Below are 60948 nucleotides of genomic sequence, written 5' to 3' on the forward strand. Positions count from 1 at the left end.
TCAATTTTGTGGTGAATAGTCTAGAGAATTTTCAGGTGTTTCGTCCATATTTGCATTTATGGACTCTGAATAATTGCACCTTTGGTTTTCTTGGTGCGTGTGGTGTCAGCCCGGGTGGGGCTGTTCGGTTTTGCCTTTGTACTTTAATGAAATGACACGCAGCTCCTGCGTAGTTCGATAAAAAATAATAATGATTGTGCCTAGGTTGATTGCTTGGTTATCATAATGACTTCTAGCAGAAAATTTGCCTATAGAATTTCTCTCAGTCCGGTCCTTCATCTTGTTCTTTTCATGCTTCAAACTTATTCATGGTCTAATGACTTTGTATTTTATCCTAGTATATGATGTCACGAAGAGAGAGAGTTTCTCAAACTTGGCTGATGTGTGGACTAAGGAAATAGAAGCAAACTCAACGAACAAAGACTGCATAAAAATGCTTGTTGGGAACAAAGTTGACAAGGTACCATCTCTGCCAGAAACTTGATTGTTATTTGGTTTTGTGGAAATATTGTGATCTGATCTAAGAATATCTTAAAACCTTTCATTGGTACAAGTTAATTGTAGTGGTATCTATACATCCTTTACTGTTTTAATCCTTTTTACCCCCTAACATTTGAAGTTCTAGAAAGCAAAACTGAGAATAATTCAGTTCTTAGGTTTTTTATTTTGTTGGCCTCATCTTGCAGGATGATGAAAGAATGGTCACAAGAGAAGAAGGCCTTGCATTTGCAGAAGAATCTGGATGTCTATTTCTCGAGAGCAGTGCAAAAACACGAGAAAATGTTGAGAAATGTTTTGAAGAACTTGCACTGAAGGTATGCTTGTAGAAAGATATTAGGCACCATAACCTTATCGGCTTAGATCCCTTCTTTCTGAGGGATTTTAAAGCACCCTATAACGTGCACATAAATATGAACTTCAGGCTTGGCCAATATCCTGGTCCTGCCATATGGGCCCCCCAAATTGGCTCTATCCTGGCCCTGCCATATTGAATTGAATGCATGCATTGCCAATGTTCCCATGTTCACTTCATACTTCATAGCACCATTCACACGGAAGCTAGAGAGATTTGTGGGGTCTGATTAAACTAGCAATTTAAATTAGAGTAAAAAACCCTATTTCTCTAGAGTTAACTGTCACATACTTACATATGATTCTTTCTGCATGCTGATGCTTTACTCAATGACACCCTTGGTGAGGTCTAAAGACAGCTAACAAAAGTGCAAAATATACCTTCATGTTCATGCTACTACGAACATGGCTAGCTGAATTCACTATGGGAAACATGATGGTGTTTGTTCTTCAGTTTAGATGGAATAGTGCAGATGGCTTTTCTTCCAGCTGAAAACCTATTGTACGCATTGCATGAACTAACTCATGATCTTTCTATTACCATGCAGATTCTCGAGGTGCCGAGTCTCCTGGAGGAAGGGTCATCTTCGGTTGTCAAGAGGAACATCCTCAAACAGAAGCAGGAAAGTCATGCAAAGCACGGTAATGGATGCTGTCACTAGACGAGCCAATCTACTCGGCACGTTTGGTCGTCTTCGTGTGAGCTGCCCTTATGTTCTGCTGTAAATGATTGTATCTACATGGTCTGTGAGTAAAAAGGGGGTTAAAGAATCAGCTTGTGGGGGTTTTTGGGTAGTGATTATAATTGATTTGTACAAAGGACATGCGGCCTCTTTTCGGTTGTTATTCAATTTTTTTCTCGTCTCCAAGTTTAGCAGTTTTGTTGCCCTTGAAATGGAATCAGCTGTCCTTTTTTTCCTCCCTTTCTCTCCTTTCTTTCCATTTTTGTACTATAGTAGTATAAGGTGTTAAAGATATGCTTCCCACTTTGTTTTCCTCTCTATCTGTCATGGCCCAAGAGAAGCCCAAGGCTGTCAAGCCCATTTGCCGAGTCACAGCTCATGAGAAGCTCAATGCCAATTACCTCCATTTTTATTTGTTTTTGTTTGTAAGGCGCACGTATATATTAAAGTAAAATGCATGACACATCATCGAACTTGCACCAGATTTTTAATTGGATCACTTAACTTGAATACAGTACACATAACATCATTAAACTTGTAACAAGGTTCATCGAGGTCCTTTCTTTCAACACACAAGGACTAGTCATCCTATGTAAGCATGTTTAGTCCACCGTGGCAAGGAATAGCGTAAGACATTTATATGGAGGCATATGGGCAAAACATTTGGCCTGTAAGAGGCATGAAAGAATGGAAGAAAACAAATAGAAGAGAAGTGAAGCCTCCTAAATATGATCTCTAAGATGGGAGAAGGGTAAAGAATAGAAGAAAGCATCCATTGGAGCTTGAGAATGGAATCAAGCTAAGCAAGCATGGTGTGCAGATTCCATGCCATCGCCTCCAGCTGGAAGATCGATCAGACGTGGCAAAAAAAAAAAACCTCCGGTAAACAAGGATGCAAGTTTGATGTTGCGGTGTGTACCATTTGGAAAAAAAAACCTTCGATGAACAAGGATGCAAGTTTGATGATGCAGTGTGTACCATTTACAAGTTAAATGATTTGAGTGATTTGAGTGAGAATTTGGTGCAAGTTTAATGGCTTACAGTGCATTTTACTCTGATTCAAACTTTATTGTCTTTATCTATAATTTAGCCAATATTTTTTTTATTTTTATAATATAAATTTGAAATTGTTTGATTCGTAAGCAAATGTACTCTCCAATGATTATAAATTTATAACCATAAATAGTATAAGATAAGATAAATGAATAATTAAAGTGTAATTTGAGAGATCGTGTATCATGTCTTAATGTAGCCTAGCACCTCAAGTTCTATTCCTAAAACCCTCTCTGACAAATCTGTATGTAACATCCTTGCATATCAATATAATTGTTCAGGCTGGTTCCTTGCCTGCCGTAGCACCCCTAAAAAAAGTACTGCATAACATAATATTTGGACTAAAGATTCAGAAGCAGAACGAGGAAAAGAAAGAGCATCTTCCCCCCTCAGGTTACTTGAGGTCCCCTTCGATTTTCTCTTGCTCATGTCTGGAGTTGATCTTGGTCATGGCTACAGGGCCTAGTAACGTCGACGGTCGGTGGCAGCACAAGACGAAGAAAGGTAAGTTTGGCTTTATGGTCTAAAGATGACTAAATTTGCTAGCAAGTTATTTTGTGGCAAAGTGAACTGCTAAGAACGTCTTGCTCCTTAAATCCCTGATGGGATGGAGGAAGAAGACGAAGGTCCTGGACGCAGAGTTCACAACACTGTATGCTTCGGTACCAATCCCTCCAAGCGCCATGAACATTTTGCAATTGCCACCACAGAAGATGAGCTGCTAGATGACATCTGTGACTATGTTGCGGTTGCCTTCAGGAAGGACATCAAGACGTACAGCATCCACCCCCACGGTATTGGCATCTGTGAGTTTGTGCATCCTTGGGATCGAGATATCCTGGTCCGCAGTAGTCCCCATCAGATTGGCCCTCACATTGTGTCATTTGTCAAGCATGATGAAGCTTTGAACTGTAGGAGATCACCTTTTACTCGCACTAGTTGGGTCATGCTCCTAGGATACCCCCTTGATTACAAGGAGCATCACTTTCTGCAGCAGGAATGCACTCCTTTTGGCAAGCTTATACATTGGCATGCAACGGATCACAGTTGATCAAGAGTTCTGATCAAAGTTTTGATCGATGACATACTAGAAGTCCCTCGCAGCTTGAAACTTAAGAGTGGTAGATTCCTGGATGGGGAAGGACGTTCATGGACTATACATGTCTATATCCTAAATGTTCTCCATGTAGATTAAATTCTAGAAGATAAAATCCCTCCCCCTCCAAACAATGGCAACCCACATCCTCACGTGGGACTTGTCCTCCCAGGGGAACCTGGACAGGTGGCACAGTGGGCTGACAACCACATGAACCAAGAAAGATTTAGTCTGAACCAAAATCATATTGATGCTCACCAGGCTGAAGGTAACCAACGCTCATAAATTAGTTATGTTAATCAAGATGAAGAAGCCTTCTTTGTTGCTGGTGCTGGTGCAGATAGGGAAGTTGAGGTACCAGAGATGCAAGAAAATGTAATCATGGCCCTTGCAGCACAGCCATGAATTCAGAATCAAGAAATTATTGCTCAGGTAGATGTTGAGGCCAATAATGAGCAGCTGGCAAACATGGAAGCTTCTATGAATACTGATCAAGCCCCTGAAGAACAAGCTCCTGGAGATGATGTCCAACTTACAATGCCTCAGGAGAATCAGAACAAACCAATTGCACAGTAAGCTTCAAAAAAGCAAAATGACCAAGCTGTCACTAATCAAACAAGAGAAGACAATGGATATGAAGAACAACAGACCTCTCAAGACCAAAACATACATGGACAGAACACCAATTTGACTCACACAGCTCATAAGCAGCATGAAAGAAAGACCCAAATGATAGAAGCAATAATTAGTAACCTTAAAGCAAATCATGAACACCTACTCCCAGTAAATTCATGAGGCAGTAGGTGGCACTGGATCCATCACTATCCCTATGTCTACTATCAGACTCAACCTTTCTAGTCTAGAGATTGAAAGTGTTCATCTTGTTGCCCCAGAGACATCGACCCAAACTAACAGCAAGGCTCTGATTGAGAACTCATAGACTAAAACAATTACAGCACAAGAAAAGCAGTTTGCAAATGTATATACTAGAAGGAGGTACAAAGCTAGGATGGGGCTTGCTCCTCATCTAATTGAAACTGAGAACACAAGCACGTAAAGAAAAACAGTTGAGCCAAGTATCAGAGTGCTCAGCAGCCAAAACAAGAGCAACAAACAAGTCAAGCATAAAACTCCACTCACTGTTGGTAAGCTGAGAAGTAGTGCCAGAGTGCATGAAAGAACCAAAGGAAGTAGGGTCCCCTCTGTTGAACCTGAAGGCGCCAAAAGAAAGAGAAGAAAGTTTCTTCGGGATGTAACCAGCCACTCACAATTGACTGGTAAACTCCTGCTCCCTGCTAACTCCCATGGAATTGAATTCCCAGTCTGGACACTCTTGAGAAATCTGAAGACATATACCCAGAAATCCCAATCATGAAAATACAAAATGTGGCAATTAACAGGTGCAGTATCTTTTCTTCGGAAGTAACGGTTGAACTCCTCCTGAAGGCCAGCAAGGAAGATGAAGCTGGCAAAGCTGGAGAGGAGGCAAACATCAACCTGGTGGCCCGAGGATAGTCAACCCAACATGCAACTATCTCTCAAGGAATGCCTTGAGTTTATTTTTTATTGTTTTGATGCCACTTTCTATTATTTGGGGTCAGATTATGGCAACTGGAGTTGGTGGTTATCTTGTATGCCCGATGGAGGGCCTTTATCTGGATGTTATGACCATTATTGGTTCATTGGCACCTTTAATGTTTGGTTAAGCTATGCTATTGATTATCTGTGGTGGTTCTGTGTTCGACCCATTTCATCCCCTAATAATGTTTCTCTTTCAATTGCACTTTACTTTGAATTGAGTGGATCTCAAAGAAAATTCAGCAAGCTGTGGGGGAGGGGCCAACTCTCTTGGAGACAACAGCCCTCAGAAGACTTTCAAAGGTATTGTGATGGATAGTACAAACTCAAAGAGAAGTTGGAATATTCTGAACTGGAACATCAGAGAACTAAACAGGGAAGATAAGTGTGATGCGGTGAAGGCAAAAATTGAAGAAAGTGCATGTTCAATTTATTGTCTCCTGGAAACAAAGAAGGAAAGCTTTGATCACTCCTTTATTAGGAAGGTGGCACCTAAGAGATTCAATATGTTTGCTTTCTCTGCCTTAATTGCTGCTTCAGGGGGAATTCTTGTAGGACAGAACAGTGCTCCCTTTGAAGAAGAAGTGTTGGTTTGTCTACGTTTTGCTTTAACTGGTAGATTCACCTCCAAACTTGATGGCAGTTCATGGACTCTAATTACAATTTATGGACCTTGCTAAGGTCCAGAGAGGGATGAATTTGTAGTATGGCTAAATGATCTATCAATACCTGATAACGAAAACTGGATGATCATAGGGGACTTTAACTTCTACAGAGATCTCAGTGACAGAAACAAACCAGCGGGGGATATGAATGCCATTTTTCTGTTCAATTCTATAATCAGCAACCTGGGCACTCAAGAAATCCCTCTAAAGGGTAGGAAGTTTACATTAAGAAATATGCAAGAAGACCCCTTGCTGGAACAATTAGACTGGTGTTTCACCTCGGCAAACTGGATCAACACATATCCCAGTACTTTGATGCTACCTCTGGCCAAACCTACCTCTGACCACACTTCCTATGTGGTTCAAATTGGAACATATATACCAAGAGCCACAATATTCAGATTTGAAAACTTCTGGTTAGATGTGCCTGGCTTTATGGATCTTGTCCAAAATATTTGGAATACAATGGATCTTGTCCAAAATGTTTGGAATACAAATGTTAGAGCTACTAACAGTGCAACAAGAATAACTGCCAAACTGAAGCTACTTAGAAGAGCACTTAAGAAATGGAGCAAGACACTTCGACAGATATCAAATCCTATCAAGGAGTGCAATACCATACTTGATGTCCTGGACAAACTTGAGGAACAAAGACTTCTATTTCAACAGGAGAGAAACTTCAGAAGAATACTAAAGGAACATATCATTAAGCTCCTCAAATTTTAGAAAGAATACTGGAGGAAAAGATACACTGTTAGATGGACCAAATTTGGTGATGAAAGTACAAATTTTTTTCATGCTGCAGCAACAGAAAGGTACAGACAGAACACAATAACCAATCTAGATACAGCTGATGGAAGACAAATCACATATCACTTTGAAAAGGCATCTCTTCTTTGGGAAGTTTACAAGAGCAGAATGGGAACTACTTCTAATCCTACTATGCACCTGGACCTCGAGCATCTCATCCCTAGACACGATAACCTATAGCAATTATCTGATCCTGTTACAAGAGAGGAAATTAACAAGGTAGTGGCTCAAATGCCCACGAATAAATCCCCAGGGCCAGATGGCTTCAATGGACTATTCTTCAAGAGATGCTGGCATATAATCAGGGAGGATATTTACAGTCTCTGTGAGGAGTTCTTTGCAAGACAGCTGGATTTAAAAGTCATCAACAACTCCTTCATTACCTTGATACCGAAATGTAACAACCCAACAACATCCAATGGCTTCAAGCCAATCTCTCTTATGAATTCAGTTCTGAAGCTTCTAACCAAGATCATGGCAGATAGAATACAGCAAAGGATTATCCCTATTGTCCACCGGAATCAAAATGGATTTATAAAGAATAAAACAATACAAGATTATCTTGCATGGGCATTTGAATACATCCATCAATATCAACAATTAAAGAGAGAAATCATTATCCTAAAATTAGACTTTGAGAAGGCATTTGACACTATTGAGCATAACATCATACTTAGTATGATGAAGAATCTTGGTTTCACTGACATGTGGTGTGATTGGGTTAGAAGGATCCTAGATTCTGGGACATCTTCAATTCTTCTTAATGGCATCCTAGGAAAAGAATTTCACTGCAAGGAGAGTTAGACAAGGTGACCCTCTCTTACCGCTCCTTTTTGTTGTTGCAGCTGATCTATTGCAATACATTATTAACAAGGCTCACACTCAGAACAGTTTCAGCCTCCCAATCCCCTACACAGCCACAAATAATTTCCTAGTTCTACAATATGCAGATGACACTGTCCTAATCATGAAAGCCTCAGAAAAATAGTTTTTCTGTCTCAAATGAATTCTAGAAGGCTTTTCACAATCCACTGGATTAAGAGTGAACTACCACAAATCCCTTCTAGTTCCTTTAAACCTCAACACAGAGAAGGCTTCCAGCTTGACCAGAGTCTATATGTAATATTGGCAACCTCCCCTTTACATACCTTGGGCTACCTTTGGACACCACCAAACCAAAAGTCATAGATCTTGCCCCCTAATGAATCAAATGGAAAGGAGAATCTCTGCCACTGCTACTTTTCTTGGATTAGCTGGCAAAGTCAAACTGACCAAGTCAGTTTTCTCTGCTCTACCAATATACACAATGTGCACTTTAAAGATCCCCTTAGGGGCAATTGACAATATGGACAAAGCTCAAAGGGATGACTTTTGGAGAGGATCAAACGTGAATGAAAAGAAGAAGTCTTTGGTAGCATGGCCAAAATGTTTTAAGCCAAAGTCCAAAGGAGGATTGGGAGTGATTGACTTGAGAAGGCAAAACAATGCATTGCTAATGAAATACCTTGATAAATTTTATAATAAGAAAGATATGCACTAGGTAAAGTTGATATGGGAGACATATTATACAAATGGAGAAGTCCCACATGCAGCGGGTGAAGTAGGGTCCTTCTGGTGGAAAGACATTTTAAAACTTTGTGATCAGTTCAGAGGCGTAGCAACATATATAGTTGGAGATGGTACATCAGTCCTCTTCTGGTTGAATGTTTGGAATGACAGATTATTGAAGAATTCCTTCCCAAGATTGTTTAGCTTTGCAAAGAGCATGCACATATTAGTAGCACATTTTCTGCAAAACAATTCCATAGAAGAGCAATTTCATATACCACTATCTGAAGAAGTCTTCGAAGAATATCAAGAGTTACAAGGTATCATCTAGGGAATTCAAGTTCAAGGGGAAACTCGTGGCTTCTAGCATTATATATGGGGATCTAGCACCTATTCCTCCCAGCAATTCTATAATTTCTGACTCAAAAACATAAGGCCACCCTCCAACAAACTTCGAGTCTTCTCAAGGCTTCTCTTGATGGACAGACTGAATAAAAAAACCTTCTGAAACGAAAAAACTTCATTATCAATGGTGGCAACTATAACTACGTACTGTGCAACAACAATGTGGAGGAAACTACCTATCACTTATTCTTCACCAGCAGCTTTAGTTCAGCCTGCTGGAACAAAATTGGCCTTCAATGACACCTCAACTTCCATTCTACATGATGTTGAAGACTGCAAAAGACATGTTCCATAACCCTTTCTTCATGGAGATCTTTATCATAGCTGCTTGGCACATCTAGAAGCAAAGGAATGCTCTAACTTTTCAAGGAAAACGTCCATCCCTAAATTCTTGGGTCTCGCACTTTGTGGATGAGGCCAGATTCCAAGTTCACATAATTAAAGAAAGTACCAAACAATCTTTCCTCAACTGGGTTGATCTAATTTAGCATAGCTTGTTTAGCTCTTTTTATGAAGTTTTTTCCCTTTTAGGGTACTCTGGTACCCCTTTTTGCTGTGTGTTGTACAGTTTATTCTATTTTTTAATATATCTTTTCATAGTGGGGGTCTCCTCCGCTGTACAGTTTTTTTAAAAAATACTATGCTGGTGGTATCTGATGCAGCAAATTGTGGCTAACTCTGGTAAAATTTGGCTTTTAAGTTTTATCTAAACACGGCGGGTGCGACACGTGACATATGAGCTGTATTTTTAAATTGCTCGATTAATCACGATTTATCAATGATTAATCGAGAAATCGGTCTCTGGACATTGACTAGGGAATTCGATTCGATTATATTACCTTGTCAACTGGTCAAGCGACTAATCATCGATTAGTCATGACTAATCTGGCATGTCTAGTCAAGCGACTAGCTCAGGAGTATATGACTTGGGCTTCAGCTCAGTAGTAAGCCTACTACCTAGCCCACATCTGATCGGTTCTTTACCTAGCCCGATTTGCAGCTGCCACCATTCGCTGAGCACGAGTGGGAGAGGAAAAATTTCTAGTTTATTCAGCTCTGTGCTCTACTTGATTGTTTGTATTTTCCAATTTTCACTTGCAGATATAGGTAGTCTGCTTTAAAGTGGTAACTGACTAAGCTATGGACTGCCGTGTCCCATTTTTAACTTGCACATGCAGGTATTTTGCTCAAAGTGGCAACCTACTAGGCCGTAGATTGCCCTGGATAGGGTGGTTGACTTGCTCGATCTAACGATTTGAAAACATTGCATATGAGCCGCAGCTACACGACTAGTGTCAAAAGAAGCAGAGGTGCAGCTGATCATACGGCTGCTACGGGGGCACGCTAAAAGACTTAGAGCTCGTTTGGCAGGGCTGTGGTTGTGGCTGAAATGGCTCCGGCTGCAGCTTCTCTGGTGAAGCAGCTTCTCCGTTGGAACTAAAGCCGTTCTATAAAATGTTTGGCAAAACGGTTTCTCCTGTATTCTTAGGAATGGATGTGAGAGATCAAATGTCCTATATACCCTTAGCTATGTGGATTGTTTGAATTGATAAATTGGATGATTAGCATTAGTTCAAAATTTGAGTTCATTAGAAATTTAAAAAATAAATATGAGAGTGAAATGTGCTATCTACCCATAAAGCTACTACGTGAGAGGTCTTTTTTTTCTTCCTTATTTTTCTTTTTTACTTTTTTCTCCATTCATTTTCTTTTTTTTCCTCCCTTCCTTTATTCTTAATTTTCTTATTTTTCTCCCTTCTTTATTCTTATTTTTCTCCCTTCTTTATCTACTCCCTGGCGCTGGCAACCTTATCTTCTTCGGTCCTGCTCGTCCGTCTCTTTCATCCGCATCACTTCCTCCGCTCCCTGGCGCGCCGCACTACTTCAAGTCCGTCGCGCCGCGCTGCTTCGCCCCCATGCTGCGCGCGCTCCTCTGCTGCTCCAACCCCGCCATAGCGCTATCTCGCGGCCCTGCGTCATGGGCTCCCTGCTACTCTAACGCCACCGCATTGCTGCAACCCCGGGGCTGCCAGGCCGCGCGCTAAGGTCAGCCATGGCAGGTCCAGCGGGCAGCGGGCCGCAGAGTTCTTAGTTAGTTCAATCTTGCACAGAATGGCATTTTGAGTGTAATTTTCGTGTATTTAAGGAGTACATGCTACTGGAGCAGCTGCGGGAGGGGAAGAAGCCGCGGGAAGCCGATTTTTTTGACTCTCGCGCCAGTTTTTTTAGCTCTCGCTCCGTCTCTTGACTCCAGTCAACGGGATTTCAGGGGCTTTTTCCCCGAAGCCGTTTGCGCTACTGTTGTTTGGTAGGACTTCGGGTGAAGCTGGTGGAGAAACCCCTCCCGAAGCCCTACCAAAGAGGGCCTTCTTGGCCGGGATTATAATAAATTATATTAATGTTATTAGCAAATTGCTATTATGAGGTGTAAGTGTCATGAAACCACCAGAGGAATAAAATAAGCAAGGGAGGTGTCTGAGAAGAGGACAAGGTGATGGGAAAAAGATGCCCACGAGGCCTTGTGGCAAGTCCACACCAGAATTTAGCACAACTGCACAAGGCTCCGTCCCTTCACTCAAATAGTGAAGGGTTTGCATGCGCCTATCCTTTTTTTTTCCTTGATTTTAACACAAGTTTATTCGATAAGAGAAAGTTCAGTGACATGACAAGAGAGTTCGAAATCAAACAATATTAATTCTTCCACGTAGTCTCTCAGTTGGTCATACGGTTAAACCACTTGTCACGTCTAAAAACGTAGTCCCCCATTTTCATTCTTTTGCCCTAGTACCGGTAGATGAGATCGTTAAATGCCCCAGGATTCTTCGCATAGTGATCGATCTCAGCCTGCAGGGAAAAAATGGCAGAACGGTGAGATAATCCAAATATTTTAGTACAAAGAAGAACATCAACAAAAGAGATATTAAACAATGCTGACCTTCCGTATAGCTATAGCGGCCGTGACAAGTTTATCACCAATTAATTCGTGCAGAACCTTATCTGCAGCAAGCGATTGTACAGATTCCTGTAGGTTCTGCGGTAGCCTTTTGAGTTTGGAAGCGTAATCTGCAGGGTTTGATTCTGCAAACAACGCGAGCACCGAGCAGAACAGTTATCAGACCAAAGGTTCAAAAATGATTGTAAGGATTATTTCCAAATGCTACGGCCGAAACGCAAATTTTGGGAACTATGGCCAACAGGAAAAAAAAAGGTCAAGCAGTAAAAGATATTCATACCAATTGGTTCTGGCAACTTATGGCCTCTCCTTAGCCCATCAATGCCGGCAGCAACGATGGCAGCAAGACCCAAGTGCGGATTTGCGCATGCATCGAAGGATTTGATCTCAAAGTTGCTGACTAAATCAAGAGGCACACCAGGTGGGCATGCAGTTCTCAATGGAGCCTCCCTATTCTCTTTCCCCCAGCATAGATAAGCTCCACTCCATGTATTTGGCTGAATCCGGTCGTAGCTATAGACAAAAGATCAAGTGAACACCATTTTTAAATAGTGGCACATAACATACTGATTTGAAATGGTTGCATCGGTATCCTCGTATTTTGTTAGACAAATAGCAAATCAAGCCTTCTAAATATATGAATTGATATCTTGTAAATACCATGCAGCTTATGTGAGAAACAAACACTGCATCCAAATTTCAATTGTATTACAGGACATTCTCAGAAGCTTTAACAGAAGACATTACCTATTTGGGTGAGGAGCAGTAAATGCCAAGATTGATGAAAGATGATGATAAACTCCAGCAAGGAACTTTTCTCCAGTATTTGACATTCCATGGAAATTATCTGTACTTGACCCCATGAAAACATTCTGGTCGTTCTCCCACAAACTCAGATGCACATGAGAACCAGATCCAATATCATTCAAATCAGGCCTGGAAAGTGTTGAGGCAAAAGGAAGGATCAGTTACCAGATACACTAGTTTCAAATCAAATATAGCTCATTTCAGCTCCATTCAAGTACCAAAAGAGTTTCAACTCTCTATTGCCTGGCCCATCTGTTCACATATATTGCTTCTGGCACAAAACAATGTAAACAGATAAAACCATTCTTCAGAGCTGGTATATAAATCGTTTATGTTTAATGTACTGAATTGTTAGTTTATTTTCACTTGATAGTTTTTCACCTATGATCACATAATATTGAAGAAAGAGGAAGCTGGTCTCCATCATCTAACTACAATATGTTGAAACTTGAAATGGGAAGACCTATCTGCAGAGAGACAGAAAGAGATGGGAAACAATATCTATGTCTATCCAATAACTTACTTTGGAAGAAATGTTGCTAGCAGTCCATGCTTTCGAGCAACTGATTTAATAGTCTCACGGGCATATATCAGTTTGTCAGCCGCAAGAGTGCACAAGATATACTTTAAGGCTATCTCAAACTGGCCTTTTCCAGCTTCAGCATGCAACTGTTTTTTTTTTTGAGGGGAGCGGTAGAGGTAAAAGTAGAGGTAAAAGAAACAATCAATAAATATTTGCAAATGAACCAATCAGTTTGATATCAAATGTTGCACAGGAGAAAGGTAAAAGCAGTTACCTGCTCAACCACAATGTTTGAAGCTTTGAGAGAAGAATATATTTCTTGTAATATAGATGATGCGCCATCAAATGCTGAAGTTGAGCAGTAATTGGTATTATCATATGGAACCCATTGCTCAACTCCATCACTGCAAAGCTTTTCTATTAGGATCCCGTAAAGAATAAAAAGTTTCCTTGAAACATTTTCAATACGATATAGTCAGGGAAAGCTACCTTACTAATTTTCTGCGAAGAAAAAATTCATTTTCAAAACCTGCCTTCATTGTCTGAAAGGATAAATAACTAAGCATAAATAACAAAACAAATGCACTTTAGAATCTATGAGACCAAAACGGCCTTTGAAAATATACACAGGAGGAAGTGTGGATTTATTCTTACCACATTGAACTCATCTAACAGAACTTTTGTGACTTTCCTTAAGGCATTTCTAGGACAGTATTCCCAGGCTTCTCCGGGCCTTATGTGCATGTCAGCCATCACCATTTCCTCATGCATTGACCTTGCGGCAAGAGTAATCCATTAACATAATTAGAAGTGAATCTTCTAGATACAGTTTATATTAGCATAGTTAAGCCAATTTTAATAGATAATTAGATATACTATTTAAAAGCATAAAAATGATGTCTTAATGCATTCGACAAATTTATACCACCTAAACAAGTAAATAGAACACTCTTAGGTCTTAGCCATGATGTATCAATTGATTTTTAGAGTTCTAACACAATTTATATTTTTATTTCATAAGAATATAGTAGGAGATTACTAGTGAAGGAATGAGGCTACCACAATATTTTAAGAAATGACACCCCTTGTTCTTGGAGCAATTATCAATATAAATAACATAGAAACTTCAAACGTATAAAAATGAGAGAGACAAATCAGTAGAATGTAAATCAGCATATCATTGATGTGGAAACAAGACTAAGCACAAGACAAGAAAACAAATAAGAACGAAAACCAGTGTCACAATGGATGTATCAACTGAAAAAAGTACTGAAGAAGGAAAAGGAACTGGTCCTAGATCAATTGGTGGATAGTGTGGGTGTGCCCACCCTGCCACCCAGGTTCAAGTCCTCTTCGACACAAATTTGGGTGCCTTTTTCTTCATGTTTACAATTACAATGCCACCTTGTTCCTCCTAGATTGGTGGAGTTCATATGAAAAAAGTACTGAATACTGAAGAAAATGCTCAAAGCAATTGGAAATACCATGGGAGCCTCAGAAGTGTTGGCATATCTGGTACAAGTCTGATCTCGCCTACACCAGTAAGGTTAGTCCCATCTGCTGGGCCATCACAAAATGAAGTCATTCCCATTGCTGCAAAAGTCAGACCAACACCCTTATTCCTTGTAACCTCATAAAACCGTCCAGCTGGAACAACCTGAAAGCACAATTCTTTGAAAAGTGAATAAAACATGATGTTAACAATCGTGTATAACTGTATATAGAGCAGATGACAGTGCAAGACAAAAACTAACTAATAACCTTTTTTCATGAGGAAAAACTAACAGAAAACTTTTGATCCATGAACCTAGAGAAGTGATCAACACTTCACATCATGCTAATTATGGTAGTGGTCAGAAAATGTATGCTTACACGGCATCTATGTTGACCAGAAGCATCGCTCCAGATAATTCGGACGAAGAGAATGTCTTCCTCAACAGAAGACAATGACACACTGTCACCAGCTATGGCAGTTTCATGATTAATTGACCCATTGGCAACATTTAACTTATATAGATGCAATGCATTTCTTCTAAATATGTCCTCAACTGCTTCGATCGCTTCCTGAATGCTAAGGTCTCCGTCTTCACATGCGGCAGCTAGGACACGATAAACAACATCCCGCGACCTATTTGCACCTGTAAATCAGTGCATTATGAATTAACAAATGAAACATTAAACAAATATATTGAATAGATATCAAATATTTAGGTACGCCTGTCCATGGTTTTAAGTACAAGCCATAGCAATCATATCTATAAATCAAAATTTCATGAACCAAAAGTTTCCTTTCGAATCCATTGTTATTAGTCGAAAAGTATTTTTGTTCTATCCTAATGTAAGCTACCATTCGCAAACCTTGGTTTCTGAGAAGATGTTTAACATTTGTACTGATATGCAGAGCTCCTCAATCATCTTATGAACTAGTTAAGATGATGAATGTACCTAGATAATATGTCTCTGGAAAAGCATATCCATCTGTACTGAACATGACCTGAAAATGATTGTAAATTAGAAATACCAAGCAAAGTGTACCTTCAAAATTGGAAATGATTAGGTTGCTCGTATCTAAATGGCAATGGCACAGTCACATTCATCAGGATATTTCTAGAATGAATCAAAATGGAGTTATGTTACTAAGGTGGTATGATACTGAATATTACAGAAAAGGACTAACATCAGTAGATTAGATGTTGGTAGCACAAAGCAGGGGCGAAGCTCAATATAGTTTGTGGGGGTGCAAATGCACCCACGCCAAAAACAAAAGTAAGAGCTAACCATCTTGTTTTACCCCATATGCACCCCCCTAAGTCCAACTCTATGCACCCCCCAAGGCCACAGCCGTGTCAGCGTGTTCTCTGGTCTGTGAGCGAGGCAGCGTTCAGCTCAGCATGCATGATTGTGTACATATCAATTATCCATCAATCCTCCACATCTAGAGCTTTCCTATTCACTCCCTTTGCTCGTTTCCCACCCACGCTGAAGCCATCACGATACCTCCAGATGGGCCACTCGGCTGCTCAAATGTTGTTTGTTTTGGAAGTTCTAAACTACTAAATTATATTGTCTCTTTATCTTTTTCCAGTAAAAGCATCCAATTTTGCAAAATAATGTTTCATTGTATGACCACTGGTTTGGCAGGAGCCAAAAAATGGGTTGCTTATCTAGTGAGTAGTAGCTTTTGTTGATCTGTAGACTGTAGGGTTCCAGGTTCTTCTGTTGTAGTAAATACCGTGCAATATAGTGTTAGGCCGCATGTTATATGTTGAAAAAATAACTGCTGGTTTTAGATTCAATTTTTGGATTCTTGCGAAAAAGAATTGGAGAATTGTAACGGAATTATTTCACTTAAGAGAGAATAAATTTGAAGGGAGTATTTGAATTTATGTTATCGCTTTGACATTTGTATGTATTAATCTAATAATGATAGATAAATGGATGAAACCGTTAAGCTTAAGCCTAACAGCTAGTTTATAGTACAATAAAGTATGAGATGTCAGATGCTTTGTTCACCTAATGTCCAACATCTTCTATTCGTGATTTTTTATCTTCTCCTCTTCCTTTACATTAACAATGTCATTAGTGACTTTTGAATACTTTTAGTGCTATTTACTACCTCCATATCGAATTATTTGTCGCTGCTAGACTTTTAGTCACGATGTTTAACCATTCATCTTATTCAAAAAATTATGTAAGTACCATTTTATTTTGTGTGCGACTTATTTTATCATCAAAGGTACTTTAACAATAACTTATCTTTTCATATATTTACAATAAATTTTTGAATAAGATGGTATTGCGAAGAAAATTCAACAGCAACAAATATTCGATATGGAGAAAGTGCATTGGTATCACTGTACTAGTGGTAAAGTGGCGCACCCCCCTCAATTTTGCTCTAGCTTCGCCACTGGCACAAAGTAGGAACAAGATACTTCCAAACCTGTAATGTCTAAGATGGAAGCTCTACTAAGCAGCACTAAATTTCTATAGACAGCTCCAAGAATAGATATCCTGAAGAACCACTATTGGCAGGAACCAGTTGTGTACTAGTACTAGCAGTCAGAAGATATGATACTTCTAGGTATCTTAAAACGCTTCAGTTATATGTCTATAATCAAAGAGTTGCCACGTTCAAAAGCAGTTACAACTCAGAGTAACAAGGCCTGCCTATAACATGCTGGGGTCACTTCTGGGGAAAATAAGATGGCCCCGTATATCTAACTGGAGGTATCTACTTGAACTCTGGAACCTTTCTTGTTACTGCAGCATTTTCTGTGTTTATTATGCTTCATCGTGCTAGTCTAGAGAGAGTACACAGTAAAATACAAACAATAATATACATAGTGATGGGAGGATAAAACTCAGTTCCGTCTTTCAGCAATACTGGATCATGAGGTAAAATGTGGATTTATTTCAGCACTTGAACTTTTCTAGAAACTGTTATCCACAAGATGGACGCTTTACCTTCTTTATGGGAGCTAGCTCCAGAAGCTCTTTCAGTGATGATGTCATTCCTTGAACACTAAGTTTTGGAATCGCCAAGCCAAAATCAAGATAGACCTGATTTTGGTTTGTTTCAGATGGTTAGAATCCATGAAAACAAAATATATAAATATGATAAAATGACGATCTACCTGGGAGTAAACAGATGCAAGGTAAGAAGCTTCCTTTGAAAAGGGATAAGAAGCATGTAAAAGAACAAGTTGGCACTTAGCAAATCTTTTATCCTCAAGAACACCACGCAAATGTAGTGGGTTGCACTTTCGCAAGTCTAGGTCCTTGTCTCCAAAACTGAAAATTATATAGTAGTTTATTTATTTGAGATATTGAAACAACTCAAACATAACATTGCTTTCATACTAGGGGTAAAACTGTCGTCACCCTGTGTGAATCTGCACTGGTAGGTTAAACGACACAGCAATTTCAAGACTGCAGACAAATAGATAGTCAATCAGGTTCTTGTTTGTAATCCGAATTGGCCTAGGACCTGAAAAAATATGGAGGAATGTAATTGTAAAATTTGAGCTTGTTTTAGGCGTTTTATTTCCATGACAACAAAAAAGTGCTTACCTGTTAGCTCCTTTCGAAGACCATCCTCTGCATCAGTCTTGCTAACATTGGGATTGATCTCTAAGCCACTTCTATATGCAGCTATGCTTTTCAATGCAACAATTTGGTTACACACTGTGAGCAATAAGTTAAGGATATTCATAAATCAAAAGGAACTAAAGGAAAATAATCCAATTAATCTGAAAAGGTATCAGCCTATCAGGAATCTGAAGGATATGACTTAAGCTTAGTTACATAGCTTTCAATGAATGAGTCCAGTGTCCAGCTTGATCCACTGAATGACTCCTGAAAATGGTAATTGCGCAAATTGACCAAACATTGCTCATTAAAAAGTAACCAAACCGGTAGCAGATCTTATATTTCAGGATCAAAATGTCATCTAGGTCACTAGTTCTGTAACGAATGGTTGTGCTATTTTGTTAAAGTAAATTCTTCCCAAGCAAATTGCCATTTAGTATAAAAAAACATATGAATAGAAAGAAACGAAGTAACACCTTGTTGAGAGAGAAACAAGAGAAATACACTCACGTCGTTGATGATTGTTTCTGCTAGCCTTTCTGTTCTCAGAACTCTGCTAACTATAGGAGCAAATGCCTTGTGGGACTCCAAATCTAGCATTTTGTCAAATGGTATGCCATCATCTATAAGGATGGCAGATATGTTGGCAGCTTGGAAGCATTTCGAGGCAATCGATTTCAATCCTTCAGCTTTCCTGAACTCCTCTACCTTCTCAAGTGAGGCTTCGCAGTTGTACAATGCAGCAATGTCCCTAAGGCTTCTCTGCATTTCATGAGGTTCCAAGGATGTAATGAGCTCTGAAAGTGCACTCTTAGGTGCCTTGTAACAAGAAGTCAACAAATACAGAGTACATCCACGCGCCACCTGCCCTGAATTAGATTCCCCCACGCTCGATAGAAAGAAAAGTCTAATAAAAACACGTTACAAAGTGCTACAGTAGTCCCATGGCAAGGACAAAGACAATTGGGGCAGAGAACCAGGGACAAAAGTGGCTGAGAAAATGCCCCACATCACATGAGTCCACGGACACTTGGCTGGGCATTCCAGGCCAGCACCAAGAAGTTTGCTAAAGAGACCAAGCAGCTCGTCAAGCGCCTAGCAAGCAATACTGTAATAGTACCGTAGCAGCAACAGCACACCGTTCCGGTTCCCAAGTACGCAGCCATCACTCCGCAACCCATGCCATGACCATGATCATCCATCACTCACAAGTCACAAGGGTAAAGAGAGTAGAGACCGGGGAAAGGCCTACTCCTACACTGCTACCACGACACCACGTCCCAGTGTCCCACTGCGAAACGGCAAGGCAGACCATAAAAGCTGCTGCCATCTGCATGGCGCTGCTGAAAGCGACGAGTTCAGCATATTGTGCTAAAATCGACTGCCAGTGGTAAATTTTTTTTTTGAAAGATTCCAGTAGTAAATTTGCATACCTGTATCTGTGCCCTGAAACAGCACGCCTACCGTCCTACCCTCCCATACAACCTCTCCCTCCGTCCCAAACTACTCCTTCCATCCCAAATTGTATCCCAAATTGTAGATCGTTTTATCTTTTATAAATTTATAGATGTTTGTATAATTTGAAATGGAGGGAGTAGATTAATAGAAGCATTTCTCAGTTAGCATTAGTATGAACAAACGCATCCAAATCATGACTGCTCGACACCTTTCCGAATCATTTTTGGAGTCGATCCAAAGTACTAGTGACATTCAGGAGAGATTTCAGAAACTGCCAGAACTAATAAAATCTGCTAGCAACGAACACCGTAACAGACACAATCTAGCACGGTAGCCCAGCCTACAGGCTCCCATTAATGCCACGATTTCGAATATGCTGCTACCGGGTACCATCAGTACGGAGGTAGTAGCGAGCTGCAAGAGCGTGGGGAGCGGCCAAAGCAGAGGACCGGAGAGCGGCCGGGAGGAGTCCCGGCGGCGGTCGCGGGAAGCGATGGGCGCGGAGGCGTACCTTGAAGGAGAGGGAGTGGGGCGCGAGCGCGAGCGCGTCGCCGTCGGCCTCGCAGAAGCAGCGGGCGAAGGGGAACGCGGAGCCGAGCTCCACCAGGTTGTGCGCGTGCGCGTCCACCGCCGCCACCTCCTCCGTCGCGCGCCGCAGCGCCGCGTACCTAGCCTCCATCTCTCTCCCTCCCCTCCTCAGTCCCGCGGTCTCCGCCGCTTCTCTTGCTCAAAAGGATCTTCGCAGGCAGCGCGGCGGAGACAGCCTCGTTTGACCGAAGCGGTGGCTGCGTCTGGGGATGGAGGTGAGCGCGGCACGGGGCGCCGAGTTTTTATATAGGCGGTGGCGCAGGAACGGGACGGGGGTGGAGTGGAGGACTGGAGGAGGCGGAGAGCACGGGGCCGCGCGCGCGCGCACGCCCCCAACTACCGCTGCGCTGACTCCCCGCTGCGGCTGCGCCTGCGGCTGCTCGGCCGGCGCCTGGTGCTAGTGCGAGCGGTGGGAGCGACTGGGTACTGGAGAGTGGAGAGTGGGGTAGCGGGGCCGGGCCGGCGCGGTGACGGGCACTGTGTGGCTGACATGTGGGCCAGCGCGCCGGAGTTGAGGAAACGGTGCCGGGAAGGAGGCGGACAGATTTTACTGATCTGCTCCCACAAACGAAGATGATCTCACGAGTGACGCAATCTTAGGCCCGTTTGGATCCGATTATGGATCCTGAAAATCTAGATTCTGGATGGATTTTCAAAATTTGGATTCTGGACAAAATCTGAATGAACTTAGATTTCAAAATCTGATTCCAAAATCAACCCTTGAGGAATTTTGGAATTCACATAATCCAAAATCTAGATTCTGAAATTTGAGCTGGAATCTAACCTGTTTGGAGGAGCTTCGGATTTTGGATTTTGGCCCGTTTGGATCCAATTATGGATTCTGAAAATCTAGATTTTGGATGGATTTTCAAAATCTGGATTTAGGACAAAATTTGGATGGACTTGTTTGAATTCCTAGATTTCAAAATCTGATTCCAAAATCAACCCTTGAGGACCTTTTGGAATTCACAGAATTCAAAATTTAGATTCTAAAATTTGAGCTAGAATAGAATCTAACCTGTTTGGAGGAGCTCCCGATTCTGAATTTTGGATTATGAAAATCCAACCTGGTCCAAACGGGCCCTTAGGCTAATTGGCTGGAGAAGCCACGGTCAACAGCTTATCCAGATTTTTTTTTTTTTGGGTGAGGGCAACAGCTTATCAGGATTTGACGTTCTTGAGTACTAGTAGAGGTACCGCTAGTACTACCACAGATTTGGAAAGCTGGAATCAGTCCGAACAAGCTCACCGAGATGGTGTTCACAAATCACACACGCTGCAACGAGCTCGGCCTGGTCTCCAACGAAAAGGAAATGGAAAAGAAACATAAAACTTCGCTTCAGGGTAATGCCAAGTTTAGTCTAGGCCGCCGGCCATCGGATCATCCACGTTGTGCTCCAAACACCTATCTTAGTTCGGAGCTGACACCGACTGTTAGAGTGTATTTGGTAGTATCTACGTTGTGCTCCAAACACCTATCTTAATTCGGAGCTGACACCGACTGTTAGAGTGTATTTGGGGGGTGTGTGTGTATATATATATATATGTATGTATGTATGTATGTATGTATGTATGTATGTATGTATGTATGTATGTATGTATGTATGTATCGTAGATTGCCATATGTATCCGGAAAAATCTTACTTGTACTCAATATATAGCTCAATGCAATCCAATCCAATCCATTATATTATACACACCACGTACCACCCTCAAGGCCTGTCTCAGTCTAATCTCAACACCTATGCACGCAAGGACCGCATGCAAGGTGCTGAGGGATTGGCACGGACGGCGCTCTAATAAAGCCCATATTCAAGACCACCCGGGCGGCGAGTTGTTCGCGCGTCGCGGTCCGCAACTCCGCGTTTGCACAAATGTCCGGGCTGATGGATATGCCGTGCCAGATATCGCTACGGGGAGGACTGATATATTGGTAATGGGGATGTACTCGGGCAGATCGACCACAACTCCACGAGACGAGACCACAAGCTGGCAGCCCGCTTCTTCGTTCAACAGCTAATAATTGAGCGATGAACAGTCGGAGACGGCGAGCGAACGAACGGGTACACGGCGTGGGTCGACTAAACTTGGCACTACAACCACCTCTGATCAGTTCTTTTCTTTCCAGTTGTTCAGCAACAAGCATGTGTACGTGGCCAGCAGAGGCGCACTTGATCGGCAGCCAAATATAGTTTGGTAGTATTATGGAAACACTTTGGCTCCTCGTGACAAATGACAAGTCGAACGGCCGATCGACGCCGGTGGGGCGAAAGCGGGGAAAATAATAGAGGCCATTTCCATCTTACAGCATGCCATGACACATGCACGCCGCTTTTTTTTTTTGGCTGGTGTGGTGCGCGCCTTGTTGGATCTCTCCGATTTTTGCCGATGGGTCTCGAGCGGCAGTGATGATGGAGGCCCGCGATCGCCACGGGCCGGGGCCGCCCTTTTGAGGTCCTCCCACCCGGGTCCGGGCAAAGCAGTTATCAGTTGATGCTCGATGGCTCGATGCTGTTGAGCAAGTCTTGCGCGTGTCTTCTGCTGAGCTCGTCGTTCGCGCAGGAGCGGGTCTAGCTGCGCCACGCACGGGCTGCTCGTTCCTAGTCCTTTAAACTCAGCAATGTACATCGGCAGTCAGTTTCGTAGCCCGACGTATTATGATAGGAGCAAGCCCATTGACACAATGTCTCATCTCATCCGATCCAGGAGTGTGCAAGGACAAGGCCAGATCGACGTCGAGTTCACTGGAACAAGTGACGTTTTCACCGGGCACACTTGGGCAGTAGCCCACATGAAGTTTCAAGACCTTCGTTCTGAGATCGGCCTCAACAACATCAAGTAAGCGCAGCAAGTTTTACAGGGTGTTAGTTGAACAGGTATCGTGCGCATTCATTTCCTTTTTCTTAGCTGCGTTTAATTCCGGGACTAAAGTTAGTCCGCTAAAAATTAGCCTCCGATCATCCAAACAAAGGACCTAAAGGTGGATTGAAAATTAGCTACCCCACCTCACTAATTTTAGTTCACTAATGATGCGAATTTCAGACTACGAATGCCAAAAGATCAAAATCGCGTCCGACCAAAGAACGAGCAGCACAGAAATGTATTGCAACGGACCCCACTACATTAAAGGTATGATGGACTTTGATCAATACATAGGGCTAATTAGCCCTAGCTCCAAATAGGATGGAGCTAATTTTATCCGGCTAAAGTTTAGATGTTGTTGACGTTAAATTTTGACACGTATGGAATCAGCGTCAAATAGGGGAAAGGATTAGACGATGCAGCAAGTTGAAAAAGTCACGATTGGTGCTACAGTTGGAGATCGGCCGATTGGCGCTGCAGTGTTTTGGCGGACGGAGTTGGTAGGAATTAGCCGATTAAGAGGCTGGAGCAATTGGGCTAATATGGGCTTAAAGTGAGTCGCAAAAGAGAAGATGAGGGGGGATTGGCCCGCAGGAGTGCAACAACCAACTCCGATACGAGTTGTACTTGTAAATATTTATTTTCGTTTAAAATTAGAGATAGATCCTAGTCGGTTAAGAAGTTGGTTGTAACAGGCTATAAATAGCCACCTTTAAAGATCTGTAAACAACACATCAAATCAATACAACAATCTACTATTTCTTCGCACTTTACTTTCAAGTCGGTGACTTCGTCAATACTTTTCTTCTTTCACGAGTTCATACGGGTTGGCAGGACTGCATCGACACGATCTCCGGCCGATTCTGTAAGTTCCGTTTATCGAGTAACATCTAAGCTTTAACTTCGGGCGCGTCGCTATCGTTTCGTTTAGATTTATTCACCAATTATCGATATTTACTAGAATTCTAGGTTTTACCTGTTGTTCTAGTTTTATCACCAGTTACCCAGCTTGAGATTAGAACTTTCGGCTTATTTATCGTTATTTTCATCTATTAATTTTGCGTAGCCGATTAGATCTATTTCAAGTATTGCTCCTGTAGCGTTATTTAGATTACTCCAGTAGTTTTCTTCATAACCGCTGCCTAGTTGTCGGCTGTACCATAGCCGATTACCTTTTTATAGTAAATCGGCCGATTCGCTGATACGCTTCTTCGAGATCGGAACCTTAGCCGATCGCAACTCCTGGAATTTGACACGTTTTCTCCTTACCAATCAACAGGTCAGATTGGCTGGCACGCCGCGCGAACCGCACTAGGGCGATTACCCGAACAGGAGCTAAGCAGATTCTCCCGGGTCGTGTGTCCGACGCTGAGAGTCAATCGGCTGACTTTTAGCGCCAACAGATGTCTAAACAGATATCTAAACTTTAGCTGGCTAGAATTAGCCCGATCTTATTTGGATATCGGACTAATTTTTAGCCCACTACTGATCAAAGTCCATTCTACCATTGATGGAACCTGCTGCTACGCCTCGTTCTTTAGTGGATGGTATTTTAGCATCTACGGTCTGAAATTAGCCTTCATTAGCTAAGTTTAGAGGGCTAATAGACTAAAGTATAGTCGGAAGGTTGGCTAATTTTGAGCTCACATTTAGCCCTACTATTTGGATCATCATGTGCTAATTTTTATTTGACTAAAATTTAACCTCTAGATCAAATGGGCCCTTCGTCTATCCAAACGGGCCATTAGTTGAGTGCAAAGCCATTTCTAACGGTCGCGTGCATCTTCAGTTCAACGCGGGCGTCGTTTGCGCCTTGCACAGGGTGTTCGTTCATGGCGTAAGCCCAGGAGGCCATAAAGCCCACGATCTGTACACATGATCCTTTAAATTCAGCAATACAAGGTCAGAAAACGTTGCCGCTTCACCGCACCAAACCAGATATTCCTCGTATTTGCGTGCATTCACAGCTCAGATTTGAACCCAATGTACGCGAGCACGACGGACACCTGGTGTTGGGCTGCGAATTTGCGATGGGGCAGCGTCCTGCGACTTGTATCCCTGAATTGAAAGGACTGTACATTCAGGCTGTGGCCTGTGTGGCCTCCTACACTCGCACCACGAACAAATTTCCACAACTACGAGTCCACTCCGTACGACCCATTTCCCACGCGATCGACGCACGCGGCGAGCTGAAGACCACCGAAAGACGTAGCCACGCGCTTGAGAGCTATGACTAAACATAGGGCTAAAGCCAAAAAAAAAAGAAAGAAAAGAAAAGGCGAAACGAATGCTCACAGGACTTGTTCAACATCCGTGCCATATGAAGCGCTCATACCCATCCCGCTCGCCCATGCTGCATCATCATCACAGGCCCAAAACCACAAACACAAAATCAAGGGGCAGTGACTTACTTCTGAAAGGAGCAATGCAAATGCAGGGTTTTGGCATGGAAGGGGATGTGAAGTATGCCAACCTTACTGTCAATCTGTCATGTTGCTAAAATTTCTGATGAACATGCAACGAGTGTGTGCAGCTACACAGATTGGTTTTCAACAGAAACGGCATATACTTAGGAGGGCATATACTTAGGAGGTGTTTGGATACACCCCACTAAAGTTTAGCACATGTCACATCGGATGTTTGGATGCTAATTAGAAGTATTAAACATAAGCTAATTACAAAACTAATTGCACAGATGGAGTCTAATTCGTGAGATGAATCTATTAAGCCTAATTAGTCCATGATTTGACAATGTGATGCTACGGTAACCATTTGCTAATGATGGATTAATTAGGCTTAATAGATTCTTCTCGCGAATTAGCATAGGGTTCTGCAATTAGTTTTATAATTAGCTCATGTTTAGTCCTGCTAATTAGCATCCGAACATCCGATGTGACACTGCTAAAGTTTAGCACCTAGTATCCAAACACCCCCTTATTAAGACCCAGAAGTGGATATGACCACTCCATTACTGACTACTGCAGCTCAAGGCTTAAGTATCCCATTAATACAACAGACTGGACAGCATAAGTTTCTACTTTCCAGCTCAGGGAAGAAAGGTTTCCTGGTTTTCAGCACACTCAAGAAATGCATACAAATTCAATCACCTAAAATGGAATGGTAAGGAATACATGAACTTAATTGGTCTTAGTCACATTATCTAAAAAGAACTGGTGTTAATCCTCACATGGCTCTTGAGTAACTGATATTCGCGTTACATTGATTGAACTTGATTTATGTAGAAGACAACAAATGCCAAAACACATAACATTTAGAGAATGGAAAGTAACATGATCGTGATGACAAAACACAGCTGCAACAAGGTATCATCAACTAGTTGTTTCAGCACAAGTCCAACTCATTAACTCAACAGACTAGCGGAATCGGGACACACAAAATCAGCAATAGAGGTATAAAAATGCTGATACCGGCTGCCTAACTACAACAAGGCACAGGTGCGAGTCACCAACGACAATGTTGGAAATATTCTGTAAAGCATAATATTTCAGAATATCAGCTCACCTTAGTCCACCAGATGTTCAGGAGGAAGCTGGGCATGTATTCACGCCATCCTTGCAATCGCGTGTAAGGTCGTTGAATGTCTCCAGATGCCTCTTGCCCCTCAGAAACACCTCAGTGTCAACTGCAACCCTCATGTACCCATCAAACTCCACCGGTTTACCGTTGCTCAGCTCCTTAGTTTCAGTAAACCACTCACTATTCTCATCCCACAAGTCCTTGAAATCATCCAGGAAGCGTGTCTTATACTTTTCCTTAAGTGGGTCAAAGAACGATTTGTCAGGCTCATCGGTAGCGATGTACAAATACCGGCCAGCACCAACTTTGTCATTAAGTGTCATAAGCAGACTGTCCGGAGAGGTATCTCTATCAAGGTTTGGCCATAGTTGTGTGTTCTGTGCTTTCTCCCCTCTCACAACATGGACTGAATCAAAGTCCCAGTTCATCCGCGAGGAAATGGCAGATACGATCTCCATCAAGCGTCGGGACTTCCACAGGAAATGCCATGGGCGCTTGATCACTCCCTCAGTCTCACCCTCACACACACGTGACCAGTAGTTATCCGGCTCAACATTCCCAAACTTCCTCATGATCAGTGTGTCCTTCACATCACGGAGTTTCATCGGGGTCATCCTGATGTCTTCTGTGTAGAAGTTCTTCAGCCTATCTTTCTTCTGCCACTTCCCCCAATCTTGCCAGAACTGACTCTGATCGATCACTGATGCTGATTCCTTTAAGTGCTCAAAATCAAAGTAGAGCCTAAAATCTTTCTCTTCATCCTTGCCACTTGAAGTATACCGTGCATTGAGGCAGACATTGAGGTCCATTACAAGTGTCCGGTTCAAGAACTGCGCCTCACCAAGAGCACACAAGAACCCCCAAATGAAGTGGTTCATGCTCTTGCACCTCTCGCCGCCACCCATGTAAATGAGGTACCTTCCGCGGCTGAATTCGGACTCAGAGGCAACCACTGGCAAGCTATCATTGACAGCCTCACCAACAACAAACACCGGCTCGGCCACAGCCCCGGCAGCCTCATTGTTGGCAGCATTCTCGTCCAGCCTAACCTGTGTCTTGGCCGGCACAAAGTCGGTCACTGGTGCCTCACGCTTTCCCTTCTTCCCCTTCTTTCCCTTGCGCTTGCCACTGCGCTTGGCACCTACACCCGAGTGGTATTCGCCCACGCTGTCGACGACGAGGGTGCAGGTGTTGACGTCGCGGGTGAGCGCGAAGCGGCGGTAGTCCTTGTAGTACGTGGTCCGGCCGGTGCCGATGGCGTCGGCGGCGGGGCGGAAGCGCCAGGCGAGGTCGCACTCCATGGGGCTCCCCGGCACCGCCACGGGACGGCCGAAGCGGTAGAAGTGGAGGTCGGGGAACCGCTCGATGGCTGTGCGCATGAGCAGGTTGAAGAGGTCCCTGTCCCCCGTGCAGTCCACGGGCGCCTCCGTGTCGCAGGAAACCGCCTCCGCGACGGGATTCTCCTCCTCCGCCGTCGCCGCCGCAGCACCGTCGCCCGTGCCGACGTCAGTGTCGACGGTGACGGCCCGCTCGGCCTCGGGCTCCGTCCTCGTGGCATCGGGCTCCGCCTTCTCGGCCTCGGACGCGACATCGGAGAGCTTGATGAACGGCACGGCCTCCTTGATTTCAGCTTCGACGCCGGCCTCGGCGGCGGCTCCGGAGGAGGAGGCGTTGAAATCCTCCCCAGTGCGGAGCACGGAGTCGTCGGTGAGCAAGGTGGAGGTGGAGGTGGAGGAGGTGAGGAAGTCGGTGAGCTGGTGCGAGGACGGGTGGAGGAGCGGGTCGTCGGGGCTGTGGACCGCCGCGAGGAGCGTGAAGGCGAGCACGGCCGCCACGAAGAGCGCGAAGAGGAGGTTGCCCCCCGACCGCAGCGCGGCGCGCAGGTCGAGCGACCCGCCGCGCCACCGCGGCCCCGACAGCCCCGCCGCCCGCCCCAGCATTTTAGCGCGGATCTGGGCTCGGATTGGGAGTGGAGTGGGAATGGGAGTGAGGAGGGGAAGGGGATCTGGCTGGAGATGGGGGGCGGAGCGCCGACAAGGCGGCAGGACGCGAGCGAGGAGGGGGCCCTGGAGTGGAGGTTACTCCTCAGTTTCTTTTACTGGGGACGCGGCCGGCGGTAGCTTAACGGAGTTGCAAGTTTGCAACGTGCATTCTTGCAAGATGTGTGTCGGCCGGCCGGCCTGTTGACTGTGTTGTAGTGGGCTGCTGACCTGGGACCGGGCCTGTTCTTCGGGGTCCGCGAGCTGCGTTAGGCCTGCCTGGATCGTCTTCTTTGGGAAGCCGTCGAAGTGGGTTGCATTCATGTCACCCCGAGAAGAGAGGAGGTGGGCTGCAGACAGCAGACGGGCCGGCAGCCATCCATACCCTCCCTCCACCGTCTAGTTCTAGCGGAGAAATTGACTATTTCTACATAAGAAAAGTCGTGTGCAATGAAAAATGCAAACACGATTTGGGGAGGGTTTTTTTTCATGGAATCAAGGAAGAATTATCTACTCCATCCAACCGGGCAACCCATATGCAAAATAGAAAAGAGCAATCTGAATTTTGAATTTTTACTCCATTTTCAAAATTTTTGGATTTGGTAATGAAGTTATATGGAAATCCAATTGTTGGGGCTGGCTTGGTTAACATTGCCCTCCATTGCCTACCGGCTCCGACGCTGTTACAGTACTCCGCCAGTGCCGCTAATCTCATTGGAGCTTCACGCACCCGCCACCATCCCTGCCCGCCATTATCCGTTGCAGACCAGACACATAAATTTGAACAACTGCTTCAAGATACTACTCGTTTTCGTAACTATCTAATTTCAAAATATATCTTTCAAAAACAAAATTGAAACATATTTTATATACAGTAAACATGTGCACAATTCTGTAATTCTTGCATTTCTACTTTGCATTGTCATTTCTACTTTTTTTAGTGTTTGTTTATTATGTTTGCAATGTGTATTTACCGGAGAATCTTTTTTAACATATTTTGTGTTTTTATTATAGGTTAAACCATGCCCTTCCTCTTTAGATGTCTTCATCAAGAAAATACGACAGAGAGAAATGATGGACTACGACAATACATTGTCGCCAATTGTGAGCGACCCAAAAATAGTATGGACAACCATATATCCAATGTGTATGGATGAGTTAATATTCTTACATTACTAATATTAGTTACGGGTGGACATTACTGCAAATAAGCTTTATTAGCTTCTTGAAGTAAAATATAAGTTCAAAATTTGAGTGGGGGCATGTGCCCCGTTAAATCCTCTTTTAGTTCGTCGGTCGGTAAAATATTGTAGTTGTTTAATTTTGTTCGAAACGAATACAGGAGATTACCTGCCTACGTTGACAGCCAGTGTATGGATATTATCACGAAGTTTGCGAGCACCAGCGTGATAGTAAGTATTTGGTACAACTTTGTATCACTATGCTGTTAAGTTAATTCACATGTATGTATCTACATACACACATGTCTATCTCAGCTTTTTGTTCCACCTCTGCTCTTCAATCCTTGATCAAACTAGCCTGTTCGGCATCTTACAGCAAAGAAAGGACACAACTATGCCCATTACATCAGAAACGTTTTTTAAGTCTCTTGTCGTCCTTCCAGTCAACCTCCACTAGAAAAATGATCGCTAACTCTGCTCGATCTGTTCAGTATTCGCCAACCGTCCAGCTCCCCTCTTCTGTTTGTACTCTCATCACGTACGTCATCACGCGAGGCAGTCTACTTTTGTTTTTTATTCAGGATGTTTGGTTCTTTAGTTAAACTAAAGTTCCTAGTCAAATATTTAAATACTAATTAGGAGTATTAAATATAGATTAATTATAAAATTAATTATAAAACCAATTGCACAGACGAAGGTTAAAATTCGCGATACGAATCTATTAAGCCTAATTAGTTCTTGATTTGACAATATGATGCTACAGTAAATATGTGCTAATCATGAATTAATTAGGCATAATAGATTCGTCTCGCGAATTAGCCTCCACCTGTGTAATTAGTTTCATAATTAACTCAGATTTAGCCTCTCTAATTAGCCTTCAAAGATTTGATATGACTTGGACCAGACCTGTGAAGATCAAACGCCCCCTTTAAGCGATGCGATCACGTGTCACTTTTTTTTTAAAAGAAGCGATCGCAGCCTCCACACGGACCGAGAATTCTTGACACTCCATGCTGCCTCTGACGAGAGCCGTGACGTCCGAGCACCTCCCCAACCTTTGTTGTTTAAACCCAGGGCCGACTCGCAATTGGAGCACAGTGAAACTCGCGCCCAACACAAGGCACACAAACAAAACACAGAGTTCGCCGCCGGACCGCGACGACATCAGCAAGCCAGTGAGCCGCTAGCCATGGCCGCAGCGTCCACCTCCACCGCGCCGCTCCCGCTCGACGGCCGCGTCGCGCTCGTCACGGGCGGCTCCCGTGGCATCGGCCGCGAGGTGTCGTCCCACCTCGCCGCGCTCGGCGCGCGCGTCGTGGTCAACTACGCCTCCAACCCGGCCAAGGCCGACGAGCTCGTCGCGGAGCTCGCATCGCGGGGCCTCCGCGCCGTGGCCGCCCGCGCGGACGTCTCCGACCCGGACGCCGTGCGCGCGCTCTTCGACCGCGCCGAGGAGGCGTTCGGTTCCCCGCCGCACATCGTGGTGGCCTGCGCGGGCATCCTGGACCCCAAGTACCCGGCGCTCGCCGACACCGCCGTCGAGGACTTCGACGCCACGTTCGCGGTGAACACGCGCGGCAAGTTCCTGGTGTGCCGGGAGGCCGCCCGGCGCATCCCGCCCCACAGCGGCGGGCGCATCGTGGCGTTCTCGTCGACGACGGTCGCCGCGCTCCCGCCGGGGTACGGGGCGTACGTGGCGAGCAACGCCGCCGTGGAGGCCATGACGAGGATCCTGGCCAAGGAGGTGGCAGCGAAGGGGATCACGGCGAACGTGGTGGCGCCGGGGCCCGTGCGCACGGAGCTGTTCCTGGCGGGCAAGGACGAAGCGTTCATAGAGAGGGTGGCCAAGAATTCCATGGGGCGCATCGCCGAGACGACGGACATCGCGCCCGTGGTGGCGTTCCTGGCGAGCGATGCCTCGTCCTGGGTGAACGGCCAGGTAATAAGGGTCAACGGCGGCGTCGCGTGAGTGCGCTGGTATGGCAAGGGTTGGGAATTGGGATATGGCAAAGGGTTCCTAAGATCCTGCCATCCTGGTATGCTGGCGTGTTCACTGTATGGCATTTTTTTGGGTCTAGGCTGAGTGCTACAATAATATTCAGCAGTGCCATGCATTTCTTAAGAACATATGTCCTGTCTGTGACTCTGAGTAACAAAGTTTTTCATCTCAAGCTCTGAAACCCAGTTCTGAATTGTACGGTTTATCTGGAACCCAGTCCAGATGCAGAGCAGACGATCTTGCTCACAACAGTCAAGAAATTATCTACGCATGTTATCATCATCAGCGCCTTCATCGAACACACCAGATGAGCCTACACGGAAGTCTAGCTGCTTCTGATGTTTCTGCCGCCGACGCTCGTCGAACTCCTCCCACCCCTCCACCTGTTTGGAAATCGGAACATGTGAAATTGATGTTAGCACTGGAAAATGTATCAGAGGTCAGAGCACAATACCAAACTAGGTGCAGCAAAATTCTTCTTCTACACACAAGTGCTATACTTGTCAAATTGAGATAAATACACAAAAACTGCAAGTAGCTACTATGCCACCAGTACAAATGATGGTACAAGGTACACATTTAGGGTAATGATGGCAACAAAGAATACATACTACAACAAAGTGTGAAGGAATAACATGCACGCACACACGGGCAGACATGACTCATAAGGAAATGGTACCTGCCGAAGAATATCATTCGTTATTTCTGTGCCGTGGAGATCAAGTGTAATAAGCTGCACACACTTTTTGAATAGGGTCGAAGGCAGGGATGTAAGACCATTGTTCCTTAGATGCAAAACCTGTTGGGAAAAGGTATTTCATATAAAAAAACATTACACGATGCTCGCTTCAGTGCAACAGTAACAGAATATAAGTCATCACTCAAGCAAAATGAAAACAAATCTGTAGCACAACATAAGTGGAAAATAAACATTTCCTTCAACAAAACAATACAAAAGGCAGAAGAAGCGTGATAGAGATGTTACAGCAAAGTAAAATTAAATCTATCCACGCTAATAGGTGTAATGAAATAATTATATCCAAGAGATTTAACCCATTCCTGTGGATGATATACTGAGAACAGATGTTCAATGACACCACAAAATGGCATGCAGAAATTATCCATGCCATCTAGCATATCATGCATCTTAAGGAGATGCTACTACCCACTAGACTGATAACCCTATACTACTCAGAATTGGGTTACTAGACTGATAACTCATATTCATTTATTGACCAGCAATGTGAATGTTGTTGCAGTTGGACAATGAATATGCCGTGGTGTCTTCTATCATGTGAACATTGTTTCAATCTGACAATGGGACTTTGCAATATTATTAACTTAAGATACTGCATTAGTTACTTCAGCTCTTCATTTGAGGTTAGTGATGACATATCATCTTAGAAAGCAAAGGCTTCTTGCATATAGCTAAAGTCACACACCTTGAGATTACCAAGCTTCCCAAAGGCTTCTGGCAGTTCAGTTAAGAGATTTGATGACAAGTCAACCTGAATTCAAGATTTGGGTGATATATACTGCCAATGCAAACTCAAAATAGTTATGTGTTCAAAATAGTTTTCTGAAAAACATATGAAGCAGAAACAGGTAATATATGATAGAAAGAACATACCTCGGTGAGAGATTCACAATCTCCTATAGATGAAGGCAATGAAGTTATCCTGCCAACAAGTGAAAACAAGTCAAATATCGCATTCACCATAAAGCATAAGTTTTCCTTCACAAAGTATTACTATTGTAGTTCCCATAAGAAGCTACAGAAAAAAATTGGGGACAAAAGATGTTCTCTTCTCCCTGTACCAACTTTTTTCTATTTAGAACCAGTCACAACCTACCAGTATGTGTACATTAGCTAAGACATGTGCTAAAAACAAAACCTACCATGTTTTATTCCCTTTTTTATGTGTAAAAAAAGCATTCTTGGGTTACATAAATACAACCAAAATTGTACTAAAAATAGAATGGGCACTAGCAAAAACAGCTGTCATCAGACTAGTGTCAAAGTCAGGGCACCGATCTATCACTCTATCCAGACGTGGTTATTTCAATCCTAAACATAACTGACAAGCAATGCCAGTCTCCGATGATCACGCATCTCAGCAATCTTGTATCTCTTCTCGACCGAAAGCATTTGTTTAGCAGTAGATAGAATAACAAAAGTATGAAATAAACATGTCAAAATGTGGAAGAGCTTAGTAAGGTGCTGCAAGCCAACAAGTGGTGAGTTCTAGGATAACCTATTATTATTTGCTATCAGAATTTGGAGATGCTTCAGTGATCCTATTTCAATAGGTAAGTTATCAAGTCTGTTGTTTGCAATACGAAGTTCATGCAGAGAAGTCAGTGAGCCCAAAGTCGATGGCAAGCTAACCAGCCTGCAAGATTAACAAAAAAAAAGTGAATAATCACTTATCTTGTTACCATGTGCACCAAAAATATGCATGTTGGAGATCATGTTAGATAACATTGAGAAGATAAGAGATATTGCATTCTTAAAGAAAACCATGGAATATCCCCTTTTTGTATGTAGGTGGTCATTTACATGCATCTTGGTGGCAGAGAGTTAACTAAAAAATTTGTATAAATGATGTTGGCAAATAGATAGGTGAAAACAAATGTGAGGTCACGAGATTTAGCAGTTCAATAGACAATTCAAATTTAAAATGTAGCCTTTAAGCTGACATCATCCCATTTAACCTCAAAATTCATGAAGTCAAGCAGCACCAGATTAACAACTGAGATATATTTAACACCTCTGGGATTATATTACAAACGTCAAGAAAAAACTATAAGCCATAAGATTTAATATGCAATATCTCTTCTTTTTCAACATATGATATTTGTTGATTCTAGGTCAATATCAATCTTCAGAGTCGGCAAGTTAAAGCAACACTAAGAATCATGAGCAAAACTAATTTTCGAGAACCTACTTATAGAAATTCTTTATATCTACCGGCAACATCACAGATGATTCATAGATTACTATGAATCACAAGACAAGAGTAATTGGCTGAGTTTGACCTACCGGTTCTGGCTTAAAGACAAGTTTAATAATTTTTGAAGGCATGATAGACCCTCCCAGCTGATGTTCTCATCATCTATATCATTGGCAGTTAGGAGTAATTTCTGCAATATATAATTATATCACTTATAAGTTTATTTACAATTATAGTTCCTTGTGGAAGCAGAAAACAACCCAACTCACTCAGTGTGAAAGAATACTTACATTTAGAGATTTAAGAGCAGAGATTTTATGCGGAATTTCCTTGATACAGTTGTTGCTGGCATCTAGTATTCGTACTGAGGGGCCACAACCCCAGACTTCCTCTGGCACTGCCTATAGGGAAAAACATCCACAAAAGAGTGTTACTTATGTTTAAATGTATAGATTATGATGAGAAAATAAGGAATAACAATTTAATATCTTCAAGCTCCATATGGCTGGAAGTAGTGAATGGTGATATGCTCAGGGAATAGTAGCATCGACACACAAGTCAGACTGCTAATCATGGCCAGCAATTTACAAAAGTTCAAGCAAATACTTTAATAGACTATTTTCATGTAGGGGATGCCTAGTACAAAGGCAGTAAGAATCATGAGACATATTTCTTTGCAACCAATATACATGGAGCACTTTCGTTGACTATGGTAGATATGGTAGCTCCCAAAAATTAAAATCGCAATTATCCTATGCTAGAATGCATTCACGGGATCGTTATAAAGGTAGTTCAAATAACCAGATACCTTCAAGTCGCAATCATGCAGCGCAACAACGCCTGTTAATTTCCACCGCTCAGCTCGGCTTTTGCCAACAACTGCCTCTGGTTTTTGTGTCTGACGTTCCTTAACATTCAAGGTTCTTGTTACACTTGTTGCCGAACTGCTGCTATTCTTTGTGATGGGGCCATCCTATTTGAGAGTAGGCACAGAGAAGTAGGTTGTATCAAATACATAAGAATGACATGTGTACCCTGCTTCCATTTCCTCCCTTCAAACATTATCAGCATTGCGATACTTCCATGGTAGAATATGTGACTACACTACCCCCAAACATTCACAGAAAAGACATCCAAATGGTGAAATAAAGGCAGTTACCTCATGATGGGTGACACACTCTACAGGTGATGGGTGACACACTCTACAGGTTTAACAACTAAACTTCAGATCTTCTCCCATTCCCATCTAGCAGTCCTGAGCACAGCACTAAATCGAACCTTCGCACATGTTTAATCACTGCACCCTACTCAAAGGAATTCAATTCTAAACGTCTAAAGACACATAATCACACAAAACACAGCAACCGGGAAACAGATTAGTTCAGATCGAGGAGGTTGATGTCGTACCCCCTGATGGAGACCCTGCGATGCGATGAGCATGACCTTGGATCCGCCCACCACCTGCATCGAGCTCAGACTCGCGGCGTCCTGAAGCACTTTTCCTGCGAGCGCGAGGGAGTAAGGATTAGTAACTACCGGAGAGAATCGGCGCCCTCAGTAGGTGACAAGGGTTGGGGCATCGGTGCCTTTGCAGACAAGCCTCTGGCCGCGGGGAAGGACGTTCGTGAGCGGTTGAAGGAGGCGCTTCAGCTCCACGGTGGTCGCGGCGGCCGGAACCTCCACGGGGATGGTCCGGCCCGCGAATTTGACCTGGATGGTGATGGTGGGCGGCGAGCTCTCCATGGCCTCTGTCGGTCTGTCCTTCCACAACTCTGTTTCGGTAGATTGAATTGGCAACTGCCGCAGTGCCGCCCCGTTTTCTTCGTTTTGGGCGGTGTGTGTGTTCCCTTTTGCTTGTTCAGGCCCGTGTTTAGGCCTGTGCATGGATAGCACATATGTCGACCCGATCCAATCCACGAAACGAATAGCATCCACGGGTTGGACTTGTTTTGCAGGCCACCCTTTTGCAGCCCACCCATCTAACCCATCTAGGGTCTGATTGGTTTCCGCACGCCCCATCCTTGCATCGCACCGGTGTGCCACACCCTCTCCGCTATTACCATGCAAATGTCCACTGTTTGGTTGCCTGCGCGTATGCAGCATAACTAGCAGAGAAGCTGATTGGTTATCTGGGCGCATGAGCTGACCTTGCACCGCTTCTCTCTGCACTCATGCAACTCGTGTGCTCGTGCCGGCCTGACCCAACGAAAATGCTCGATTCATGCGTTTCCAGCAGGTCTGGCTAGGAGGCGCATCTTGCTTCACGGGGGTTGGCTCGGCCGCTAGGGTAGGCAACCAATCACGTGGAAGTCACATGCCGAGAGCCTGGTCAGGCTGAAACCAGTCAACCAATCAGGCCTCTAATATTTGTCGCTTCCTTTTTCTGGAACTTCACCTAGCTCTGACTCCACCACGTAGCACTACTGTAATGTCCGAGAAGCCGGAACTGGTGAAGCAAAAAATTGTGGTCTCCCACTCGCTTCAGGTGTTTCTTAGTTCACCTATGAACAGTAACGCTACAATATCATAACAGTGCTCGAGTAGAAGCTGCAGCATACTGGAGCTCCGCCAAAAAGCCCCTAACGCATGCAAGAGACTTGCCCGTCGCCACCAGGGCGCATTTGGATTTGTCCTATACCTGCACTACCAAATCAGATTGGCCGGCCGGCCACGAAATGGGCTGCCACGATTTGGCCATGCATGGCTGAAAAATGAAATGCGCTGGGTTGCCTGAACAGCGGCCTGCCAAATCACAGCAGCCATCCAAACACCTCCAGCCATGGTCAACGGCCAAATATTGGCTTGGCTCATGTTTGCCTCAATCCAAGCACGCTCGTAAAGCACCATTGGCGTCTTGGCGATATCAATGATGGCAGGCTGGCGGCAGCATCGATGGAGTCCCCACCGCTGCACTCCACTCGTTGACCATTGCTACCAGTGATCTGAATCTACTTTGCGCGAATACAAAGGTTAGCTTTCGTTTCTGCTCCCCAGACTCCCACTCTAATTCCTTTTGTGCGCTCTCTTTTTTCTCTGCGGAGAGGAATAGACGTGCTTGCTTGCTTGCTTCTAGTGAGAGATTGAGGTGTGAGAAGTCGATGGCATTCCAGAAAACAATTGAGACTCCCACTGCTCATACTCACATATCCCTTTTATTTTCCCTTTTGTTTTGGTGTTCATGAAATCTATGATAACAAGTAGCAGCGTAACCAGCCCTATGCATCTTTTGACTTAGGTGGGCAAATGATATGCGTGTTTTGAGTGAAAACACAATAAAATGCAGATTGATGAGCTCATTGGTGACATACGAGTAATTCTTGAGTCAATTAATAGAACTGAAGTCATGTACAAAATAGCTGAACATTTATATTATAGTTGTAGGTGAATGCACGGGAACTTTGCAATTCAATACTGTGATATTTTCTTACCCATCCTATTACATCTTGATTGATGGATTACTAATCACTAATGTCTGGAAAATACTATCATATAAGTTGACTATAATTGTCTTGCATCATCACTTTACAGAGGAAAGAAAGTTTGCCGACTGTACGAAAATTGGAGGATGGAAACTTTATCAACATTAAAGAATCAGAGTTAATAGAAATCAGTGATTTAAATCTCGGCTAAGCCTCTTAGCAGTTGAAGTTTGCAGCAGATAAGAGCAGCTATAGCTGGCTATAGCTTAGCTAAGCCATTTAGCGGTTTTGAAAGAAAAGGGCAAAAATCAGTAATCACTTCACATATTCATTAGCCATCACTCCTCTGTTCGCAAGAACATGACTCCATGACCAGTGGACTATCAATAGACGCAAGAACATATTCAATGTTCATCAGTTCAATAAAAAACGCAATGACACAATCAGTAGGCAAACTAGCTAGGAGCCAAGCAACTAGTAAATGATGCAATATGACGGCAAGGACCTCATGTATCGTTGTGAAACAAACACGGTTGGATGAGTGGGCCGCGTGCTAGCACTTGGATGGACCCATGCTTGATTTCGCCCAACAAGGCACTTTTAGCGGCTACAAAAGTAGTCCCATTTTGCGGCTATAGCGGACTAAGTACAGTTATTAGCGGTAGCTAAATCATAACGGCAAAACTGAGTTATCCTAGCGGCTTGTCTTCCCAGCAACTATCTCCGGCTATGTGTACCGCTATAGCCGGAGATTTAAAACCTCGATAGAAATTGTAAGAGAGTATTTGCTATTCATTATACAAAGTGTAGAAAAGCTACCATTCACTAGACATAGTAAGATCTGCGGAAACTGCATCCCAGTAGTAGTGTGCAACTATGAGGCAATGCACTTCGAAACACTGGAATTTTGATACTAGCAGCAAACCCTACAGACTTGACAAAAGGATACCTTAAATAGAGTTACATAATTTAATACAAAAAAGAAGTAACTTATATAACACTCATACGCCACTCGAATTTCAACTTTTAAAGCACGCGGCCGATGCCACCTCTGAATCAGATTCGAACACCTGTCTCGCTTAGACGAAGCCGCCATTGACCCTGATGACCTGGCCGTTCACCCAGGCCGCAGCGTCGCTCGCCAGGAACGCCACCACGGGTGCCACGTCCGTCGTCTCGGCGATGCGCCCCATGGACTCCTGCTCCACCCTCCGCAGGAACGCCTCGTCCTTCCCTGCCAAGAACAGCTCGGTGCGCACGGGTCCCGGCGCCACCACGTTCGCGGTCACCCCCTTGGCCGCCACCTCCTTGGCCAGGATCCTCGTCATCGCCTCCACGGCGGCGTTGGTCGCCGTGTACGCCGCGTACCCCGGCAGGAGCGTGCCCACGATCGACGACGAGAACGTCACGATGCGGCCGCCGCTGCTAGCGGGCATGCGCTTCGCCGCCTCGCGGCACACGAGGAACGTCCCGCGCACGTTCACCGCGAACATGGCGTCGAAGTCCTCGACGGCGGTGTCCGCGAGCGCCGGGTACTTGGTGTCGAGGAGGCCCGCGCAGGCGACCACGATATGCGGCGGGGACCCGAACGCCTCCTCGGTGCGGTCGAAGAGCGCGCGTACGGCGTCCGGGTCCGACACGTCGGCGCGGACGGCCACGGCGCCGTGCCCGCGGGAGGCGAGCTCCGCGACGAGCTCGTCGGCCTTTGAGGAGTTGGACGCGTAGTTGATCACGACGCGCGCGCCGAGCGCGGCGAGGCGGGAGGACACCTCGCGGCCGATGCCGCGGGATCCGCCGGTGACGAGCGCGACGCGGCCGGCGAGCGGGAGCGGCGAGGTGTTCCCTGCGTCTGCCCCAGCCATGACTACCTCGACGTGGTTGCGGGAGTGGGAGCACGTACCACGTAGACGTAGAGGTGCTTGCTGCTGGCTTGGCTCAATTAAACCCCTCGCGCGGTGTCACGCAGGCACAGTCTCTCTCTCTCTCTGGTGCTTGTGTTTTTGATTTTTTGTCTCTAGGAGTTTTGCTGTGCTCCACACTGCGAGATGGCCGTGGATTATATAGGTGTAGGCAAGCGCGGTTTAGGTGGAACGTGACACAGGGAGTGACATCACGTTTCTCTCGGTCAGTCCAAGTTAATGCTAACACGCGCGTTCTCACTGACTCGTGGGCTCGTGGCCCCGGGGCGTCTGCGCCAAGACAAAAACAGCGGAAGACACCAAGCAGGTTGATGACGTCCAAGGTGAGAATACATGACGGGTAGGATTTTCTGTGAGTGCAAACGTTCCTCGTACCAAACTGATGCAAATCCAGAATTTCAGTCGTTTCAACGCAAACTGTCTCACGTAGTCCTGAAATAGGCAAGGGTCCTTGGCGTGTTAGGTCCTCACAGGATCCTTCGCTTTAGGCCTTGTTCGGTTTGAACTATAGTTCTAAATAGCTAACTATAGTTTCGCTATAGCTCCACTATAGCTTTTTTTTTAAGGAGCTGACGCTATGCTATTGCTAATTGTTCCGCTATGGCCGCTAAGGACGCTTTAGTTCCGCTAAACACCGCTATTTGGCTTAGCGAAACCTATTTAGCACCGCTAATCCTATTTTCCACTATGCGGGTTGATAATGCTTTATTTTCTCCATACTAGAGGCCCAAAAGCTCATTGGTTGCTAAAAAACAATAATAGCGGTACAAAATCCTAACTGTAATCTTTAATTTTGAAGTGATAGACACGAAGACATGTTCTCATATAGCCCTGGACATGCATAGTATTCATTAAATTTCCTTACGCCCATGTTTCTGTGCATGTTCATATTTATATAAGACCGCTAAATGAAATAACTTCCGCTATATCCCGCTATAGCTTTTTATAGCTTTTGAAAGAAGTTGTCGCTAAATGACTTAGCCCGCCATTTAAAACATCTGACTTGAAGGGGATTGGAGAGGGTTGGAGGAGATTAGGAGGGATTACATCCCTTGCAAGTCAAAATCCCATCCAATCCTCCTCAATCCCCTTGGAAAGGGGATTAACCGAACAAGACCTTAGGGGTGTTCATAGGTTTCTCAAACCCAAACCAGCCAAACTGGCAGTAGGAAATTTGTACTGTATGAATGAACAGCCCTGCTTCGCGTGTTAGGTCTTCAGAGTTCAGACCCAAAGGTTCAGGCCGACCATTTTCACCTCTAAGCCAACCATAGGAGAACTAAAGGAAAAATTCCTTTCCCTTTTGATTCCTGTGATCCATTCCTATGCACCAAAGGCTGCTATAGGAACCAAATTCATAGGAACTAGAATCCTATGTTTTCCCATTAATTTTCCTCCATTCCAAAGGAGGTCTAAGATAGCCAATGGCATTAGTGAGCTTGGCTCAAACCAGGCTAGTTAAGGGCTCGGCTTTATCTGAACAATAAACTAGTCATGACAGTCAAATGTACGGTTTTAGGAGTAGGGTGATGAGAAAACCAAGACGTGGTCGTGTACTTCGTTTTCCCAAGACCAAAAAAGGCAAAGAGGGTAGAAAACAATGGCAAAGAAGTAATAAAAAAGGAAAAATAATATAATAATAAGTTTAGAAAAGAAGAAATAATATAAAGAAAAGAATAGGAAATAAAAATAAAATAAATTAAATGATTTACTACAATAGAAAAGAATAAAGAAAGAAAAGCTAGACAAAAACAATATAATAATTAATTACAAATATTAACAGAATAAAAAAATACAAAATGAAAATAAATAAAAGGTTAAAAAAGGAAGAAAAATAATAATAAAGTGTTATAAAATAAAAAGCAAAATGAAAAAAAGAAAAAATTTAACTCAAGCCATATCCTAATGGAAAAGGAAAAAAAATACAAACTAGCAAATTGGGACGAATAAAAAAGACAACAGCCCGAAAGAGAAAGAAAAGGGAAACGGAACGGACCACAATTGTACTGAACATACTCAGCGTAGCAGCGGGCCTAAAGTATCACATGGGCCAAAATCGCTCCACCAGCCATGTGGACGACACATATAACTATTTATCGCATATGTGATCCGCGGCAAACCCATGTGAAAGCAAAATTGGTCGATGATTCACCGCAGGAAATACCAAGGAAATCGTATAAGCCCATCATCCGAACGCGAGGACTTGTTGGGCTTAGCCTGTCAACTACTGTTCCCGCGCTAACTCTCCCGCCCGGCTGTGGCCTGGCCCAACCTAAGGGCGGCGCATCAACTTATAGATAGGAATTTCATTTAATGAGAAATTCAGTCCCGTTACCGAACCGCTTACCATTCGGGCAGATATTCTAAGCAGGCTTATCTCTGGCTATCTCTATTGGTTGATTAATTAAGCAAATTTATATAAAAAATGCTTTTCCACATGCCTTGATGAGCAGCTTTATATGCAGCAAGCCCTCCGGTTCATTAACCCTACTCGTCCGTCTTATGTGAGCAAGCTCCTCAAGTCTCTCTATGGGTCGAAGCAAGCGTCTAAAGCTGGGTTAAAAAAGCTAAGTGACTTACTTAAGCGGTGCAGATTCTCAGCCTCAAAAGAAGATTAATCCCTGCCTTATTATAGAAGTTTTGGCAGGAAAAGTCACTCTATATATGCTTGTATATGTTGATAATATCATCCTCGCTGGTAACTCTCCTGATGTCATTTCTTCATGGATGGCTGCTTGACAACATTTTCAAATGAGGACCGCTTGACAGATGAATAAGTATCTGAACATGGCTAAAATTCCACCCACAACCCTGGCTGGGATCTCTAAGTCAGGTCTGTTTCCAATAGAGCTTTCCCAAAACAAAATTGGTATATCCTTTATTTGTATATATCTCGTTCAAGGTAGGAGAATGCCCGTTCTATGGTCTTCGAGAAGTAGCGGCAATTTCATAAGCTTAGAATGCTACCTTAACTTGTGTTCGTGCAAGTGCTGCTCCGAAGGTTCACTCTGGTTGTCATCATAGGATTGAAGGGTTAAGCCAATTGTCTGGTTTGCTTCATTTTGATTCCCAGTCTAACTAAGAATTATAGAATGAAAAAGCTGAGTAATAAACAAGGATTGGTTTGCTATTTATGATGACGAAGAGCTGGTACAATCCTCCTTCAGGAAATGACCTTGCAATCTACATTCTTCCAAGATGGTATATGACAGAAAGAAAGTAGTGCGATGAATTAGTATCATTTACTAGTCATTCTAAAACTGTTCCAATTCATTTCACATTTCATTACCTAGAGCCTGAGAGGGTTCGTACTATACCTATTACTATGGATGCCTCATCTAGCACATACCAAATAAGCCACCCGGGTATCATAGGAGACAGGGGAAAAAGCACTTTACAAATTACTCACTGGGTCAGAGGATGCTTATAAGAAATCAGTAGCTGGGGTTGGTATTCCTGGAACAGCTTTTCCTGCATGCCTAAAAGAAAGAGTTGGCTTTTGGGACAAGACAAGCAAGGGCGAAAGCTTCACTGGCTGTCCCAACTGCTTTACCTGCTGTCCCTACTATTTATTCTTCGCCAAGAGAGCTACCACTTCACAACTCAAGTCCGGGAGTAGTCGTTTTTCCGACTGTAGCATCTCACTAAGCAACATAGCTAACTATTCGTTACACTAGTACTGCTCGACCAACTAGTCCCGGGATTGTATTCTCTACTGAACTAACTACTACTTTCCGAGGAAAAACACAACATAGTGCATTTTCAGATGTGCGAAAAAATAGATTTCTTCTTCAAACCGTATCAACTCATTGGTTAACAACTACTTCTTCCGTTCCAAATTACTATTTGTTTTGATTTTTCTAGATACATAATTAGACATAATATATATTTAGTAATTTGAGACGGAGGGAGTAGCAGGCTCCCTCTCTGGAAAAAAAAAGCAAGCTGACGGACGCGGCCCGCGTGCATGGACGAGCTCAAGGCTGACTTGACTTCGTTCCCAACTCGGATCGGAAGTCTGCAGCTGCATGGTCGCCGCACGCAGTGGAGCTCGCTCGAGCCCGATCGATGTGGAACTGGTCAGAACTGCGGCGTCAACTCCATCCCACCGCTGCTCGTGCTGACACCTGAACAATATAATCGATGAAGACAGTTCATTGGCGATGCTCCGTTTACTTACTGATTAAGTAGTACACAAAGTTGCTTGATCAGAATCGGAAACGGCAACCGTTCCCCGCCCGTCTTGGCTACCTCCAGTTTCAATCTTATGCTACTAGCTAGCTCCAGTTTTGCTACGTACTGCTAAAGTGCTAATTCAGCATTACTAAAAACGCATGTCAATTTAGCGGACTTCGAGGTCATCTGACCTGCAATGCCAACCGACAAGAACATCGCTTGCTTGATACAATCACATTAACAACTTTTGATTGAAAAGTAAAATAATTCTTCTCATGATTATATTTGATACATTTGATGAATTGATACTGCACCATAATATGTGTTCATTATCATTTTTAGAAATACATAAGTGGACGAAAAGAGTATTAAACACACATGGAAGGTATGGAAGATCAAAGAAGTTGATTGGGACCAAGTCCAAGTATTTCTAACATTCTCCACTAGACCACCATATCACTTTTGGCCCAAGGAAAGAAAGAGATCAAATCTAACACGTTTTGGGGCTGAATTCGGACTGCAGAATAGCACTAACTTGTGACGGTCACCACGGTCGCATAAGGACTCGGATTGGGGCGTTCATGTACTTTATGGAATCCTTATCAATTCTATTTTCATATGGATATGGACTCATGTCCATATCTTTTCTGTGGCGGCCACTATCGTCGATTTGTTACAGAGACATTTTCTGCATACGATGTTGCGTCACCCTATTTTGGTCCGATGGACCTTGTATCAAGTCGGGTTCAATAAGGACGCGTCCTAGGGTTGGAGCACGATACCAGGACCCTCCTGGTTGTCCTCTACCCTCTCATATACCACCATAGCCGCCACAAACAGATTGGATTTTGTTTAGATGGAAGTTTAGCCATTGCTATTTCCTTGTAGACGCGTGTGTCAACTAGATCATCAGTTCTACTCGATTCAGAACCCCAACTTTATGATTTCAGATTGGTTTTTAGCTCCATATTTGCAATTTAGTTTCTTGTTCTACTTGTTCTTACTTGTTCCTCGATTGCTTGCAGGAATTACGCTAGTGGTTTGGTTGATCGTGCTCTACAAGATCGCGGTGACCATTGGAGGTGGTGTATCGGTTGCTAAGGCGCAACATCCTTGGATGGTTGTAGTTGGGCCGTGAACATCGTCTCCATCCTCAAATTGAGTTATCCACCTTCTCTCATCGAAAGATCGGGATTTAACCTCACGGGTTCACATCACCAACGCTACTAGTGACTCTAGAATCGCTGCTGAAATTCGTAACGGAACCTTACAGCAGGAACATGATACTGTGCATCGAGGGATCTTGTTTCATTCATCAATCCAAACTTCTTTATAAGATGCGTCTCTCTTGAAAACTGCAAAATGGAACTCGCCATTGGAAATGGTTCTAAATGCACATAAAACTCCTATGAAACTTGTAGTGGGAATTGCCTTCATAAAGACTGCTAACAAACAGTTTGAAATTACTCAATAGTAGTCGGTCGGCACCTATGATCCTTTGATATGCCAGAGCAATATGTAACATCGCAACCCTTAAAAGAAAAGCAATGGCTTACTGGAGCAAAAATATGCAGAGCCTTGTACAGAGATGAAGTACTCTGCATAGGTAGTAGGGCACAGTAGCAATGCATCTAGAGAGGAACTGAGGAAGTCAAAACACATGCCTGAGACCAGGTCAATGAGCTCATACCATTAAATTCACTGAATTTTAAAGTCTCTGGCACTGTTGATCCTAACTGGAAAATCACATGGCGTACATGTAAAGAACAGCTGCGCACTCAAGAAAAACTGGATCTGGCTCTAGTAGTAGTGATGTTACTATAATTACAATTGGGGACCAGGTTATGCAGTTGCAAGTTCTAATATCAATGGTGGCCTTTTTTTCTTTTGTAAAGAATGGTGGTGGCCTTGGAAACAGTCAAAATGGTGGTAGTAGTGGTGGGCAAGGTGGTGGATTACAGCACTGCCCATCCCTAGTTCGTCCATTTCAAAATAACCGAGCCAACCTTCCGGTTACAAATGTAGGTAGTTTAGGACACTAACATGATCTCCAATGCAACACTTGACTTGTATTTTTATAAGAACCACTCCGCCGCGGTCTTTTCAGCTGAACTTCATTGCGTTCCCAAGTGCGGAACGAATGGGCGTTGTTTTTGGGGCACAATCGGGTTATTTCATTCCTTGAGTACATAAAAAAGATAAATATATGGGGCAAACTTCTTCCCGCGTCAAATAATAAAAAGTATATATATTATGAAGTGTTTTCCGCGATGAATTTAGTAATGTAACCAAAGACTCTTTTATTTACAGCAGATGGGCTAATGTTTGCAAACCAAACGTGCCGTGTGGCGGAGGACAGCGGCATACATAAGGCCAAAATGGGCCATGGCCCCTTTTAAATTCGTGAAGTCCTTTGAGAGCAACTCCAAGAACTTCCAAAAAATTATTCCCCAAACCATTTATTGGGGGCTGTCCCAAAAAAAAATTTCCTCAAAAATATACCAACCCACAGCAGAACGCTAATAACTAGCCTCCAATATTTTAAAACAGGCCACACCATCGTAATTGGATCCAGCCCAGCATCTGCCTACTCTCTCCCCGTTTGATTCTTTCTTCTTCTTCCTCCAACCGAAGAAGACTAGCGTGGCCGTGAGCTTCCCAATTTGACATTTTGACTTGTTATTCGTGCCAGCCGAGGAGAAACGGGAGGAGGAAGAGACGCTGCGCAATCAGAATCACCCCGTGGAAGTCGTTCTGACGCCAGACTCCGGCGAGAGCTCCCCAAAGCCGCCGCCGCCGGCTGACCAGGACTCGCCGGGGGTTGTGAAACGACTCGTCAGCGGCCCCCTTCCCAGTTAATCCAACTTCTCGCCTGTGCCCCTCCCGCGTTTCTTTAGTTTTGCCGGCACCCAGCTTTGCCTCCGCTTGCCACGCTTCAAGCAGCCCTCGACCACGCAGGCACCTGGCCTTGCCGCTGCCTGCCGAATAGCGTCAGAGTCCTAGCAGCCTGTGTCCCCGCGTGAGACTAGACCCTTCGCTTTCAACTATGTGGCGGAACCGCCCAAATTAACCTGGCTAAAGCACATTTAAGTCGCCTAACACGCGATCCTGCGCTTTAATCAAGTTAACCCGGCAGTCCGTCGGATTTCATCCGATAAACCACTTCACATGACCGAGAAAGCATAGCTCACACGAAGGTGAGTGGTTCCAGAGAATACAAGAGATCATCAAAATTAAACAAGTACATTAATTTATTACATCATCAGGTTCAAAATTCAACCATAGTTTGCAGAGTTCTTAAGCAGCGGAAATGAACAAATGGAAGCTAGCCCGATGGCGGACGTCACGATGAGGCTGATCATGACATCAATGATTCTCGTCCTCGCCGTCCGAGGAGGGATCCCACTCGACCGTCCACCTAGTAGGAAGCTAGGGAGGCCAAGTGCCACTTGTAGCAAACTCAGAGACGTCAACATCACCTAAAAAGATATGCCATAACAAGGCTGAGCGACTACGCTCAACAAGACTTAACCGACCGGTGGTACTACTCCACCAACTTCTAGACATGCAAGGCTTTCTGGCTGAGGGGTTTGTTTTTGCCAAAAGCGACTACAGTAGGCCCTTACTTTCAATATTTTAGCCACAGGTTCTATGTTCATTTACCAATATAAGTTGGCCACTATACTAACCAAGCAAAAGTTTCCAAGCAATTTATGACAAGCATTAATATTAACATCACCATCAAGTTCCATTCTTACTTAGTGTAGCATAGCGATCAAGTAGTCCCAAACCGTGAGAGGCAGATGAATCGATTCGAATTTCTTAACCATGCATGGTGAACCTAATCTCACGACATCTGCGCACCACGAAGCGTCACTTCACTTGTCGGCCGTCCCCATCAATTCCCAGACCCGTGTCGGGCCCACTTCTCTTGGTACAAGGCTCCATAAACCCGGCCTTTGCCGTTCTATGACCGCACTTGTCACCATATGCGGCTGCAAGGGAACTTCATTCCAGAGACAGTGGATCGAACCGCTCACGTCCTGGTTCAATCAGGTACTAGGCTTCCCCATCCCATACTAGGTATGAGATTAGTACTTTCAACACTTGATCACGAACACCATCACCTTTCGACCTTAGTCCAATTTCAAGTAGACAGACGGGGCAATCCATCGACCACCAAAATAGTTCACAGAACCCCGCCCCATCCATCGTCCTTATAGTTGTAACAAAAAGGAGAGCAAACAACTCCTATACTCGCGAGTGATAGGAAATCACTAGACTTTTACCGAGTCCTATTTAAGCATTGCAACTACTCGGCTTATCATACTAGTGTTCAGATCAAAGGGAAACTAATTCATGCATCTATGGTTTCAAGCAATTCCTAAAAACGTAAATGCACAATCAAACAACCAAATATATTGCAAGAAGATAAAGATAGGAATTTATGCTCCGGAGCTTGCCTTCAAGCGGGACGGTAGCAAACTGGTCCTCGGCGGGCTCGGGCTCGACTCCTGCAGGTGGCTGCTCAGCTACGATTTCATCTTCCGGCGCCGGGTGAAGCTCGTAGGTCCCGTCGGCGAGGTTCAGCTCTACATGAATGCAATGCAAGGATAACCCACTTAGTCGGTGATTTCAACAATATTTGCAAGGATTTAAGCTTAAAACTGTAGCAACACTATAGGCAAAGGTGCAAAATCTACTTTATTGGATTTTACTCAGAACGAGGATTCCAACCAAAGTGATTTCACATTTTTCAGATTTTTCCTCGATTTAAGATGTAATTTTCAAGTTTCTGTTGATTTCAAACGAGTTAAAGAGTCGGATCGGGGAAAAACTTACGATCTGACCCTTAGAATTAAGGAATAACTGTACCGGGATCCTTAGATTTAACACAGAGAAGTCCCTAGAATTTAACACAGATACCCTCGGTCAAAAGAAAAGACACAACTGAGCCTTCAGGCGAGGCGGACAACACTCGGGCGAGACAGACAGCACTCGGGCGAGGCGGACAAGGTCCGGTCGCTTTCGCGGACGATTCAGGGTCGGGAAGAGTTGGAAAGGGGTCGGCAGCTCACCTCCAGTCCTACTGACGAGGTCTCAGGGTCGGAGAAACAAGCTGAGGCAGAACGAGAAAAAACGACGGCTCGGGTCGGTGTCGCGGAAACTGGCGGCGGCGATTCGGCGAGATAGGGGCCTCAGAGGCTCCTTGAGCCAGTCCGTGAGCTCTTCGAACGGGTCGGCGAGCTCCAGGCGACCAAGGCGAAGCTGATGGTGAAGGAGTCGCTGCGTGGGGCTGGCTGAAGTGCCAGCTCCAAGCGCGGCGGTGAGTGTGGTGGAGAAAAACAGAGCAGGTAGTGCGGCAAAGGCGGTGGTGGCAAAAGGAACTCCGGTAAGAGGCTTCGGTACCTTTTTATAGATGCGCGGAAGTGTTCGAAGGAAGGAAACGAGCTCGAGCGGGCAAGAGGATAAGATCGAGGGAGAAGGAAGTGCTCTGTCGCGGCGGCGATTGGTCGGCGCCTCCATTGGTGAGCTCGGACGCAATCTTGCCCTGGTTGGGCAGCAAGGATTTGGGGGCTGGAGCAAAGCGGGTTTGCTAGGCACGCGGATCTGCTAGGTCTGCGCGAGTGTGGGGTCAAGTCACGCTGGTTACTAGGCGAAGGCATGCGCCGGTGGGCCGGAGAAGGGCGGGCGCGTGCTGTCGCGGCCATCGATGGTGACGGCAGCATTGGCGGACAGAAGGGAGGGAAGGGCACTACAGGCGAGGGCGCTGCGGGCGAGGTGACAGGGCGAGCGGTGTGACCCGAGCATGCGCGGGACTAGCGGCTCTGCCGGGGTACGCTACTTGAGAGGCGGGGGAAGGAGCTGTCATTGCCTGTGCGGCAGTTGGCGGAGGCGGCAGCGTCGCGGGCGCACGCGCGGGCAGCGTGACTGGGGTGTGACGGGAGGGCCGAAAGGCGTTGGGGCGCGCGGCTAAGGATCCGGGTGGGGCGGATGCGCGCGGGAGGCGAGGCGGTACCGGTGCGGCAGCGGCCAGTCTTCGGTTGCGGAGTGGCCGGGGCGGCGACGGGACCGCGGGCAGTGCGCCTGGCGCAGCCGGCGAGGCCTCAGGCAGGACGAGACGGGACAGAGCGGAGGACCGCGGGTCGTCGTCGCGCGTGACTGGGGAGCGAGGTGCGTCGACCCATCTTGTCGTGGCCGGCGACTGGGCGAGGCGGCGCTCGCCGGTGAGGCCACACCACGCGGCGGCGACGCTCTAGAGCGTGGCGCACGCGCGCTCTGGCACTGTCTGGCCGACGGATCCGCGAGATCCTTTGCCGGGCCCGTCTTCAAGCCTGTTGATCTCCCGATTTTCAAACTGCGCCACGTTGACTCCCTTTACAAGAGTTGTAGTACACAGACCAAGGTCCAACTTTTGTAATGACCGGGATCAAAAACGCGGTGGATTTGAAGATTCAACGCTTCAAAGTTGGGAGGAACGCCGATTTTCGGGACTTAGAGAAAAATGGCGGCTTGGCTGGTTTTCAGGGTTCGGGGCTGATTTGAGCTGCAGATTTAGGAAGCTTTGGAGGTGAATTGGACCAAGATCCAATTAATAAAGTTGTTGTAGAAACTTAGTTCTCCAACTTTTACAAAGGGATTTCTTGATGCTCTGTTCAACTTTCAAAGATAAACCCGCCCTAAGGCGTCAGGTCGGGCTGATTTCCAGACTTAGCCGGAATTGCTAAAGGAGGCTGACCAAACTAGAGGACTTTGACCTGGATTTTGGACAAAACAACACAGATTGGTATACCGGGTTTTTTATGGGCTTCTTGTGAGGGAAAAAAGGGTACTTCCACTTGCCTAAAAGTTGCCAAAGCTCTTCTTTAAGTACAAAGGACTTGTTCTTACGATTAAAACACCGTTTAAGCACCCAGGTTGTTACAAACTAGTACACGGTTCAAGATTAGAAATTCCGGCAAGGTTACCCATGAATCAATGCCCACAGTCGAGTCAAATGGATTCTATTAGTGGTGAAGAATATGTTAGAGGAAGGAATTGATGAGAGACTCGCTATGGATGTCGAATTTGGCCGAGCCCTGCTGCCTTGCAGTTGCAGTGCAAGTGCCACCGCCGGCTCGCCCTGCTCTTCAATCACTCTGTCTGCTCCACCAACTCCCGCGGTCGCCGGCGGGGTTCGATGCTGGGGTATCAGCCAGCACGGAGGAAGGTAACCGCCGCTAGGGAACCAGGCGCAAAGAAGGCTGCCACCGGTGGGGAAACCAGGCGCGAGGAAACTGTGCGTGCGGGAAAAAAATGCGCATGTGCCACTCGTGAGGGCGCGCGGATGGGATTGGGAAGGAGGTGCGCCTCGCAATTTTACAGGAAAAATAGCTGCGAATGCGGGTACACGTAAATTTGCAGGAGGTTTAGGGGAGCTGTTGGAGCAACTTTTTTTTCCTTTTTCCCCTAATAAAGGTTTTAGGAGTAATTTATGGGAGCTCTTGGAGTTGTCTCTTAACCGCCTTAAATCTTGATGATGACCCTGCTTAGATTGCCACTTCGCTGGACCTTCCTAAGATTTAGCTAAGCTCTGCCGCTGTTCCTAAAAAAAATCATAGACATATATGATATATAAACATTCCAATACTCAGTTGCATGTACTCGTACGTCGAAGAGATCTACTCCAAAAATTTCAGTATTACGCAGCATAGCAAAATATGAATATTAATGATTCAGGAACGGGCAGTGTTACTTAAATCAGTTCAAATTAAGCATGCATGAAGAAGATTTAAAATGGGAAGCCATGAGAGTAGTGCTACTATTGGAAGTCTGGTGGTATTGCAGAAGTACTCAGAAAACCATTAGTCCATTATTTTGTAGTGGTATATATATACTCAGATTTTTCAGATATTATCTGTGGGACTCAGAAAAGAGTTAATTTAAAGGAAGTAATACCGCAGATTTTTCTAGTTGTCTGTCACAAAATTCGAAGTCTAGCTCTCTGCACGCATCGAATTACTACTTCCATAAGCCGTGTGGTTTGGTCGCCAACTCGCCATCCAGTTCGCCACTTTAATTTATGAGCCTACGACTCCAATGCACGTATCACGCATGTACAATTTCGAAGTCAATTACGAGTGCTTCGAGGTCGCTTCTCTGCAATGTCAACCAACCAAGACTAGCTCGCAGAATTGTTCTGGTGATCAGCGGATGCTGGTGCCGGTTCCTTCCTGAACATGCATTTAAGGCAGTTTTATGAAGTTTCATGGGCATTAAACTCCATGCCACATCAACAATTGTGCTGACTTGGCAAGTTCTTTATGAGGAGACCGAAAGAGGAGTTTTATTCCCATGACACTCAATAAGCATAGTTACCTAGTTTCCAATCTTGATAACAGTGCAATGAAACTGTGAACGAAGACTGATCTCACTGATGATCTCGCTTATTTTTCTGGCATCATGCATGGTCGTTCAGAATACAACACAGTGCAGTAAATTGCATTTGTCTAGATCGAACTTTTTTCTCTGAAGCTTCATCAGTCTGGGATCCAATCATCACGCACTTCTGTCACTTCTTGATTGAAATAAGTTAAGCAAATGACATATAGTCAAATCGACATCACTTCCCACTTACATACTCTCCACTTGTCCGCCTAATGAACTTGTCAACTCTATAGCACCAACATGCTATTAACATATACGGACCAATGCATGTATGGAGCACTATAAATACCCATGCAAGCTTTAGCTCAGCACTCATCTCATCTCACCATCTCACACTTGTAAGCTCACACAATGGCAGGCACTAAACTGGTAGCCCTAGGTTTCATTGTCCTCTTGAGCATTATGAGCTTAGCCAATGCTGCAAGGGTAGCTAGGTACTCCAGTTCGGGAGGAACTGGTACCGGAGAGGGCGGCGGTGGTGGATACGTGAATGGTGCTGGCTCTGGGTCTGGTAGTGGTGCTGGGTCTGGTGAAAGTGGTTCAAATGGTGTGCATGCAAGTGCCGGAGGCGGAGGCGGAGGTGGTGGTAGCAGCAACTATGGTGGCTCTGGGTATGGTGGTGGATCTGGCTCGGGTTCAGGCTCTAGCCAGTACATTGAAGGCTCATATTATGGCTATGGTGGGTATTCTAACGCTGGTGGTAATGGAGGTGGCGGTGGTGGAGGACAAGCTGGTGGTAACTATGGGTCCAGTGGCCAAGGTGGTGGTAGCGGAACCGGTTCTGGCTCTAGCCAAGCTGGTACATACTGGTACGGTCCGGGTTATGCAAATGCTAATGCCAATGGCAATGGTGAAGGAAAAGGCACCGGTCAGAATGGTGGTAGTGGCGGCGGTCAGGGTGGTGGATCTGGCTATGGTAATGCAAACCCTTAGAAGCTCTACCTCTAAGAAGATGGAGCCCAACCTATGGTGTTTTTGGCTGTTATTTTATTAGAATTTGCTTACTTTTATATTTGTATCATTATGCATGTGCTAGATTGTATCGAGTTAATAAAGGGTTCCATCATTGTACAATAAACACAAAAATATGTATGTTGGCATGCATCTCATGCAGTGTGACTGGTGGTTGAGATTGAGACTATACTATTATCCATGTGCCTATCCACCCTGTACATACGTAGTTCTTCAAGAATATATGTAAGTTTCATTGCCACGTACTCCCTCTAGCCTAGAAACAAGTTATTTTAGGAACTTTAAGATAGATTAACAAGAAGGCAAAACACTACAAAACAGTTTCACATGCAGAGATACTATTTTTATCTTGTAGAGACATTTTATGTTGTCCCTATAGAGTCACTGTTATTTCCCAATATGGGTGCCTCTACAAACATTGTAACTTTGAATGAAGAGATATTTTTAAGTATCCCTATATTTTCTAAGACAACTTGCAATGATACAATATTATGTCTCCATTCTCTACATAAACTAGAAATATAGTGCAAAAATATGACTTCATACCGCATCGCATAATATTCCACCTACTAGCCAACTCAACCTTACACCAATTGTTGCATATTTACTTATTATAATTCTTATGATGCCTCAGTAGTCTAAAGTCTAAACAATGTCTCAAGATATTACAATTAATGTCTCAAACTATGTATTTATGGGGGGTAACATCAAATTTTGAAGTTTCTCAAATATTTTCCTAATATTCTATATTGGCATTTTACAAAATGACTTAAGAAAATGTCTCTATGGTATATGGCACTTTCTAAAGTGCCACCAAGAGTGTCTTTATAGTATGTTAAGGCATGCATATTCATAAGGGCAAACCATAAAATATTTATACAAAAGTACGTGTCTCTACTTGAGATTTATGTTGTAGTGAAATAAATTTTCTTGCCCATATTTATTACCCATATTTGGTGTTAATTGACAATGACTTGTTTTTTAGACAAATACATCAAATGATAGGGTTCCATCTACATTTTTTACCAGCAAATTAATGGTTGAAACAGACTAGTTACTGCAAGATGACTTCTACTGCAACTCAAAATGGTTCTATAGGGTTTCTCTGATCTACGTGTACCATACAATACCTCAACTCAAAGTGGAACTCACCCCAGGAAAGTAGAACTCTCTAATTTGAAAACTACTTAGTAGCTAAGTGCCCGTGCGTTGCTACAGTGAAATATTGGGTGTGAATTTGGACCAAATTAACCGTATAGGAAAGCTCGGTCATAGCTACGAACACAAGAGCGAAGCGGTAAAGCCTTTGCACCATACTGGCACGTAAGAGGAAAAATCCAAGGATGAATATCATTGCTCACAGAAAACATCGAACATGTTGATGAAATCCTTCGATGTACAAGAGCCCATTGAAATCAAAGTGACACCATTTATTTAACAACGGTGGAGCATCTATGAATATCAATAGCAGCATGAGTTTTTTTCATGAGAGAAACTTGAACTCTCAAGCATGCTAACTAACCACCAACCGCTAGGGATATATGCTAGAATTATATAGAAAATGGCAAAAATGTAAATCTTATACAATTTTGGTAGTAATGGACATAAAGTGAATGTCAAATGAGAAATTATTGGCGATTACTTCAAGATCTAAATTTAATTGCAGCATGGGCCAGCCCATCATCATGAATAGAGAAGATATAAAACTCAGAAGTTCTTTTGACATCATGATGAAATAATTATATGTGTAATTTTATTAGATTTTTTCATGTACATGGCCTATCTTGACCTGTTCTACACAAGCACAGTAGGAGAGGGCAGGAGACTGCTGGTCCTCTATGTATTGGATAACTCATCTGCTAGCACACATGAACGTGCTCCCCCGTCCCAAATTACTATTTATTTTGGCTTTTCTAGGTACATAAATTTTGCTATGTATCTAGACATAATATATATCTAGGTGCATGTCAAAGTCTATATATCTAGAAAAGCCAAAATGAACAGTAATTTGAGACGGAGGGAGTTGTAATTATGAGGACTGAACTGGACATTGATGGCAAGCCTCTCACTTCATAGTTTGGGTGGGCCATTGTACCAATGGTTAAAAGCATTAAGTAAAATAAGGATTTTAGATATATCATAACGCCACAATGCATAGTCTAGTGTATGCCAGCTAATTTTGAAGTCTAAGATAAGATCTGGGTTTGAACATCCCAACCAAAAGAAGATTTTTTAGATTTTTTTTACGCCCAGACATGCACAAACTGAGCGGTTCCTAACCAAAACCAGTGGCAAAGCAATTGTTTTTTCTAGTTTTTACGTTAGAAATTATGGTTTTCAGCGGCTTTCTTCCGGATTTTCATTATCACGGATTAGAAGGGGGCAACGTAAAAAAAAATGGGCAGAAACCTTGCTTTTTTATAATAGGGTAAATATTGTGATGGAGGAGCATGTCACTAAGCTTAAGCTCTGCCAAGCCCTTGCTGCCTAAAATCAGGTAGTTTAAGGGTGTGTTTGATTGATTGGCTTATGGCTAGCCCTTTATAGAAGAAGAAATAGACTCCGTGTTTTTGGTTTGCTAGCTGCCTAAAATCAGGTAGTTTAAGGGTGTGTTTGATTGATTGGCTTATGGCTAGCCCTTTATAGAAGAAGAAATAGACTCCGTGTTTTTGGTTTGCTAGCTTAGTCTAGCCTTGTCTTTGAAATCTATGTTTGGTGTCTTGTATATAGCTACCTCTTCTTGAGAGGGGTGAGTTTACCTCATCTCGTGCTCCCCTCCTGAATTGCATTGATCTTAGAGATGAATTGGACATTCAACGATCGCAAGGTCGCAGTAGGAAGAGGGAGAACTTATCAAGACAAGCTCAATTGTGGCAGAAATACGAAGCATTTCATCTTGTAAAGTTTACCAGTGCCCTGTCTGTCTCATGATTTATTTCTCCAATTTGCAGCACCATCCTTATTTCTTCATCCCCACGAAGGAAAAGCCATGAAAGCAATCGATCAATCCACGAAGGGTATTGCTACGGTATTCCGAAATAATTGTGAGCCGTTCATTCAAATCGATAATATGCCATCATAATTCAAGGGTTGAGATTTATTTAACCTCCTAGGAGGTAAGAGGGAGTACCGTAGCAAAGCCCATCTACACATTTCAAGCATCAAATCCGTCACCCCTGGGTGCCTGCGGAGGCCAATAAGGTGCACGACGAGGCTCTGAGCAGGCGCTCGAAGTCTCAAATACTACTACAGAATGAGCTATCACCAATGGTTTTAGGTGAACTGGCGGTGATATAGTATCACCGCCAGTTCTAAAGCAATTGGGGCTGTGGGATGTCAGAACCGACGGTGAAAAAAACTATCACTGCCGTTTCCAAACATAAACACCAAACGGGGCTGTATGTGATGAACACATGATGTAGTACTGAGAAATACATGATGGAACTTTCGTACCAAATGTAGTTGGTTAAAACTCCTACTGGGATCAGGGTTGGTCTGGGCTCAGTTCGACCAGCTCTCACCCACAATTAAAAATGCTAAGCTCAGACTTATGGGGCAATAATGGATTGACGGAAATCCAGATCCAGCGGCCGATCGATGTGTCTTAATTTGTAGCTAGTTCTCTGGTTACTATTTTTCACTTTGCTTCAGTTTCCCCATTTAAATTCTTTTTAACTTTTGATCCGGCCAAGATGATCTGATCAAACTTTACCTACCTTTGATTCTTGGGTAGTCAAAGTTTGATCTTCTTTGCCCGAATACAAATATTGTAGTGATTAGTGAACTCGATCATCTCCAAATGTGACAAATTGGTCCTCTTTCCTGATGTACAACGAGCGGTTTATTGCTCCAGTTTGCACTAGTACGCTAGTTTCCGTAGTGCTGCAGTAGAGTAATCACGGCAATGCTTTGTTTAAGTTGTCATTAATTGTGCTGCAATTGATTAAACCAGTGTAACCAAGTCACCCCTCGCCATAGTAGTGGCGTGATTAAGCAACCGACAAGAAGAGAACTAAAGAAGCCTATCATCATCTCGATCCTAGCGTTCCAGGACAACTCTTTCAGCAAGGCCCAGCCATTTTTGCCCTCATACTAGTATAACCTATACTATAGACATCTAAGAGGAGACCGGAAGACATGGCATCTCTGACTTCTCTGTTACAAGTTGCTTAGGTAAACTAGATGATCTGCTTCTACTTCAATTTGCGCCCTTCTCTACAGCAAGTGGATAGATATGATGCTTAAGGCCTAACAATTCATTTGCTACTAATACGACTTGCATTTAGTGATTAGATCGTGTTAGCTGTCTCTCGTTATCCCAATCACGACGAGTCATGTGATTATGGAAGTCAACTACGTACGAAAACCTCGAGGTCATCGCGCCTCTGCAGTGTCAACCACGAGTAGAAATGTCCAGTCCGTCAGTGGATGTAATGCTTGCTTGTGTCGATTGTAAAACGTGCTGTTCAGAGTTGATCCACCAGGCCGTCGTTTACTTTGCTTCACAGCTAGTATCGTATAAGCGCTTGATCACTAATAATAACAACTCCGATCCCGGCGTTTAATTACGGCAATCGATGCTGATGGATCTTTTGGTTGTCGTGCTGCTAGCTGTTCACGTTTCAGAGATCAGTTTAGTCAAATGCAATGCATAGGTAAGGCATCCACAGTCATTTGCTGAAGGTCTAATCTGCATACTCATTTGGTAAGCATGCACTTAGCAATTAAGTATTTATTATGAAATGGTCTATCCATAAAATTTCTACCATTTTTCAAGTTCCAATAAAGGAGCATAATCCAACAATGTTACAATGTCATATATAATATTTGCTCGGCTGCTACTTGAAATGGCATGTGTAATAGGTGTTTGAGCTTGTAAGCTAACTGCTGCCCCTTCCGTTGCAAAACATATACATATATATAGTTCTCAAATATAATTGTCCTATATGCACACATAAGAGAACCAATTTAATAAGTGAAATTTGAGCAATAATTATGGAATTGTGCTATGGAGCTCATTATTAGACACAAAAGTTCAACATTCGAGTAATTCACACCAGTAAATTAAAAGCAGTGAAAACGTATTGAGAACCTTAATATTTCGATGGATGGTTCTTCCTTCATTACTTTTTAAAATGATGAATATAAAACTAATACATTGATAAAACTGCTTAAATCAGAGAAATCAAGTAGGTCAGTTTCAAGGGGGCCTTCTAGACACCTATGATCATATTACCTTTGATGCCCTAGATTCTCCAATGATCCATGAAGATGCCTTCAAAGCAGCTAAAATTAATCAAAGCACCAGATAGGATAGGAAAACAAGTACAGAGACAATTTGTTATTACATCGCTTCTTGCATATAGTGTAGCCAAGTCAAGGTGCTCCACTGATCCATTGGCTTTTAAAAATCTCCACTTGATCTTCTACTGAACCACTAGCTACTGCATGGCCTCATCAAGGTACTATAAATAGACATGCTGCTTTCACTCAAACTCATCTCAACTTAGAGTCTTAGGTAGTAGCTCACAATGGCAGGCACTAAGCTAGTAGCACTTGGGTTCATTGTCCTCATGAGCATGGGGATAGCTAATGCCGTGAGGGTGGCTAGATACTCTAGTGCTGATGGAACGGGTACAGGAGGTGGTTGGGGTGGTGGGTATGTGAATGGTGGTGGCTCAGGGTCAGGGAGTGGCACTGGGGCTGGTGAGAGTGGTTCAAATGGTGCCCATGCAACTGCTGGAGGGGGTGGTGGAGGGGGCGGCACTAGCCAATACAACGGGTCTGGTTATGGTGGAGGGGCTGGGTCAGGTACAGGTTCTAGTCAAAATAGTCAGGGTGGAGGATCGGGCGGTTATGGAGAATCTTCCAACGCTGGTGGTACTGGTGGTGGCGGTGGTGGAGGACATGGTGGTGGTAACTGGGGATCTAGTGCTCATGGGGAAGGTAGCGGCACTGGATCTGGCTCGAGCAATGCTAATAGGTACTGGTATGGACCAAGTGATGCAAATGCATACGCTAATGGCAATGGCCGTGGCCAAGGCAATGGTGTGAACGGTGGAAGTGCTGGTGGTCAAGGAGGTGGATCTGGGTACGGTAATGCCAACCCCTAGTTCATGTTATTGCCTGGTCAATCTAAGTGTGGAGCCCAACTTTTCTTGTTTCACGTTGTAATTTTCTGCTTTGTAGTCGTATCATTATTTAGTAGACGCAAATTAATAAAGGGCTCCACTTCTCTATAGTCAATGTAGAGTCTAAGTGTAAGGTGCAAGCTATGATGAGGAGACGCTGTAACCATGTCAACATTTGAATGGAATAGTATTCCATTTTCTCATGTAATCTTTTGCTCTTATCAATGAAATGGTACTCCTTTATCATTTACTCACCATGTCTAGACGCTTCCTATATAGAGTATCATGACTAACTGTTTCTGTGTTACATGTTCTGATGCCTACTACAACATGCATGCACATCAAGTGATTTAAATGTACAGTTAAGTGGTCCTCTGAAACGAATAAAAGGTCCAGGTCGTCACATGGATCTTTTGAGTGTTTGTTCAAAGAAAAGACAGAATCTAACCTGATAGGGGAAAAAACAAATTCAGGACCTTTTATTTTCAGGGCCATGACGTACGCACGCACATATTTTTGTTAAGCAGGCTGACCCAATGTATGTTCAATGCCCATGCTAGCAAGATATTGCAGGGGAGTCCCCTATGCTTGGGATATGTTTAGTGGTCATTTTTAAAAAAAGATATTCATGAAACCCACTTGATGCCTGAGTTTTTCCACTGTAATTTAAGTTTAAGCAAAACCGCACCTCCTACCTGCAAGTACATCATTTGTTTGAAATCATCACAGCTAGTTTTTGTAAGGTTTATGCATGTTTTCCCTTTTGTATTAGGAACACACCAAAATTGCTACTTTGTGTACTAAACTAGGTAGTTATTAGGAAATCTTGTTTGCTTCTTAACTCCTTTGATAGCCAAAAGACTTTGACCATATATGAATGCAATTAGAATCTTAAAAATTGGAAAATCAAGCCAACAATAATTTATTTGTGCAAGCAGGTTAGCTCACACCAAAGAGTCCAGTCCCACAACACGCACCCAGCTTCAATGAGAACCCATAATTATACATGTTTCCCTTTCCCCCTTTTCTGTGACACAACATCGTCATCCAAAGCCACATCAAAGGGTTGGTTACGCATACACATAGCACATACACTTTTGTCATCACTTTGTATAAAATGGTTAACCCGAAGATTCTTTAATTGGAGGATAAAGATTTATAAGTTGGTTCTATCCTTCTCAACTAGGTGATACTTATCTAAAAAAATTAGCAAGGTGATACTAATGTGCATGCAACACTCATGGGCCACTGCTGAGTCACATCTAAATTGGACCGGATTTCACAC

At 43.9% G+C, this 60948-nt stretch overlaps 8 protein-coding genes across 8 annotated transcripts in view; 4 read left to right on the forward strand and 4 right to left on the reverse strand.

Annotated features, from left to right (window-relative positions):
• The window catches only part of LOC117840830 (ras-related protein RABC2a), a 4672-nt gene extending 2946 nt beyond the window's left edge, over positions 1-1726 (forward strand). Inside the window, exons 4-6 of the mRNA XM_034721367.2 lie at positions 339-460; positions 687-815; positions 1401-1726. Coding sequence (XP_034577258.1) covers positions 339-460; positions 687-815; positions 1401-1514 — 365 coding nt within the window. The 3' untranslated portion in view covers positions 1515-1726. The remainder of the gene's footprint in view (positions 1-338; positions 461-686; positions 816-1400) is intronic.
• Positions 1727-11185: 9459 nt separating this feature from the next.
• Positions 11186-20475, reverse strand: LOC117838512 (uncharacterized). Its single transcript, XM_072290705.1, has 18 exons — positions 20031-20475; positions 18572-18823; positions 18260-18328; positions 18044-18158; positions 17855-17960; positions 17608-17764; positions 17438-17533; positions 15419-15467; positions 14846-15111; positions 14458-14630; positions 13628-13748; positions 13463-13515; positions 13248-13377; positions 12974-13119; positions 12391-12579; positions 11924-12156; positions 11626-11768; positions 11186-11534 (listed from the first exon to the last, which is right to left on the reverse strand). Exons 1-18 carry the CDS (start codon positions 20196-20198, stop codon positions 11472-11474), a joined length of 2529 nt encoding a protein of 842 aa, XP_072146806.1. The 5' UTR covers positions 20199-20475; the 3' UTR covers positions 11186-11471.
• A 5688-nt stretch (positions 20476-26163) lies between these two features.
• Positions 26164-28592, reverse strand: LOC117838991 (uncharacterized). Its single transcript, XM_034719212.2, has one exon. It carries the CDS (start codon positions 28444-28446, stop codon positions 26509-26511), a length of 1938 nt encoding a protein of 645 aa, XP_034575103.1. The 5' UTR covers positions 28447-28592; the 3' UTR covers positions 26164-26508.
• A 2123-nt stretch (positions 28593-30715) lies between these two features.
• Positions 30716-31837, forward strand: LOC117839353 (NADPH-dependent aldehyde reductase-like protein, chloroplastic). Its single transcript, XM_034719664.2, has one exon. It carries the CDS (start codon positions 30856-30858, stop codon positions 31633-31635), a length of 780 nt encoding a protein of 259 aa, XP_034575555.1. The 5' UTR covers positions 30716-30855; the 3' UTR covers positions 31636-31837.
• Positions 31754-36443, reverse strand: LOC117839352 (plant intracellular Ras-group-related LRR protein 8). Its single transcript, XM_034719663.2, has 10 exons — positions 36206-36443; positions 36027-36121; positions 35428-35592; positions 34910-35020; positions 34709-34809; positions 33921-34058; positions 33296-33344; positions 33108-33173; positions 32345-32464; positions 31754-32048 (listed from the first exon to the last, which is right to left on the reverse strand). The coding sequence occupies exons 1-10, from the start codon at positions 36360-36362 to the stop codon at positions 31926-31928; spliced, it is 1125 nt and encodes a 374-aa protein (XP_034575554.1). The 5' UTR covers positions 36363-36443; the 3' UTR covers positions 31754-31925.
• Positions 36444-38805: 2362 nt separating this feature from the next.
• On the reverse strand, positions 38806-40084 carry LOC117839535 (NADPH-dependent aldehyde reductase-like protein, chloroplastic). Its single transcript, XM_034719884.2, has one exon. It carries the CDS (start codon positions 39898-39900, stop codon positions 39118-39120), a length of 783 nt encoding a protein of 260 aa, XP_034575775.1. The 5' UTR covers positions 39901-40084; the 3' UTR covers positions 38806-39117.
• A 12778-nt stretch (positions 40085-52862) lies between these two features.
• On the forward strand, positions 52863-53664 carry LOC117839645 (uncharacterized). The gene has a single exon (XM_034720034.2). It carries the CDS (start codon positions 52912-52914, stop codon positions 53491-53493), a length of 582 nt encoding a protein of 193 aa, XP_034575925.1. The 5' UTR covers positions 52863-52911; the 3' UTR covers positions 53494-53664.
• Positions 53665-59021: 5357 nt separating this feature from the next.
• On the forward strand, positions 59022-59913 carry LOC117836921 (uncharacterized). The gene has a single exon (XM_034716450.2). The coding sequence runs from the start codon at positions 59064-59066 to the stop codon at positions 59643-59645; it is 582 nt and encodes a 193-aa protein (XP_034572341.1). The 5' UTR covers positions 59022-59063; the 3' UTR covers positions 59646-59913.
• The last annotated feature ends 1035 nt before the right edge of the window (positions 59914-60948 follow it).

This window comes from Setaria viridis, chromosome 9 (genome assembly GCF_005286985.2).
Source record: "Setaria viridis chromosome 9, Setaria_viridis_v4.0, whole genome shotgun sequence".
In the NCBI taxonomy this organism is placed as follows: domain Eukaryota; kingdom Viridiplantae; phylum Streptophyta; class Magnoliopsida; order Poales; family Poaceae; genus Setaria; species Setaria viridis.

Excerpts from the sequence above, each read along its gene's own strand:
- LOC117836921 (XM_034716450.2), top strand. The coding sequence starts at position 59,064 with ATGGCAGGCACTAAGCTAGTAGCACTTGGGTTCATTGTCCTCATGAGC.
- LOC117839535 (XM_034719884.2), bottom strand. The coding sequence starts at position 39,900 with ATGGCTGGGGCAGACGCAGGGAACACCTCGCCGCTCCCGCTCGCCGGC.
- LOC117839645 (XM_034720034.2), top strand. The coding sequence starts at position 52,912 with ATGGCAGGCACTAAACTGGTAGCCCTAGGTTTCATTGTCCTCTTGAGC.
- LOC117839352 (XM_034719663.2), bottom strand. The coding sequence starts at position 36,362 with ATGGAGAGCTCGCCGCCCACCATCACCATCCAGGTCAAATTCGCGGGC. Across the intron at positions 33,174-33,295 it reads ATTGTGAATCTCTCACCGAG|GTTGACTTGTCATCAAATCT; the intron begins GTATGTTCTTTC and ends TCTTGAATTCAG. Across the intron at positions 32,465-33,107 it reads GGAAGCTTGGTAATCTCAAG|GTTTTGCATCTAAGGAACAA; the intron begins GTGTGTGACTTT and ends TTTTCCCAACAG.
- LOC117839353 (XM_034719664.2), top strand. The coding sequence starts at position 30,856 with ATGGCCGCAGCGTCCACCTCCACCGCGCCGCTCCCGCTCGACGGCCGC.
- LOC117838512 (XM_072290705.1), bottom strand. The coding sequence starts at position 20,198 with ATGGAGGCTAGGTACGCGGCGCTGCGGCGCGCGACGGAGGAGGTGGCG. Across the intron at positions 18,159-18,259 it reads ATGTAACTAAGCTTAAGTCA|GTGTGTAACCAAATTGTTGC; the intron begins TATCCTTCAGAT and ends TTATTGCTCACA. Across the intron at positions 13,378-13,462 it reads CTTCGCAGAAAATTAGTAAG|TGATGGAGTTGAGCAATGGG; the intron begins GTAGCTTTCCCT and ends AAAGCTTTGCAG.
- LOC117838991 (XM_034719212.2), bottom strand. The coding sequence starts at position 28,446 with ATGCTGGGGCGGGCGGCGGGGCTGTCGGGGCCGCGGTGGCGCGGCGGG.